We start from the raw sequence: 72,089 nt of genomic DNA on the forward strand, positions 1-72,089 counted from the left end.
CTACTAACTGCATATTTTTAAATAACTGTGTTTGAGTTCAAAGATTCCTTATTTTCCTTGATCACTTCTGCTGTTGATGATGTGCTCTACTGCATTTTAAAATTGTATTCATTGTGTACTTTAACTCCTGAATTTCTGTTTGGTTCTTTATTATTATTTCAGTTTTTCTGTAAATGTCTTGTTTTGGTCATGTATTATTTTCTGATTTTGTTTAGTTGTTTTTCTGTGTTCTTTTGAAGTTTGCTGAGCTCCCATAAAATAATTATTTTTAATTATCTGTCATGTAATGTATAGATTGCCATTTATTTGGGGCTTGTTACTGTGAAATTATTATGTTCTTTGGGTGGTGTTATGTTTCCCTATTTTTAAAATATTTCTTGTTGCTTTGCATTGATGTCCACACATTTGACGGAGCAGTCACCATTTTCAGACTTTATGAACTGGTTTCAATAGGAAAAGTCCTTCGTCTATGGGTGGGTGTGGGGGTGCTAGAAGGTAGTTTGTAATAGTTCTGGCTCTGTGGGCATAGGAGTATAGTTTACATTGAACTCTGTCAGCTAAGGTCTGTGTTGGCAAAACTTGTAGGGATTATATGCAGCCAGGGATGTGGATAATTACAGTGGCAACCATAGCTTTGGAGTCTTTGGTGGAAAAGGCTGCTAGGGCCCTTCCAATGTGTTTATTCTACCTGAAAAGTCATGGCCAAGAGGATCCCTCTTGGTGCTGGCTCTGGCTGGAGGGCTTGCTTGTGGTAATGGCCACGGGGTCTGATTTGCAATGCCCATGGAGCTGCCACAGAGCTGGAGTCTGAAACATGGACATACATAAAGAAACCAAGGCTCTAGGGTTGGGGCAGGGGTAACACCAGTGCCACAAACACAGACACCCTCACTCTCACATTGAGAATGGTGTATGAGGCATGGGTGCTTGTGGGACAGCTAGGGATTGGGGGTCTAGAGTCCAGGCATGAGCAGAGTTGCAGCATCTCAAAGGCCAAGGATGCAAAGTAGCCTATAGTGACATTGGCTCCAGTGTCTGAGGAGTGGGTGTACACAGCAGAGCCATAGAACTAGGCTCTAGAGCATGGGAATGTAAGGAGCTACAGCAACTTTAGGATCTAGGGAGTGGACTAGTTTGCTGTACTGGCAGCTCAAATGTCAGAGAAATGGGTGCTCATGGAACAGCTGTGGAGCTAGAGTCAGAAGTTAGGGACATGAGAGCAACCATGGTTCTAAGGTCCAGGGTGCAGCTAGACCATAGCCACAGTGGTTCTGATGTTTGAGGCCTTCATGTTCCCAGCATGGCCATAAAGTCCAAGTCTGGAATACAAGCAAGTATAGAGTGGCTAAAGAGGCGAGATTTGGTGTATGGGCACATGTGGGGTAACTATGGCTATAGGGGCATGGGCGTGCATGATGCCAGGAAGGGTAACAGCTCCAGTCCCAGGGAGACAAAACAGCAACTTCTTTTTGCAGTATGTTCCAGAGGGAATGAACAGGGATGACTGTTCGTTACCTCAGTGGTAAAAGGTGTCAATGTCATTTGCAAAGGGAGCTGATGAGGATTGTGTTGGCACCCACCCTGTGGCTGATACTAAGAGCCACCATATTTCTTCTTTATTTCTAGTCATCTCCAGACACCTCAGATATACCAAACTTTGTAGCAATACCTTTTATTCAGTTATTCTTTTTCTTTTTTACATATGTTCCACCATGTTGCTGCATGTGCTTATATGGACACTTGAGCCCTCCCAAAGCTGTTTTCCTTGGTGGATAACTATCGATTTTTTGTGTGGAGAAGGAGAGAAGAAGACTTGCATTTCCTACTGTACTCTCTTATTGGTGCCATCTCATTCACAGTATTTGACAAAACATTTTCATGAGCCAAAGCCAATTCTCTAAATATTACTGGATTTATTTGTATTGTGGTTACTCTAGCTCCACCGGGTTCTTTTGTTGATATATTGAATTTTGAGTAGTAGCCATTTTCAGGAGGGAAGTTTGAACAAATACTTATAAACAAAAATTCAAGTGATAATTTAATATAAATATATTCAGAACTCTAGAAGTAAGCTATATACATTAGGTTAGTGCAAAAACCACAATTCCTTCTTCACCAACATAATATAATGTGCTGAGATAAGTATCAGATAATAGGAACATCAGATGAAGTCTATCTGGTACTAGAGAGTGAGTTGTGAATGTTGTAAAGGACATAAATTGGAAGTGGAGATAGCTGAGATACGGGATCACAGAACATTTTTTAAATAATATCTCTACATATTTATGTAGGTGGATTGGCTAGATTTAAGATGGCAGAGTCTGGAGGTGAAAGGCATCTATTCAGAGGCTATTAGTAGAGCCCTAATGAGAAAAAATGAAGTTCTCTATTACAGCCAGTAACAGTACTTCGAAACCAGAATGTGAATTTGATATGCAACTACTTTCTGAATGCACTTAACAGAAGTAGTTTCTTGTGCAAAAGTAGAATATAAGTTTAAATTTTAATACGGAAAAACTGGTTTCTCTGTATCTGGCTATTTATTTTGCATTTTACACTATTAACTACATAAATTGCAGTTACATTTACTTGCCCTCTCTTCAAGTTGTCCTAAATACTTCTTAGTCATATAAGAGATATGTAAACTGAATGAGTCAAGGAAAAAATGAATTAATTAAGCAATTATTATACAATTACATTTCTGTATGTATGCTAAATATTAGATTAAAGCTTTTAAATCATTAAATACTATCATGAAATAGATCTGTTTAATCCAGAAGCATCTTAATTTTATTTAGATACTTTGGTATAAGCAACTATTAACATTAGATAATGTTTAATATATAATAAATTGTGTTTAAAAATTTAGTGACTTTTCAGGTATTTCTGGCTATCTTTATAAGAATGGAATCTCCTTGAGAACAGAAACTTTATCTTATTCACTACCGTATCTTTGAATGCTAGAGCACTTTTACATCTCTTTCAATAAATAATCCTTGAATAAATGAATAAGGATGAACTCTCTAGAAATGTCACATCCTGAAAGCTCTTACTTTTGAATATTAATAAACATATAAAAGCAAGTAAGTAACTTCTGTATTAGGAATAGGAATAAAAAGCACAATTTTAGAAGGTTCACAAAGAGTATTAATGAATGAAGAAGTTCTTATGTTAGTTAACATTTTCCAGAAAAACAGAACCAATAAGATGTGTGTGTGTGTGTGTGTGTGTGTGTGTGTGTGTGGTGTGTGTGTGTGTGTAGACAGAGAGAGATTTTAAGGAATTGGTTCTTGTGATTGTAGGGCTGGTAATTCCAAAATCTTCATAGCAGGCCTGCAGGCTGGAGACCTGAAGAATAATTGATGATGCAATTTTGAATCCAAAAGCAGTCTGGAGGCAGAATTTCTTCTTCTTTGTGGAAACTTAGTCTTTGAAGATTTTCAATTGACTGGATGAGGCTTACCCACATTACGGAAGATAATATTTTCTACTCAAAGTCTACTGCTTTAAATGTTAATCAGAAGGCTGGGCAAGATGGCTGACTAGAGGTAGCTAGTGTGCTCCACTCTCATGGAGAGAAATACAAGGGATGAGTAAATACAGCACCTTCAACTGGAACATCCAGGTACAGTCATTAAGAACCAGTAACACAACTCAACCCACGAAGAATGGAGAAAAGCAAGGCAAGACAACTCCCCACATGGGAGCAACATGGAGCCAGGAGAGCCTCCCCCATTCAGGAAAGCAGTGAGTGAGTGAGTGACCCTGGGACCCACACTTCTCCCACGGATCTTTTCAACCTCGGGTCAAGAGATCCCTTTGTGAACCTACTCCACCGGGGCCTTCAGTCGGACACACAGAGCTACATGGACATTCAGCAGAGCAGCAGCCGCTCAGGCACACATGGAGCCCCAAGAGATTTAGAAATCTGGGCTTCTCAGCAAAGGCAGCTACAACTCTGGCAAAGCAGGAGGTTAGAACCCTGTACATACTCCTAGGAAAGGAGCTAAATCCAGGCGGCTAAGCAAGAGGTTAAAACCCCATACGTCCTCCTAGGAAAGGAGTTGAATCCAGGTGGCTGAGCAGCAATGATCTGCAAGCTCCATTTCCACAGCACTTCACTGGGTAAAACTTACTGGTTTGGAACCCAGTCAACCACCAGTATCAGTCTTACCCCTCGCTGAGACAGAGCTCTCAGAAGAAGGGGTGGTCTACAGTCTTTGCTGTTTTGCAGCCTTAGACATTACTGCTTTCATTGCAACCACTCTATAGCTTGATCCACCACAATCAAGTAGGCTTTCAGGCTGTGATACAAGGTTGTTTCAACATATGCAAATGAATAAAAGTGATTCACCACATAAACAGAACTAAAGACAAAAACCACATTATCGTCTCAATAGCTGCAGAAAAGGGTTTCGGTAAAATTCAACATCCTTCATGTTAAACACTCTCAATAAACTAGGTACTGAAAGTATACATCAAAATAATAAGAGCCCTCTATGACAAACCCACAGCCAACATCATACTAATTGGGCAAAAACTGGAAACATTCCCCTTGAAAACCAGCCCAAGACAATAATACTCTCTTTCACTACTCCTATTCAACACGGTATTGGAAGTCCTGGTCAGAGCAATCAGAAAAGAGAAAAAAGTAAAGGAAATCCGAATAGGAAAAGAGAAAGTCAGACTATCCCTGTTTGCAGATAACATGATCCTATATCTAGAAAACCCAAAAGCTCTTGGCCCAAAAGCTCCTTCAGTCAATAATCAACTTTAGCTAAGTTTCAGGATACAAAATCAGTGTACAAAAATCACTATCATTCCTATAAACCAGCAACAGCCAAGCCAAGCGCCAAATCAGGAATGCAATCCCATTCACAATAGGCACAAAAAGAATAAAATACCTAGGAATATAGCTAACCAGGGAGGTGAAAGACCTCTGCAATGAGAATTACAAAACACTGCTCAAAGAAATAAGGGATGATACAAACAAATGGAAAAATATTACATGCTCATGGATAAAAATAATCAATATCATTAAAATGGCCATATTTATCAAAGGAATTTACAGATTCAATGCTATTCCTATCAAACTATCAATGACATTCTTCACAGAGTTAGGAAAAAAACTATTTTAAAATTAATATGAAACAAAAAAAGCCTGAATAGCCAAGGAAGTCCTAAGCAAAAATAAGAAAGCTGGAAGCATCAATTTCCAGGTGAAAGCTAGAAGCTACCCAACTTCAAACTATACTATAGGACTACAGTAACCAAAAAAGCATGGTAATAAAACAGACACATAAACGCATAAACCAATGGAACACAGTAGAAAGCCCAGAAATAAGGTCACACACCTACAACTATCTGATCTTAGATAAAGCTGACAAAAACAAGCAATGGGGAAAGGATTCTTATTTAATAAATGTTGTTGGGATAGCTGGCTACTCATATGCAGTAGACTGAAACTGGACCCCTTCCTTACAGTATACCGAAACATTAACTCAAGGTGGATTAAAGACTTGATTGTAAAGCTTAACACTATAAAAACCATAGAAGATAACCTAGGCAATATCATTCTGGACATAGGAACTAGCAAAGATTTCATGACGATGACAAAAGCAATCACAGTAAAAGCAAAACTTGAACAAATGGGATCTAATTAAACTTAAGAGGTTCTGCACACTAAAGAAAACTGTCAACAGAGTAAACAATGCACAGAATGAGAGAAAATATTTGCAAACTATGCATCTGACAAAGGTCTAATATCCAGCATCTATAAGGAACTTATATATATAATATATAAAAAATATATATTACAAATATATGTCTATATATAAATATATGTTTATAGAATAATATATTTATGTATAGATATATAATATATCTATATACAAAATATATATTTATATATAGAATATATATAACAATTCCATAAAAAGTGAGCAAAGAACATGAACAGACACTTCTCAAAAGAAGACATATATGTAACTTACATAAAAAACCTCAATATCACTAATAATTAACAAAATGAAAATCAAAAGTATGATAAGATACCATGTCACACTAGTCAGAATGGCTGTTACTAAAAAGTCAAAAATAACAGGCTGGACTGGGCACGGTGGCTCATGCCTATAATCCCAGCACTTTGGGAAGATCACTTGAAGTAAGGAGTTTGAGACCAACCTGGCCAACATGCAAAACTACATTTCTACTAAAAGTACAAAAAAAAAAAAAAAAATTAGCCGGGCATGGTGGTGCGCGCCTGTAGCCCCAGCTCCTTGAGAGGCTGAGGCACAAGAATCACTTGAACCTGAGAGGTGGTGCTGAGATCGGGCCACTGCACTTCAGCTTGGGTGACAGAGCTGTGTCTCAAAAATAAAAGAAAAGAAAAATAACAGAGGCTGGCATGTTTGGAGAGAAAAAAAGAACACTTATACAGGGTTACGAGTATAAATTAATTCAACCATTGTGGAAAGCATTGTGGTGATTCCTCAAAGAGCTAAAAGCAAAACTAACATTTGACCCAGAAATTCCATTACTTGTTATATACCCAAAGGATTAAAAAATATTCTATCATAAAGACACATGCACGTATATGTTCATTGCAGCACTATTTACAATAGCAAAAACATGGAATCAACCTAAATGCCCATTGATGTCAGACTGGAAAAAGAAAATATGGTACACACACACCATGCAATACTATGCAGCCATAATAAAGAATATCATGTTATTTACAGGAACTTGGATGAATCTGGAGGCCATTATCCTTAGCAAACTAATGTAGAAACAAAAAATGAAATACTGCATCTTCTCACTTATAAGTGGGAACTAAATGATAAGAACATGTGGACACAAAAAGGGGAACGGCGGACACTGGGACCTACTTGAGGATGGAGGGTGAGAGGAGGCAGAGGATCAGAAAAAGTAAATATCTGGTACTAGACTTACTATCTGGCTGACTAATCTGTACATCAAACCTGCGAGTCACAAGTTTACACTTTATAACAAACCTGCACATGTGCCCTGAACCTAAAATAAAAGTTAAAAAAAATTAAATATGAATTTCAAAAGAAATTATATAAATAGAGCAGACAATGCTCTGTAGATCTGGAACCATTTGATAATTGCCTGAATCGTATTTGCTTTACTCAGATATGAAATCGGTGTTAATTACAATTTAAAATACCTTCACAGCAACATCTAAACTAGTGTTTGACCAAATTACTTGCCACAATAGCCTAGCCAAGTGACATGTAAGATTAACCATTATCACAGCTCTCCATGGCAAATAGAAGAATTTCTTTTAGTAGTGTCTGGTTCAATGGAGTACATATTATGAGCACAGTATAAATGCATGAATATAGCATTACAGATACTTAGCCACTGTAAGAGATTGAAGTTATTTTTTGTTGTGATATCAAAAATATTTAAGAGTGTTTTTTCATACACATAGAAGAAACTACAGAATCACTAAAATTTTGCAATTAAATTACTGGTGGAGGTGAATTGATATGTTTTTATGAGTACAGCATAATTGACAATTTTTAAATTTTACTTCCTTATAATTCAATCCTTTTCTTGGTTCACTTTTTAAAAAATTCTTACCTGTTGTTTGAAATTCTTTCAAGTGATGATGTACCCTGTCTGTTGAACTCTGTGGCAGTTTTACGTATGGTGGCTCTTCAGTGTGCTTTTCAATAATGAGCATAGGAATTAAAATGACAATTTGACTGGAAGGAAAATATTGATGGCCATCATTTGCATTGCAGACACAACTGTTGAAGGTACAACCTTTAAACTGAAACTTCATCCCTAAGGCTAGAAAATATGAGATTATTCTTGTAATTCTCACCAAGGATATAGTTTATTTTCTCATCAGCTCATGGATCTTTGATCTGCCACAAGCTCTGTAAATGTATCAGTGATTAAGTGAAACAGCCAATGATAAAAGTATAGCATTGACTGCTGGAGCCCATTGCTATTTCTCCGCACCTCCCCCTTGGACTACAACATTGACCTAGTGATTCATTATTAATAGCTTTTTAGCCTCAAAGCAAGCTTTTACTGTTACATTGCCGGATTCTGAAGATGACAAAAACAAAAGAAGTCATCCTTCAGATCAGCATGTTTTCCTTCTTGTAAAAGTTTCCAAAATGTATTCATAGCATTGTCTTGCTTAGAGTTCCAGTACTTTGTATTCTCCAGGAAGATTTACTCAGGCTAAATTACAAGATATTCAGCCAGTGCATTTTCTACCATTGCCTGCAAATGTCCATCATGGCATTCTCAAATGAATTTGCTTGGTACAAAAGTGGCAATTGATTGTGAATAACTTTTACTTTTTCTAGCAAGTTTTTAATTGAGTATAATTATACAGTCTAGGGAAAATATTTTGAAATATACTGATATTCAGTTTTTCTCCTATTCTTATCAGATGGACATATAGTAAGAAATCTGTTCCAGAAGGATTCATAAATACCGAATAAGAGTGCCTGTGAGGGTGCCTTATAGCTATAAATGGTTTATAGAGACCAGATTTAAAATTCATTGGATCTCTGTCATCTGTCAAAAATAATATCGTTAGTATGTTGGATAGATCAAAGGTTTGAGCTATCATGAGGCAGAGTTTTTCACCTCTAGCTCAATGATATGATTCTCTTTCAAACTGTCCTTAATTTAAAGACCGAGAAGTGAGTTTTTCTCTCTGTATACTTCCGAGTAAAAAAGCAATGTTAGTACGTACAAGTAAAAAATAAAAAATAATTAATAATTTATGCTCCAAATTCTCTCTCTCTCTCACACACACACACATACAAACACACACACACACTTCTTTAATGAGATTAGTACTTATAATCTAAGAAAAAATAAATAAAAGAAAAATAAAGAACTTTGCTTGTATGGCATAATGTTATCCAATAAAAGAACTGAATAATTTTACCAGAAAAGTGTGTTCTTTTTGAGGTTTGCAAGTGTTTGTCCATCCCAAATATCTGCATAAACATTTTCATGTATTTCCTATTTATCTAAAATATAAAAAGCGAAGAAAATATAGTTTTATTTTAGTAATGCTCTAATACCTGTCCCAATTGTTCTTCTTATTTTCTTGGTGCATCCTAACCCTTTTGTGTGTGTAAGTTCATTGTAATTCTCATGGCTCTTAGCATATAGCATTACATATTTCTCAAGAATATGCTTAGTTCCACTCTGTGCATTGTATTTATTTCAGATCAGATAAATTGGTGCCAATCCTGTTACTAAAAGCATTGAAGGAATAAGACCTTGCTTTATATAAATTTCTTCATTAATTTATCTCAGTATTTAATGACCTTTGAAAAGAGAAGGAGGTTTTAATTTATTTTGAGCCTAAATCCTAACTTTGTGATTTAAGCTTAGTTTATTATTTTTTATAATAAATCTTTATATATATGATGATTATAGTCAGTCTCCTTACTGCCCAAGTTAGAGACAGTCTCAGTTTTGTAAAATGTCTTTTTTTAACACAAATTTTAGCACTATCTGTGGTTTAAGTCCCTTTATTTCAGTTCCAGCTGCATACATGCAATTCTACTCACTAGCTATGTCAAATTTTGTCTTCTTAGATGATCAATCAGTAATTCTTCCTTCGTTCTATATTAAAATAGTATAGTCCTTTCATTTTTACTAAGTAATGCTTGTTATAATATTTCTAAATGGCTCCAAATATCCTGAGCTAGCTAGAGAAAATAACATCTTTTGAAAAACACTCACTTCTAAAGCCTTGTTAGGTATTGGTCAAGATAAATTTCCACGTGTAGCTGTGAGTACAAAAGAATAATTTACATTTAAAAAATGCAGACTTTGAGAAAACAAGCCAAACTTAAGGGATAATTTTGATTTGTCTTTGAAGTTTGAAGAAACAGAAAAATGACTAGTAAAAACCAAGAAATGAAATTCTTTGAAGAAGGACATAGTAAATAATGAAATCCTGCAGCAACACAAATATAGAGGCAGAAGAAAGATTACTTACTGTGGTATAAGAAAATCTTGGGTAATATTAGTGTCATTTCATAAAAGTGGCATGTAAGTTAAATAAAGTTTGCATAGGAGGAAGAAAGAAGCATGTGAACACAGGGCCACCTTGGTGGCTCACACCTCTAATCCCAGCACTTTGGGAGGCTAAGATGGGTGGATCACCTGTTGTCAGAAGTTTGAGACCAGCCTGACCAACATAGGGAATTCCCATCTCTACTAAAAATACAAAATTACCCAGGCATGCGTAATCCCAGCTACTTGAAAGACTGGGGCAGGAGAATCGCTTGAACCCGGGAGGTGGAGGTTGCAGTGAGCTGAGAGAACACCAGTGCACTCCAGCCTGGGTAACAAGAGTGAAACTCCATCTCAAATAAATAAATAGATAGATAGATAGATAGACAGATAGAAAGAAAGAAGCATGCGAAAACAAAGTTGAATGCTGAAATCACCTTAGCCCCCAGAAATGTCAGTATTGCTATCAGTAAGATGCAAACATGTTTCTGATTTTTAGTGACCCCTGGATGAAGTTAAGCAGTATGAGTTTGTATTAAATTCAGTAGACAAAATTAAAAAATATATATCTGATAATGTTTAGGAGACTGAATTTAGAGGGAGAGAACATGAAGAGTGTTGAATTAGCAGATAAGGAGACAGAGTTTTATAGAGCAAGGAGCCTTATAAGACACATATTTATTTATTTATTGAATCTTAAGAGCTTGGAGGAATGAGGGACTCACAGTCTTGCTGATGATGCAGAGGGAGTGAATGGGGAAAGGAGATAGATGGGTGCAGTCCCAGAGAAGAACTACAGTATTGTAGACATTGAAGACAGTATATTTACAACCAAGCTAGGGGTGGAGGAGTGACAGTGAAGTACAGTGGAGACAGAAAGCACTAGGGCTTCCTCCCTTCTCAGCAGGAGAAATTTCTCTCCTTCTGATCAAGATTACTATCTCCATCTGTGCTTTGTATAACTGAGGCAAACTGCGTCATCCATCGTCCCTCCTCCTCCTCAAGCTCTGGCCTATTTTCCTATGGCTCCTTTAGCAGATAAGTATATACCCCAGTTGAAAACACATCTATCATGGAAGGAAGAAAGGAAATAAAGAGGAAGTGTGATGGACAACTTTATGTGTAAACTTGGAAAATGTTTTTGAATGAGATTAACATTTATATCAGTGAACTTTCAGTAAGCAAATGGCCCTCCATAACACGTGTGGACCTCATACAATCTGTTGAAGGCCTGAATCTAATAAAAAGACCCACCTCCCAAACAAGAAGAAATTGTCCAGCAGATTGCTTTCAGATTAGAACTGTACCATTGGCTCTTCTCGGTCTCAAGCCTGGCAGCCTTCACTACATTTGGACTTCCCAGTCCCCATAATCATTTCCATAATCATGTGAGTCTCTCTCTACATACACACACACATATTGTGAAAGTTGTCAAATTAAAATAGAGTCAGTTGTGTCAAATTCTGGCAAAACGGAGCTGGCAATAGGCCATAAAGGGAGGGCTCTCATACACAATTCTGATAACAGAAACTCCCACAAGAAGTTTTCCCAAACCACAGCTTACTGCATGAGTCACACAAAGATAGATAGCAGCACAAGGACAGCTAGCTGCTTATACAAAAACATTTGCCTGACACACTATCTCACAAGCCCAATCCTATGAAACAGCCTGCTATATCTAAGATTACAAGTTTTATCTAGCAACTGCCACCACTCACCAATCACAGCTTGCCAGCTCCCAAAAGACATTCTGACACCAGTAAGCTTATCTTTTCCCAGTGAAATCCTAGTTATCCTTTGTTCTCCAGACATACTGGAGACCACCCTGATCTGTATGTGTGTCCTGGATTGCAATCCTATTTCTGGTATATTATTCCCAAATAAAAGAAAAAAAAACTTTTTACTTAGAGATTTGTCTCTCTACATTTTATGTTGACATTGTGTGTGTGTGTGTGTGTGTGTGTGTGTTTGTGTGTGTGTGTCCTATTGGTTCTGTATCTCTGGAGAACCCTTACTAATTCAGGAAGGAAGAAAGGAAATAACCTAGACCCTGATTCTGGTGCTATTCTATAGTTCTTCCACTTTGTAATGCTAAGGTACCTGAAAGAATAGTCTAGAACACTTTCAAACCTCAGAAATAGTCTTGCCTTTCAACAGAATGACAGCTCTAACCATGCTAACCATCCAGAAGCTATTGTGGAACTCCAATTTCAATTTCTGTATTAGTTAGGTCAAGGAATATTAGTTCTTATATGAAAACGAATACATAATCAAGGAGTTCTGTGACTTAATATAACATGTATTTCTCAATAAAAATCTAATGTAGTTATTCTTGGTAGCATGATTCTTTGGGAAGTTTTCCTTTTATCAAATACTCCAGGATTCAAACTGTTCTGATTTAGGATGCTATCTTAAAGACCTCTCTCATAGAGGCCTGCATCCAGCTGAATTTGAGGAAATAGCAAGGAAGTGAAGGACATTTTGAGATATTTTAGAGAACATCTAGAAATGCTGTATATTATTTCTGTTCACAGTCCATTGGTCAGAAATAATCACTTGGCCATACATAAAATCAAAATGAGCGTTTTACTCTTTTCACATACCCAGTATGTAATAAATTATTACTTAAACACATCAGATACTTATGCCACAGTAGTCATAACTTTTAGTTATAATAATAATATATGAGGTATATTATTATTGCTTGTTAATACCATTCTCAGGTAGGGCATATTTATATTGTATACAGTTTTTCTGTTTTCTTTAGAATTAGTCACTTTACTTTTGTCTTTTTTTCGGTATTACTCTTAAGTCATTTCCAATCCCTCTAAAGTAAATATAAATCTTCTCTTAAGATAAACATATCACATATTCTATTAATTTCATTTACTTGAAGATATTTGTCCTACATAAAATTTCTCACTCATGATCTTGACTATTTACTTCCTTTTTGTCACCTACAGTTGTCATTCTAGGGCCTTTTTTGATTGTGATCAGAATTATCTTTTTTCCTGCTCTCTCTCTTTTTTTCTCCTGTTAATTTTTGTTGTTATTTTGTCCTTTAACTGTATTCGCTTGAGCTTCAATACACATGTTCAATCAACAATCTTAAAACGCACACTAGCTATATTACGCTTACCTCCTGAAATTTCTTTACCCTTCATTTAGACGTGCTGAATTCTTTGTAGTTCCGAACTTGTCATGTTATGTCATTCCTCCCTGACATTTGCAATACTGATCTCTCCAGCAAAGTCAATCTTTGAATATTTGAAAGTTGGAGTGTAATTATATGTTAGCTCCCTCTCTTCTCTTTGACAAAATATTTTCCATTAAAAATCATGAAATGAGATGATAAATTTTAATGGCCAGAAAAGAAAGGAAACAAAACAATATACCACAGTCTTCTTGAAGGTTGTTTACATAATCATGCTAGTAAAAAACAGAGAGAAAAAACACACCAAAATAATTCGGCAGTATGAGAAAATAACTGATTAATAATTTTGATTACATTAATATATATTTTAAACAAGGATTATATTTATATATTGGCTTGTTGATAAATGAATAGCATTATTCTTCCTATTTTGAAACCTCAATCCCTGCAAGTTTGTCATTGATTTCATCACAGTTTATCTTCTTTGCAAAAGGTACAAGGACCTAAGCATACTTTTGTATTTTTTAGCAAAAGTCTTCTAAAAAACCTGTGCAGAATTTTTGACGCATGGTCTGTGAATATGATGGAATATGACTCTCATGAATAGGTAACTAATCTCTTAACTTTGAGTTAATCAAAATGAAGCTGAGTTTAGGTGGTCCTGACCTAATCAGATGACCCTTTAATAAAAGAAGCATCAGAGAGGCATTCTGCTGACCTTCAGTATGCAGCCTTCATAATGTCTACAGCTGAAAGGAAATTGAATTTGGTAATAATATTTTGAGCTTGGAAGAAAAGCCCAAACTCCAGATGAGATTACAGCCTAGCTGACACCTTGATTTCAGCCTGTGACACCCTGAGCAGAGAGTTCAATTATGCTGTTCCCATTCTTCTAATTCCTACTCCCAGAAAATCTCTGAGATTATACATGAATACTGTTTAATTTTAATTTTTCAATCTGGGGTACATGTGCAGGATGTGCAGGTTTGTTACATAGGTAAATGTGTGCCATGGTGGTTTGCTGCACCTTATTAACCCATCACTTAGGTATAAAAACAGACACATAGACCAATGAAACAGAATAAAGAACTCAGAAATAAGATTGCACATCTAAAACCATCTGATCTTTGTCAAACTTGACAGAAACAAGCAATGGGGAAAGGATTCTCTATTTAATATATGGTGCTGGGAGAACTGACTATTCATTTGGAGAAAATTGAAACTGGATCCCTTCCTCACACTTTATATAAAAATTAACTCAAGAGGGATTAAAGACTTAAGTGTAAACTCCCAAACTATCAAAACTCTAGAAGAAAATTTAGGCAATACCATTCAGAACATAGGCATGAGCAAAGGTTCCATGATGAAATTGCCAAAAGCAATTGCAACAAAATCAAAAATTGACAAATGGGTTATAATTTAACTAAAGAGCTTCTGCACTGCCAAACAAACAAACAAACAAAAACCAACCATTAGAGTAAACAGGAAACCTATAGAATGGAAGAAAATTTTTACAATCTATCCTCTGACAAAGGTCTAATACCCAGAGTCTACAAGGAACTCAAACAAATTTACAAGAAAAAAAAAAACCGTTAAAAAATATGCAAAGGACATGAACAGACACTTCCCAAAAGAAGACATTCATATAGCCAACAAACATATGAATGTTGTTTTAAGTCACTAAGTTGGTAGTAATTTGTTACGCAGCCATAGAAAACTAAAAAAAAAAAAAAAAGTAAAACTGCAGGCCCCAATCCTTATGGATATAGATACAAAATTCTCAAAAATTTTAGCAAGTGAAATCCATAAATATATAAAACTAATAATACATCATTCCCAAATTGGGTTTATATTGAGAATGATAAGATGGTCTTATATTTAAAAAATGAAAGGGCTGGGCGCGGTGGCTCACGCCTGTAATCCCAGCACTTTGGGAGGCTGAGGTGGGCGGATCACGAGGTCAGGAAATCGAAACCCTCCTGGCTAACATGGTGAAACCCCGTCTCTACTAAAATAAATACAAAAAATTAGCTGGGTGTGGTGCCGGTCGCCTGTAGTCCCAGCTACTCAGGAGGCTGAGGCAGGAGAATGGCGTGAACCCAAGAGGCGGAGCTTGCAGTGAGCTGAGATCCGGCCACTGCACTCCAGCCTGGGTGACAGATCAAGACTCCGTCTCAAAAAAATAAATACATAAAAACTAAAAAATAAATCAATATAATCTATATTAACAGAAAGGAAGAAAAATATGCTAATATCAGTTTATACAGAAAATCATCTGACAGAATTCAACCCCCATTTATAGTAACTCTCCCCAAGCTAGCTCTAGAAGGGAGTTACTCAACGTGATAAAGGGCAGGTAGAATAGACTTACAGGTAATAGCAACATTAATAATAAAATAATGATTATTTTCCCCTAAGATCTGTGAAAAGGGAGGAATGTCTTCTCTCTCCACTCTTCAACAACCTAACATTGTTAAGTCAGTGCAAAAAGGAGTAAAACAAATAAAAGGTATGCCAATTTGAAAGGAAAAAATACAATTTTTCTTCTTCACACTGACAGAAATCATTTTTAGAAAACCATGAAGAATCTACAATAAAAGGAAAAAGATAGCCCTCCTAAAATATTAGCTAGAATATAATTTCAGTACACATATTTCAATAAAATGTCTATATATTAGCAATAGCAAATGGAATTTGAAATTTCAAAATTATACAATTTACAAGAGCTCTTCAAAATTAAATACTGAGGCGTAAATCTAGCATAATGTAACTCCATCTCAAAGAGATATCTATACTCTTACGTTTATTGAAGCATTATTCACAATAACCAAGATACGAAAACAATCAAGTGTCTATTGATGAATGAATAAAGAAAGTGTGTGTCTATGTATTTACAATAAAATATTTTTTGAAAAATCCTCCTGTTTGCAACAACGTTGATAAAGCTGGAGGACAGTATGCTGAGTGATATAACTCAGGCATAGACAGCTAAATACCATCAAACAGTCTCATTTCTGTGTATATATCCAAAGGAAATGAAGTCAGTATCTCAAAAAGAATTTCCACATGATCTCACTTACAAGTGGAATCTAAAAAAGTCAAAATTCTAAAAGCAGAAAGCAAAATGGTGGTTGTCAGTGGCTCAGGATGGGGGAAATGGGAAGATATTGATCAAAGGATAAAAACTGTCAGTTATAAGGTGAATAAGTTCTGGAGGTCTTACATACAGCATAGTAACTATAGTTAATAATTCCATATTGTTTGTTTGAAATTTACTAAGAGTATACATCTTAATTGTTCACACTACACACATACACACACACAGGGGTAACTGTAGAAACTCTGTGTGGCAATTAACATGTCAATTAATTTGATTGTGGTAATTATTTCACAAAGTATACACACAGCAAAGTAGCACATGTACACTTTGAATATATATAACTTTCACTTGTCAATTATACCTCAATACAGCTAGGAAAAAAGAAATCCAACTAAAACATGGAGATTTCCAATATCTTAGATGATTTATCAAAAATTATATATGAATACAAAGTAAAAACATGAAAATAATTTTCTATATCATGAGTCTCTTAGGAAATGTAAATTATTAACACCACAATAACACATTATTATACAACTATAGAATGACTAATATGAAAATCAGAGACAATATTGAGTACTAGAAAACACGTGGAACACCTGGAACTATCATACATTGCTGGTGGGAATGCAAAATGATACAACTGTTATGGAAACAGACGGCAGCTTCTTTCAAAATTAACATACACTTTCCTATGACCCAGAAATACAACTGCCAGGCATTTAACTAGGCAAATGTGAATTTATGTCAAAAAGTCCCTACTCTAGATGTCTATAAAATTTGTGTTAATAATTACCAAAAACTGGGGGAAAAGAAGTGACTTCTAAGTACGAGTGGACAAATAACTTGTGATATATCCAGATACTTAAATACTACTCAACAATTTAATGGAACAACTTATTTATATATGCAAAAACTTGGATGTATCACTGAGGTATTGTGTTGAATGAAAGAAACAGACACAAAGTTTATATACTATATGGTTTACTTTGTATGATGTTCTCCAAAAGACAATGCTTTATATCCATTGCAAATATTTGCCACTTTTTAGGGGTGGGTAGAGGCTATGAATTTAAATGAATAACATGAGAAAGTTGTGGTGATTGCGCTTTTTTGTATCTTGTTTGTGGTCGTGGCTATACGAATCTGACAACTCTAAAAGCCAGCATGATTTCTTACCTCCAAATGACCACACTAGCTCCCCGGCAAGCTTTTATTTGGCTGTTCTCTGTCAGACCGGAAAGACTGAAATGACAAACACAGAATTCCAAGTCTGGATAGCAAAAGAAGTCATTGACATATAATGGAAGATTGAAATCCAATCCAAGGAAAGCAATAAAATGGTCCAAGATTAGAAAGAAGACAAAGCCATTTTAAGAAAGAACTGGCCGGGCACAGTGACTCATGCCTCCCAGTACTTTAAGAGGCCGAGGAAGGTGGACTACCTAAGGTCAGGAGTTCAAGACCAGCCTGACCAATATGGTAAAACCTCATCTCTACTAAAAATACAAAAATTAGCCGGGTGTGGTAGTGGGTGTCTGTAATCCCAGCTGCTCGGGAGGATGAGGCAGGAGGATTGCTTGAACCTGGGAAGTGAAGGTTGCAATGAGCCAAGATTGCACCACTGCACTCCAGCCTGGGTGACAGAGTGAGACTCCATTTCAAAAAGAAAAAAGAACCATACTAAACTTGTGGAAATAAAAAAAATCACTACAGGAATTTGAGAATGCAATTGGAAGCACTAATAACGTAATAGACCACGCCGAAGAGAGAATCTCATAGCTCAAAGACAACTCCTTTGAATCAACACAGGAAGACAAAAATAAAGAAAAAGGAATTGAATGAAATGAACAAAACCTCCAGGAAATATGGGATTGCCTAAAGAGACAGCACCTGTCACTCATCAGCATTCTAGAAAGAGATGGAGAGACAGCAAGCAACTTGAAAACACATTTGGTATATTGTCTTGAAAATTTCCTCAACCTTGCTAGAGAGGTCAACATGCAAATTCAAGAAATTCAGAGAACCCCTGCAATAACTATTCAAGACAACTATCTTAAAGACACATAGTTATCAGATTCTCCAAAGCAACTGTGAAAGAAAAATTCCTGAAGGCAGCTGGAGAGAAGGGGCAGGTTACGTACAAAGGGAACCCTATCAGGACCTTTCAGGAGAAGGTCCTAAGATATTGGAGATTTCCAATATCTTAGATGATTTATCAAAAATAATACATGGATACAAAATAAAAGCATGAAAATAATTTTCTATATCTCGAGTCTCTTAAGAAATATAAATTATTAACACCACAATAACACATTATTATACAACTATTAGAATGACTAATATGAAAATCAGAGACAATATTGAGTACTAGAAAGCATGTGGAACACCTGGAACTATCATACATTGCTGGTGGGAATGCAAAATGATACAACTGTTATGGAAGCAGACCTATGTAAAGGTCAGCAGACCTTTCAGGAAAAACCTTACAAGCCAGAAGGGATTGGGGGCCTATATTTAGCATCCTTACAGGAAATAAATTCAAACCAAGAATTTCATATCCAGCCAAACTAAGCTTCATCATTGAAGGAGAAATAAAATCCTTTTCAGACAATCATATGCTAAGGGAATTAATCACCACAAGATCTGCCTTACAGGAGGTCCTTAAGAAAGTGCTAAACATAAAAATGAGAGACCATTACCTGCTGCCAAAAATACACACTTAAATATATAACCCGCTAGCACTATAAAGCAATTCTACAATCAAGTCTACATAACAACCAGCTATGACAGTATCAATTTCTCACATATTAATACTAACCTTGAATGTAAATGAGCTAGATGCCCCACTTAAAAGACAAACAGTGACAAGTTTGATAAAGAAGCAAGGCCCACCTGTATGCTGTCTTCACAAGACCTATCTTGCATACAATGACACCCAGATGCTCAAAGTAAAGGGGTGAGAAAAGATCTATCAATCTAAGACAAAACAACAAAGAGCAGGGGTTGCTATTCTTATTTCAGACAAAACAGACTTTAAAGCAACAATGATTTAAAAGGAAAATGAAAGGTATTACATATTGATAAAGGGCTCAATTCAACAAGAAGACTTAGCTATCCAAAATATATATATGCACCCAACACTGAAGCATCCAGTTTTGTAAAACAAGTTTTTACAGACTTATGAAGGGATTTAGACAACCACATACTAAGAGTGGGACCACATTATTCAACACCCCACTGACAGTGTTAGACATATCAAAGCGAAAAACCAAACAAAGATAGGGAACTAAACTCCACACTTAATCAAATGGACCTAACAGACATCTAAAGAGTACTTCACCCAACAAAAACAGAGTACACATTTTCCTCATCTCTACATAACACATACACTCAGATCAACCATATGATTTGCCCTAAAACAATTGTAAATGAATTTTGAAAAATCATACCAACCACACTCTCAGTCCACAGCATAATAAATATGAAAATCAATATAAGAAGTTTTCTCAAAACCATACAATGACATGGAAATTAAACAACCTGCTCCTGGGTAACATTTTAGGGAATGAAATGAAGGTATAAATCAAATAGTTATTTGAAAATAATGAAAACAAAGATACAACCTACCAGAATCTCTGGGACACAGCGAAAGCAGTATTAAGAGGAAAGTTTACAGCACTCTATGTTTGCATCAGGAATTTAGAAAGATCTCAAATGAACAGCCTAACCTTACACCTAGAGGAACTAGAAAAACAAGAGGAAATCAACCCCAAAGTTAGCAGAAGAAGGGAAACAACCCAAATCAGAGCTGAACTGAATAAAATTGAGATTTGAAAATTCCCACAGAAGATCAATGTAACAAGGAGTTGGTTTATTGAAAAAGAAATGATTGATAGAATGTTAGCTAGACTAATAAAGAAAAAATATCCAAATAAACACAATCAGAAGTGACAAAGATATCATAACCACTGATCCCATAGAAATACAAAAATCCTTGGAAACTATTACGAACACCTCTATGCACACAAACCCAAAAACCTGGAAGAAATCAATAAATCCTTGGAAACATACAACCTCCCAAGATTGAACCAGGAAGAAGTTAAAATCCTGAATAGACCAGTAACAAGTTCTGAAGTTGAATCAGCAATTAAAAACCTACCAACCAAAAAGCCCTGGACCAAACAGATTCATAGCCAAATTCTACCCAAGGTATAAAGAAGAGCTGGTGTTAATCCTACTGAAATTATTCCACAAAATTGAGGAGGAAGGATTCCTCACTGACTCATTCTGTGAGGCCAGCATCATTCTGACACCAAAACCTGGCAGACACACACACACAAATTTCAGGCCAATATCCCTGATGAACATGGATGCAAAAATCCTCAGCAAAATATTAGCAAACTGAACAGAGCAGCACATCAAAAAGTTAATCCACTATGATCAAGTAGGCTTTATTCTTGAGAATCAAGTTTGGTTCAACCTAGACCAATCAATAAATGTGATTCATCAAATAAACAGTACTAAAAATGCCATATGATAATCTCAATAAATGCAGAAAAAACTTTGAAAATATTCAACATCTCTTTGTGCTAAAAGTCCTCAACAAACTAGGCATCAAAGGAACATAACTCAAAATGGTAAGAGCCATTTATGACAAACCCACAGCCAACATCATATTAAATGGGCAAAAGCTGGAACCATTCCCTTTGAGAAAAGGAAAAAGACAAGGATGTCCTCTCTCACTAGTCCTATTCAACATTGTACTGGACATTCTAGCCAGAGCAATCAGGCAATGACAAGAAATAAAATATATCCAAATAGGAAAAGAGGAAGTCAAGCCATCTCTCTTCACAGAAGGTATAATTCTACACTGCAAAACCCCATAGTCTCTGCCCAAAAATTCCTAGATCTGATAAAAAACTTCAGTAAAGTTTCAGGTACAAAATTGGTGTCAAAAAATCAAGAGAATTTCTATATACCAGTAATATCTGAGAGCCAAATCAAGAACACAGTCTGACTTATAGTATCCACAGAAGAATAAAATACTTAGGAATTCAGTTAACCAACGTACAAGTTTGATAAAGAAGCAGGGCCCAACTGTGTGCTGTCTTCACAAGACCTACCTCACATGCAATGACACCCATATGCTCAAAGTAAAGGGGTGGGAAAAGATCTGTCAATTTAAGAGAAAACAACAGAGTAGGGGTTGCTGTTCTTATTTCAGACAAAACAGATTTTAAAGCAAGTATAATTTAAAAGGAAAATGAAAGGCATTACATATAGATGAAGGGCTCAATTCAACAAGAAGACTTAATTATCCAAAATATATATGCACTCAACTTTGGAACACCCAGATTCACACAGGTTTTTAGAGACTTATGAAGATATTTTTTAGAGACTTATGAAGATATTTAGACATCACATACTTTTGTATAGTGCTGAAAGATATCAGAGACAACACAAACGGAAAAATATTATATGACAATGGATAGGAAAAATCAATATTATTAAAATGGCCATACTGCCCAAAGAAATGTATAGATTCAATGCTCTTGCTATCAAACTACTCATAAAATTTTTCACAGCATTCGATAAAACTATTACAAAATTTATATGAAACCAAAAAATAGCCCAGATATTCAAAGCACTCCTTCACAAAAGGAACAAAGCCAGAGGCATCACACCACCCAACTTCAAACTATACTACAAGCCTACAGTAACCAAAACGGCATAGTACTGGTAGAAAAAACAGACACACAGGCCTACGGAATAGGATAGAGAAATGAGAAATAAAGTTGCACACCTACAACCATCTGTTCTTCGACAAAGTTGACATTAAGCAATGGGGAAGGGACTTTCTGTTTAATAAATGGTGTTGGAATAAGTGTTTAGTCATATGCAGAAGATTGAAACCCCTTCTTTTCAGCATATGCAAAAATTAAGATAGATTAATGACTTAAATGTAAGACCTAGAACTAAAAACTCTAGAAGAAAATCTAGGAAATTTCATTTCTAGAAATATCATTCCAGACATAGACCTTGGCAAAGATTTTATGGCAAAGTCTTCAAAAGCAATTGCAACAAAGTGATGGAGAAGTGGGGCCTAATTCAACTAAAGGTCTTCTGTACAGCAGAAGAAACCATCAACAGAGCAAAGCGATAACCTACAGAATGAGACAAAATATTCACAAAATATGCTCCAACCAAGGTCTAATATCCAGAATCTACAAGGAACTTAAACACCAACAACGAAATAGCAAAATATCACATTAAAAATTAGACAAAGGTTATGAACAGATGTTTCTCAAAAGAAGACATACCCATGGCTAATAAGCATATGCAAAAATGCTCAATAGACTAGTCATTAGAGAAATGCAAATCAAAACCACATTGAGTTACCATCTCACACAATCAGAATGGCTGTTATTGAAAAGTCAAAAAATAACATGTTGGTGAGGTTGCAAAAAAAAAAAAAAAAAGAAAGAAAAAGAAAAAAAGAAACACACCTGTACACTGCTTGGGGGAATGGAAGTTATTCCAGCCACTTGTGGAAAGCAGTCTGAAGATTTCTCAAAGAACTTAAAACAGAGCTACCATTCAGCCCTGCAATACTCCCTGGGTATACATCCAAAGGAATACAAATGCACATGCACTTGTATGTTCAACACAACACCATTTGCATTAGTAAAGACACAGAATCAACCTAGATGACCATCAACAGTAGACTAGATAAAGAAAATACGGTACATATGCACCATGGAATACTATGCAGCCATAAAAAAAAAAAATCGTGTCCTTTGCAATAATGTAGATATGGCTGATGGCCATTGTTCTAAGTGAATTAATGCAGGAACAGAAAACCAAATATTGCATGTTTTCCCTTGTAAGGGGGAGTTAAACACTGTAAATGCGGACACAAAGAAGAGACAGATAGACACTGGAGCCTACTAGAGTCTGGAAAATGATGATTGAAAAACCGCAAGTCAAAACTATGCTTGCTACCTGGGTGATGAAATTATTTGTACACCAAACCCCAGTGACACACAATTTAAACATGTAACAAACCTGCACGTGTACCCCCTGAACCTAAAATAAAAGACGAAAAGGAAAAAAGTCAAGACCATACACCCAAATGTCTATATAATTTATATTTAATACAAATATGTAGACTTTTTAATATATTTAACTTACACAGGCAGTATAGCTACATTATCATCAACTTTTTTACTTGATTGAACTATATTGTTATATATTTAAATATAAACAATTCTTTCACATTAAGATGTGTGTGTGTCAAAAAATTTCCAAAATTGCTAATATATTTCTTAAAATTCCTAAATATTTGTTTACACTAAAACAAATGAAAAAGGCTGAAAGATGCTGAGCATGGATGTAATTTTCTATAGCAAACTTATGATAAGGCCAGGCATGGTGGCTCATGCCTATAATTCCAGCACTCTGGGAGGCCAAGGCAGGCAGATCCCCTAAGGTCAGGAATTTGAGACCAACCTGACCAACATGGCGAAACCCTGTCTCCACAAAAAATACAAAAATTAGCTGGGCATGGTGACACATGCTTGTAATTCCAGCTACTTGGGAGGCTGAGACAGGAGAATCGCTTGAATCCAGGAGGTGGAGGTTGCAGTGAGCCGATATCATGCCATTGCACTCCAGCCTGGGCAACAAGAACGAGACTCGATCTTAAAAAAAAAAAAAAAAGAGAAAAAGAAAAAAGAAGAAAGGAAAACCTATGATAAAAAACCAAGTCATACAAACATTGACAATTTAATTTGTTCTGGTAATGTAAAAGCAGTGTCTTTTGTCATTTGTCCTGGCATTTGAAAATGACAGGATAGAAGTAATTCAGTTTCTGTTGCTTCATCTTACATTCACTGTGCTATTGTTGCTTATTTCAAACCTGTTAAATGCAGAAATATAAAGCACTGTCTGGGTGGAAGACAAAAATGTTACCAGACAAAGCTCCATACTATTACAAATTCTTGAAATCAACATATGTACCTGAGCACTAAATAACTAGGGGTTCTTCAAATTAACTTCTGTGTGAAGTATAATATTTATTTAAAAAATATATTTTAAAATTGCATATATGTAGCATAACATGTATTGTGCAACTGCAACAATAGTTTAGAACAAAAACGTTAGATAGATAATATGTTCATATAGATAATATGTATATGTTCAAAACTAGATAGTTTGATTTAGAACATATCTACTGTTTAGATAGTTTAGAACATAGATAATAGTTTAGAACACTAACATATTTTTATATCAGTGATAAAGATTATATTGTGATAAGGACTAATTTTGAGTATTATTATTATTTTTAATTATCTATGAAGAACTGCATCACCTTATTGCCTGCTCCTGCCAGCTGACTCCGACTGCCCAGCCCTTGATGCCCCAGGGCCACTTGATGAAATGTTCCAAGCACCTGCCCCTTTATTTCTGTTTTAATCTACCTAACTCCTACTGGTCCTAAAATTTTTTTTTTTCTTTCTCTTCTCCATATTTCCTGATTCTCCTCCCTTTCTTCCTTCTATGGCATTGTAGCATGTTCTTATATATTTAATTCAGGATTTTTCAGATAATGACACCTTAAGTATCTTCACAGTCAAACATGGTTATCATAGTTTAGGATCCTCCAAGAGCAAGTCTTGAGACAAAAATTCTAGTTCAAATAAGTTGTTAGGAAAGATCCCAGATAAATCTGGTAGGCAAATCGTGAAGGATAGCAGACACTATCTGTATCCTACCAAGCATCCTCAAATCTTCTCATTTCAATTTGCTTGTTCTGATTTACAGAGACAAGTATCTGCATCTCCATGCATAAGGATTTTCCCCAATAGGTAGACCGCTATGCTTGTGCAATTGGCAGGCTAGAAGTACCAGGGAATTAAATGTACCACCCCAAGAGCCCTCAGGAATTTATGGTTGTTGGTACATAACCTCAGATTATCTCTTCTCTTGTTTGACACAACTCTGAGGCATGCCTTTGCCCTCTGCCCTTTCCCCTAGAGTGAAGCAACCCCGTGGGTTCTAGATTAGTAAAGCACACTTGAATAGCTTGGTTTCTTCTTCGTAACGCCTACCCATTTCCCTTCTAATGTTTCTCACATTTCTCAAATACTATCCCTCTGCTTCCAGAGGGTCATAAAATAAGACAGGAAGAGAGAAAGTAAAGAGAAAACTGTCATTCAAAGGAATGCTGTAAAGCAAGTTACCAATATAAGCAATAAGATCTTATTCCCACTAGGGAATTATAGGAGACAATGGGGAATAGGAGTCTCAGAATTATTTGACACAAAAGAAAAGGGAGCCACTATACTGATATACTGACTCCTACCAGTCACTGGTTAAGTGGTGATGATCTTAGAATGCTTGTATTTTCTGGCATGTCTGGCCTGCTGTGGATGCAGAGGATGAGGTTGCTATTAGAGAAAACACTCAGAAAAGTAAATGTAGATGCTGACTTTTGTAAGCCAGGCCAAGTCTGCTTATGGAATGGGAAAGAAATGTGAGTTTCTTCCACATTGGGATGCTCAAGAAAGTTACTGTATTTTGTTTTTCCTCCAAAGGGTTTGTCACAATGCCCAACACAAAGAAGGTATGAAAGTTTTTTTTCTAAACCAAATAATTGAGAGGATAAAGCAACTATATGTTTAAGAAATCATACATACATTCACTACAAGTACTTTAGGATAACTGTGAAATGGAGTTTATGAGGAAATCTGAGCAAAGTGTTGAGTTTCCTGAGTGTGGCATTTTCTGGAGCTTCAATATCAAATTATATAAAATGAGCTCTGCCAGTGAGAAAGATAGTTTAGTCCTCTGAAAGTCAGTCTTCTAGTTGAAGAAGACCAAAGAGATAAAGTGAGGAACAACACACAATATCTAGGAAACATCTCACTTTCTAAAAATCACAATGTGAATGGTTCATTTTTTCAAAAATCACATGGAAAATGAAAAACATTTCTTAGAAAATAGAATGACTTTCCAAAAGATACAGTGGAATATAGAATATAAAAGTGTCAGAAAATAATAATGAGATAGCTTTACTTCTAGGAGAATAATTATCCAAATGATAAATGAGTCTCAATATATTTCAGAAAAAAATATTCTGAAAATTATATGACAAACATTTCACCCATTTTAGGACTGGTGTGGTGCAGCTGCAACATTTCTCTATTTATTCTTCTGATCTCAGGCAACTTCACTGATTAAACTTTCTTGAAGAAAGAAAAATTTCTCTACTTTCTTGGTCACTAACTATTTACTAAGCCTTTGGAGGGAACAGGTAAATCAATTTTGATGTAAAGAAAAGCTTGTTCCATCTTTGGAAAGGGGCAAATAGAGATGATGGAATCAGTGTCAATTTTCTTATGGCTGCTAATGATAAAGTCAGAAGTTCTTAATTTGGACAGCATATTAAATTTTCAATGTGCCATCGAGTGCGTTGGATGTAACATAAATTATCTTGCCAACTTTATCTCGTTTAAAGTTCTTTGACACCAATGCTCAAAGTACATCTCATTGTGAAACAGACTGAAACTCTTTTGTTTACCCTTGATTTTTAAAATTCTTCATCTTGGTTTTGTCAAGCTTGTTTTTGCCATCTGTCTGTTACTTGAAAGACATTGGCAGCTATAAGGTCATCATCTTCTCACAGATACACCTGGACTGACAGGCACTGCTCACGAGCTGAAGCACTGTCTTCTTCAGGGATGCAGGTAGAGTGGCAGATTTATTACCTGTTCCCTGAAGAAGGAGTCTGCTTCAAAGTGGAAATGAACTTGGGAGCCCAAGATGTCCAGCATACCAACAACGTTTGCCTTACATTGACAAGAGCAATAAAGTATTTTCTTCTTTTAACAAAAACATCAGGAACATGTGGCATTTGTATTACAGTCACACATTCCCTGAAATATCTGTTCATCAGACAGACTTGCTTTCTTTGTCTTTTGCCCATCTTTGTAATTGCTGTGTCTGAATTTTTTTCCTATGAACTTAACAGTTACATTAAATGAATAAAGAGTTGACCTTTACTCCCACAATGCTTTTTCAAAGACTTATGACTAACAGCATGAAAGAAACAGGTACTTTATCATGACTGTTTCAAGGAAGAATTCCAATATGATATTTCATTAGTTTTAGTAGTGCAATTATGATGATTACAGTTACAGCTCTGTTCAAGTGTTGCTTGTGGTGCTGTTTCTTCTGACAGAATTTTCCTCAAGTACACTCCTTAGGTCTCTGTGTTTGTAGAAGAGGATGAAGAATGAATGGTGACCTTTTTACTCTGTCAGAGAGCGTCCTGTTTCTCACTGAGTTTCATGCTTTTTAGCTTTGAGTCTTCAAACCAAAATATTACTGAAAGATTTTTTTCCCAGACTAAAATCCACTAACCATCACAAGTCTAAATATTGTGGGGGAAAAAAAAAGAAAAGAAAAGAAAAGAAAAGGAATCAGTGCCTTACCTTATAGTTTTACTTTATTGAGCCAGCAAAGCATTTCTTTAAAATTTTACTGAGAATTTTGTCTTCCCTTTTGAATGCAAATGAAAGTAATGCACAATCTCCATAGAGATACAATAAAATTATTAGTTGGTGATTCTCTTTGATTTATGAGAGAAAATGAGTGTGTGTATGAGCGTGTGTGTGCGTGCATGCAAGTAAAAATGCACGATTTTAAGAAAGTGAGAGATATAGGAATATCTTACAAGCAAAGAAATGAGAAAGTGATGACCTTAAAGCTAAATGGGGCCAGGTGCAGTGGCTCAGCACTTTGGGAGGCCGAGGCGGGTGAATCACGAGGTCAGGAGATTGAGACCATCTTGGCTAATGCAGTGAAACCCCGCCTCTACTAAAAATACAAAAAATTAGCCAGGTGCGGTGGTGGGCGTCTGTAGTCCCAGCTACTCGGGAGGCTGAGGCAGGAGAAGGGCGTGAACCCGGGAGGCAGAGCTTGCAGTGAGCTGAGATCGTGCCACTGCACTCCAGCCTGGGCAACAAAGCAAGACTCCGTCTCAAAAAAAAAAACAAAAACAAAAAACAAAAAACAAACAAAAAAAAACTAAATGGATCCAGTGGACTTCCCAATAAACAATGTAAGTGAAATGAATTTATGAATCTCAGCAGATTCCTGAGGTCCTGTAGCAACTGAAACAAAAGTCATCTCTGATTTCACAAGTATAGGTCCGCTTGACTGGGGAGATTATTTAACAGACCACCTAGCCCTTTCCTTATAAATGCCTCTGAATGTGCAGAGTACTTGTCAGTAGTGACTGAAAAAGGAGCACAAGCAACAATGGAGATAAATATTTTTCTCAGGGCACCATTTCCTATGATTTCCCAGAAACCCCTTTAAGTTTAAAAATGAAAAAAAAATCTATGTCAGAGGCCTCATTTACAAAAAGAAGATAGATCTCAATCGGTTCTTCCCCAGTTATTCTCAATTACTTTCATTGCAGTTATTAAGCTATGGTTGACTATGAGCAATCCCAAATGTAATTTGTTCTATATTCTGGGATTTAGATTATATCACAATAAAGAAGAGTTTCTAAGACTATGTAAAGAATGGCAAAATAACTACATCCACTACTTAAAAAAAAATGAAATGTATAAATGATTATCCAGTCAGATTTGGAATTGTATAACCAGCCACTATCAAGAGCTATTGTGCTGAATTCTTAGTGTATTAATTTTGTAGGGCTGCCACGTAAATTACCACAAATCAAGAGGCTTAAACAACACAAATTTGTTTTCTCATATTTCTGGAGGCTAGACGTGTGCAATCTAGGTGTCAACAGAACCATGCCCTTTATGAAGACTTTAGGATCCTTCCTTGCCTCTTACTGTCTGCTAGTAGCCAGGAATCCTCAGCCTTTCTTGGCTTGTAAATGCATCACTTACCTCTGTCTTCATAGGATTCTCCTCTATGTCTTCACATCACCTTCCCGGCATGTATGTCTCTGTGTCCAAATTAACTTCATTTCATAAGGGCACCAGTCACTGGATTTAAGGCTCACCCTTAATCCAATATGTTCTCATTTTAACTTGATTACATCTGTTTTTGGCAAAACACTATTTTCAACTAAGTTCTCATTCTGAAGTTCAAGTAGAATGAATTTTGAGGTGGCACTCTTCAAACCAGCACCTGAGCTAAGGAGGAGGAAACAGTAAAGCTACTAATAATTTCTTTTGTTTCAAAAGACACCTTGGGAATTATCCTCTGGATGAAGCTGTTATGAAAGAATGTTTTTTAATTTGATATAGTACTTGTATTGGTACTATTTTATTACACTAATTTATCAATTCTAATTTCTTTCACTTTTCTAGATATATATCATACCATCTAAAAATAATGATTGTATAGTCTTATTAATTTTAATATTTGCTCTTCTTAGTTTCATTTGATAAAATGCTTCATTGATTATGACTTCAAAAACAATATGAAATCAAAATGAGGAATGGATTATCCAAGATGGCTGGCTCATGGACTGATTGATTGTCTAATCTTTGAGTAAAGGAAGTTATTGAATGTCCTAATTATACTCACAAGGCTTTAAGCCTTTGACATAAATAGTTTTTCCCATTTGAGGCACTGTCTGGTTACCGACTCACTGCATTGAGAAGTCAATGACAGTCTGTTCTCCCCAGAGACTTAATAATCTGGACACTGTCTTGAGATAACATTTTTCCTTTACTTACTGAAAAACATTTTGTTATTAATTTGCTAAATTATTTATTTTTTTGAAAAAACTTAATAGTATGGAAGAGTTTACAGTAGTCATTGCTTTCTCCCTATATCTTGAGCCCTATTCTCTTCTAGATAAGAGTTAATTTCAATAACTGAAAATCAAATCACATTTATAAGCATTGTTTACTATAGAGTCAATTAGTTTTTTTAAATTATATTTTCTTCTTCAAAATTTTTATATCACAATACCTGTTTCACATAAACAAAATGACTCAGGGTAAGTGAACTATTTTCACTTGAGCTCCATACTGAGCTGAAAATCTTGTCACTTTGATTTTTCTTTTTTTTTTAATTTATTTTTATTATACTTCAAGTTCTAGGGTACATGTGCATAATGTGCAGGTTTGTTACATATGTATACTTGTGCCATGTTGGTGTGCTGCACCCATCGACTCGTCAGCACCCATCAATTCATCATTTATATCATGTATAACTCCCCAGTGCAATCCCTCCCTCCTCCCCCCTCCCCATGATAGGCCCCAGTGTGTGATGTTCCCCTTCCCGAGTCCAGGTGATCTCATTGTTCAGTTCCCACCTATGAATGAGAACAGGCGGTGTTTGGTTTATGAAACCTCAACATTTTTCTCCTAGAGTTAATAATTATTTATTGTTTTTGATGCTGATGGAATTTAATGATTATTTTTAATCTCTATTTATCTCTTTTAGAATATTTATTATTTCCTTCCTTCTAGCTGAGGGTTCAGTTTGCTCATCTTTTGATAATTCTTTAAAGTGTACAATTAGTTTATTCATTTGAGATGTTATTTTTAATGTAGGTATATACAATTACACATTTCCCTCTCACTACTGCTTTCAATGAATCCTATGTATTTTAGTATGTTTCATTTTATTATAATTCATCTAAAAGTATTTTTAAATTTCCCTTGTGATTTCTTCTTTGACCTATTGTGCTTTTAGAGTGTGTTAATTTCTACATATCTGTGAGTTTTCCAGTTTTCCTTATGTCATTGATTTCTAGCTTCATTCCATTGTTGCATGAAAACATTCTGTGTATGATTTCAATACTTCTGAATTTTTTAAGACTTGTTTTGTGCCTGAACATATAGTCTATTCTGGAAAATGTTCCATCTGCTCTTGAGAACAATGTGTCTTCTGCTCTTGTTGGGTGTAGTATTCTGTACATACCTGCTAGGTTCAATTGACTGATAGTGTTGCTCAAGTCCTCTATTTTCTTTTTCTGTTTGTTTGTTTTACTTTTTAATTTTTTTTATTATTATACTTTAAGTTCTAGGGTACATGTGCACAACGTGCAGGTTTGTTACATATGTATACATGTGCCATGTTGGTGTGCTGCACCCATCAACTCGTCAGCACCCATCAACTCGTCATTTATATCAGTTATAACTCCCAGTGCCATCCCTCCCTCTTCCCCCTCCCCATAATAGGCCCTGGTGTATGATGTTCCCCTTCCCATGTCCTAGTGATTTCATTGTTCAATTCCCACCTATGAGTGAGAACATGCGGTGTTTGGTTTCTGTTCTTGTGATAGTTTGCTGAGAATGATGGTTTCCAGCTGCATCCTTGTCCCTACAAAGGACATGAACTCATCCTTTTTTATGGCAGCATAGTATTCCATGGTGTATATGTGCCACATTTTCTTAATCCAGCCTGTCACTGATGGACATTTGGGTTGATTCCAAGTCTTTGCTATTGTGAATAGTGCCACAATGAACATACGTGTGCGTGTGTCTTTATAGCAGCATGATTTATAATCCTTTGGGTATATCCCCAGTAATGGGATGGCTGGGTCATATGGTACATCTAGTTCTAGATCCTTGAGGAATTGCCATACTGTTTTTCATAATGGTTGAACTAGTTTACAATCCCACCAACAGTGTAAAAGTGTTCCTATTTCTCCACATCCTCTCCAGCACCTGTTGTTTCCTGACTTTTTAATGATTGCCATTCTAACTGGTGTGAGATGGTATCTCAATGTGGTTTTCATTTGCATTTCTCTGATGGCCAGTGATGATGAGCATTTTTTCATGTGTCTATTGGCTGTATGCATGTCTTCTTTTGAGAAATGTCTGTTCATATCCTTTACCCACTTTTTGATGGGGTTGTTAGTTTTTTTCTTGTAAATTTGTTTGAGTTCTTTGTAGGTTCTGGATATTAGCCCTTTGTCAGATGAGTAGATTGCAAAAATTTTCTCCCATTCTGTAGGTTGCCTGTTCACTCTGATGGTAGCTTCTTTAGCTGTGCAGAAGCTCTTTAGTTTAATTAGATCCGATTTGTCAATTTTGGCTTTTGCTGCCATTGCTTTTGGTGTTTTAGACATGAAGTCCTTGCCCATGCCTATGTCCTGAATGGTATTACCTAGGTTTTCTTCTAGAGTTTTTATGGTTTTAGGTCTACCATTTAAGTCTCTAATCCATCTTGAATTAATTTTTGTATAAGGAGTAAGGAAAGGATCCAGTTTCAGCTTTCAACTTATGGCTAGGCAATTTTCCCAGCACCATTTATTAAATAGGGAATCTTTTCCCCATTTCTTGTTTTTCTCAGGTTTGTCAAAGATCAGATGGCTGTAGATGTGTGGCATTATTTCTGGGGGCTGTGTTCTGTTCCATTGGTCTACATCTCTGTTTTGGTACCAGTACCATGCTGTTTTGGTTACTGTAGCCTTGTAGTCAGGTAGCGTGATGCCTCCAGTTTTGTTCTTTTGACTTAGGATTGTCTTGGCAACGTGGGCTCTTTTTTGGTTCCATAGGAACTTTAAAGCAGTTTTTTCCAATTCTGTGAAGAAAGTCATTGGTAGCTTGATGAGGATGGCATTGAATCCATAAATTACCTTGGGCCGTATGGCCATTTTGACGATATTGATTCTTGTTATCCATGAGCATGGTATGTTCTTCCATTGGTTTGTGTCCTCTTTTATTTCACTGAGCAGTGGTTTGTAGTTCTCCTTGAAGAGGTCCTTTACATCCCTTGTAAGTTGGATTCCTAGGTATTTTATTCTCTTTGGAGCAATTGTGAATGGAAATTCATTCATGATTTGGCTCTCTGTCTGATACTGGTGTATAAGAATGCTTGTGATTTTTGCACATAAATTTTGTATCCTGAGACTTTGCTGAAGTTGCTTATCAGCTTAAGGAGATTTTTGGCTGAGATGATGGGGTTTTCTAAATATACAATCATGTCATCTGCAAACAGGGACAATTTGACTTCTTCTTTTCCTAACTGAATACGCTTTATTTCTTTGTCTTGCCTGATTGCCCTAGCCAGAACTTCCAACACTATGTTGAATAGGAGTGGTGAGAGAGGGCATCCCTGTCTTGTGGCAGTTTTCAAAGGGAATGCTTCCAGTTTTTGCCCATTCAGTATGATATTGGCTGTGGGTTTATCATAAATAGCTCTTATTATTTTGAGATATGTTCCATCAATGCCAAATTTATTGAGAGTTTTTAGCATGAAGGGCTGTTGAATTTTGTCAAAGGCCTTTTCTGCATCTATTGAGATAATCATGTGGTTTTTGTCTTTGGTTCTGTTTATATGCTGGATTACATTTATTGTATTGTGTATGCTGAACGAGCCTTGCATCCCCGGGATGAAGCCCACTTGATCATGATGGATAAGCTTTTTGATGTGCTGCTCGATTTGGTTTGCCAGTATTTTAAAGAGGATGTTTGCATCGATGTTCATCAGGGATATTGGTCTAAAGTTCTCTTTTTTTTGTTGTGTCTCTGCCAGGTTTTGGTATCAGGATGATGTTGGTCTCATAAAATGAGTTAGGGAGGATTCCCTCTTTTTCTATTGACTGGAATAGTTTCAGAAAGAATGGTACCAGCTCCTCCTTGTACCTCTGGTGGAATTTGGCTGTGAATCTGTCTGGTCCTGGACTTTTTTTGGTTGGTAGGCTATTAATTGTTGCCTCAATTTCAGAGCCTGCTATTGGTCTATTCAGGGTTTGAACTTCTTCCTGGTTTAGTCTTGGGAGACTGTACGTGTCCAGGAAATTATCCATGTCTTCTTGGTTTTCTAGTTTATTTGCGTAGCGGTGTTTAGAGTATTCTCTGATGGTCGTTTGTATTTCTGCGGGGTCGGTGGTGATATCCCCTTTATCATTTTTTATTGCATCTATTTGATTCTTCTCTCTTTTCTTCTTTATTAGTCTTGCTAGCGGTCTGTCAATTTTGTTGATGTTTTCAAAAAATCAACTCCTGGATTCATTGATTTTTTGGAGGGTTTTGTGTGTCTCCATCTCCTTCAGTTCTGCTCTGATCTTAGTTATTTCTTGCCTTCTGCTAGCTTTTGAATGTGTTTGCTCTTGCTTCTCTAGTTCTTTTAATTGTGATGTTAGGGTGTCAATTTTAGATCTTTCCTTCTTTCTCTTGTGGGCATTTAGTGCTATAAATTTCCCTCTACACACTGCTTTAAATGTGTCCCAGAGATTCTGGTACGTTGTATCTTTGTTCCCATTGGTTTCAAAGAACATCTTTATTTCTGCCTTCATTTTGTTATGTACCCAAGAGTCATTCAGGAGCAGGTTGTTCAGTTTCCATGTAGTTGAGTGGTTTTCATTGAATTTCTTAGTCCTGAGATCTAGTTTGATTGCACTGTGATCTGAGAGACAGTTTGTTATAATTTCTGTTCTTGTACATTTGCTGAGGAGTGCCTTACTTCCAGCTATGTGGTCAATTTTGGAATAAATGCGATGTGGTGCTGAGAAGAATGTGTATTCTGTTGATTTGGGATGGAGAGTTCTGTAGATGTCTATTGGGTCTGCTTGGTGCAGAGTTGAGTTCAATTCCTGGATATCCTTGTTAACTTTCTGCCTTGTTGATCTGTCTAATGTTGACAGTGGGGTGTTGAAGTCTCCCATTATTACTGTATGGGAGTCTAAGTCTCTTTGTAGGTCTCTAAGGACTTGCTTTATGAATCTGGGTGCTCCTGTATTGGGTGCATATATATTTAGGATAGTTAGCTGTTCCTCTTGAATTGATCCTTTTACCATTATGTAATGGCCTTCTTTGTCTCTTTTGATCTTTGATGATTTAAAGTCTGTTTTATCAGAGACTAGCATTGCAACCCCTGCTTTTTTTTTGTTCTCCATTTGCTTGGTAGACCTTCCTCCATCCCTTTATTTTGAGCCTATGTATGTGTCTGCATGTGAGATGGGTCTCCTGAATACAGCAGACTGATGGGTCTTGACTCTTTATCCAATTTGCCAGTCTGTGTCTTTTAATTGCACCATTTAGTCCATTTACATTTAAGGTTAATATTGTTATGTGTGAACTTGATCCAGTTATTGTGATATTAGCTGGTTATTTTGCTCATTAGTTGATGCAGTTTTTTCCTAGCCTCGATGGTCTTTACATTTTGGCATGTTTTTTCAATGGTTGGTACTAGTTGCTCCTTTACATGTTTATTTATTTATTTATTTATTTATTTATTTATTTATTTTTGAGGCGGAGTCTCGCTCTGTCGCCCGGACTGGAGTGCAGTGGCCAGATCTCAGCTCACTGCAAGCTCCGCCTCCCGGGTTTACGCCATTCTCCTGCCTCAGCCTCCCGAGTAGCTGGGACTACAGGCGCCCGCCGCCTCGCCCGGCTAGTTTTTGTATTTTTTTTTAGTAGAGATGGGGTTTCACCGTGTTCGCCAGGATGGTCTCGATCTCCTGACCTCGTGATCCGCCCGTCTCAGCCTCCCAAAGTGCTGGGATTACAGGCTTGAGCCACCGCGCCCGGCTCCTTTACATGTTTAGTGCTTCCTTCAGGGTCTCTTGTAGGGCAGGTCTGGTGGTGACAAAGTCTCTAAGCATTTGCTTGTCTGTAAAGGATTTTATTTCTCCTTTGCTTATGAATCTTAGTTTGACTGGATGCGAAATTCTGGGATGAAAATTCTTTTCTTTAAGAATGTTGAATATTGGCCCCCACTCTCTTCTGGCTTGTAGAGTTTCTGCCGAGAGATCTGCTGTTAGTCTGATGGGCTTCCCTTTGTGGGCAACCTGACCATTCTCTCTGGCTGCCCTTAACATTGTTTCCCTTGGCTAGGAAAAGGGATTCCCTACCCCCTTGCACTTCCCAAGTGAGGCGATGGCTCACTCTGATTCAGCTCTCGCTGGTCTGGTCAGGCTGCACCAACTGACCAGCACCAATTGTCTGGCACTCCCCAGTGAGATGAACCCAGTACCTCAGTTGAAAATGCAGGAATCACCCGTCCTCTGTGTCGCTCGTGCTGGGAGCTGGAGGCTGGTGCTGCTGCTATTTAGCCATCTTGCTCCAGGAACTTCAAGTCCTCTATTTTCTTAATGATTTTTTGCTCTTTTTATCCATTATTAAAAGTGCAATATTGTTTGGTAGTAGCTACTTATGTGAAAAACAAACAAACAAACAAACAAAATGCTGTGACATTGATGTCTCCAACTATTATTGTAGAACTGTCTCTTTATCTTTCCATACATTTTGAGGGATATATTGTTAGGTCTCTACTGGTGACTCTATTTAAATGTAATTTGTCAGAAGACCCTTTCCTAAACAAGTAACTCCTTATTCTCTGTCACCCTGCTACTGAAAGTGTGGTAAACAGTCCAGCATTTGTATATCCCTGGGAGACTATCAGAAATGAGGATCTCAATCTTCACTTTGGACCTACTGAATCAGAATCTACATCTTAACAAGACCCATAGACGACTTTTGTCAAAATTCAAGTTTGAGCAGTTTTTTTTTTCTGTCCCCTAACTGTTTTTATCTCTTTAGATAGTACATGTCTCTTCCTCATATTTATGTGTTAACTTGTAATTTCATTCATTGATTGTCTTCCTCTATAAGAACATAAGCTCATTGGGAACAGAACTACCTTCATTGTGTTCCCTTCCAAATCACAATATGTAGAACAGTCTGGTCCATATAGCAGGTGCTCAATAATAATTGTTGAATAACTGGAGGAAAGAATGAATGAGTTAAAACATCTCTTGAAAGAGTAAAAAGTTCAAATGACCTTCCATTGCCCTTAGAATGTCTTAAATCTTCTGTTATCTTCTCCTGTCACACTCCTTTCCTCATTATTTCTCAAGCACACTGGACTTTTTGAGTGCTTGAATATATCATAATCTTATCTACCTCAGGTCCTTTGGGTGTGATGGTCCATCCTTCTAGATGGACCTCTCACCTCTTTAGAGAGCTTATTCCTGTCCCTTTTTAGCTTGAAACATCTTTCTTGATCAGATCAAACAAAATTATGCTATCTATCTATGTTTCCCTGAATTTATTCACTGCAGATTTTATCTCAATTAAATTTATGTTTTAACGTTGCATCTCCAGCTCCAAAAGAGAAAAGATGTACTGATTTAATTTACTAATGTAATAATATTTACTAGGCTAAGAATATATCTTTTATTATACTTTTAAAATTAGAGTTATACTTAGTTTATATTTAGTCATATATTTTCTGTAACTATTGAGGAATATATTTATTTTTATTGGTGTGATGAATAATATTTATACATTCTTTTCTTTATTTTGAAGTATTCTGTTTTCAGAGTAAATTCTATTTGAATATGATGTACTATCAAACGTTTGCTTAATTACAAGAGTATATTCTGAGAAATGTACCATTAGGTGATTTCATCACTGCAAACATCATAGAGTGCACTTACACAAAACTAGATGGTGCAGACTACTAAAACACTTAGGCTATATGGTATAGACTATTGCCCTGAGGCTACAAATGTGTTTATATTACTACTTTACTAAATACTATAGGTAACTGTAACACACTGGTAAGAATTTGTGTACCTAAACCTAGAAAAAAATATAGTACAAATTTGCTACTATCGTCTTATGGAACCATTATTGTATATATGATCCGTTGATGACTGAAATGTTGTTATGGAGCACGTGACTATATTATAATGTGATTATTAGTTGTGTTTTCTATTATAAACAACAATTCTAAGTTATATTAACATGACTTGTTTTCTCATGTTGTTTTCTGTGTAAAAATATTTTTTATTTCTGTATGTAGTAAACATTCATACATGTACATATTCTTCCTTCAAATGAATTGTGAAGACACAAATTGTATCTTTTCTTCCAACACCTCCTACTGTTTAGCTAAATAGATTTTTAAACATATTTTCCATTACTGATGGGGCAAGTAGCTCATTGTTTATTATTACACAAGTTGAGTTCAAGGAAACTCAGTTTAAATTCCAGCTCCAAAACTAATCAGCATGTGACCATGAGTGATTACTTAATTGTTCTAAACTTCTGTTTCCATTTCTGAAAATAATACCTATTGTGTTATTGTTTTGTAAAAATTCCATGAAATAATACATGTTTGTTGGTTAGAATTTCTTGACAGAGTAAGTAAGCCTTCAATAAACGGGGTGTTGTTATTTAGTGGTGTACCTCAATGGGAAATATTTATGAATGTTTGTAAAACTCTTTTGAGAGTACTCTCTCTACTTGCACTGCCACATCAAACAGAATAATTTGTACTTTCTTATTTCATATAGGTCATGATGAATCATGGCTAAGTCAAGTAAGCTTTCCAAGTACCTGATTAATATTTTCCTATGTTCCTTACAAATTTAGACCTCAAATATAAGTAAATCTAAGCATGGTCCTTGGTTAAAAAACAAATGACAGAAAAACACTACACATATGCATTGTAAAACCATGCCTACTTTTGCATGACTTAGAATGGAAATGTGGAGAAATGTGCTGAAGATGGAATATAGAAAGTGTCTCTTTTTATCTGGTTCTTATTTCTTTCTTAATTTCACTCAACTCAAGGATGATTAGTATTTGATTATCCTTTCAAGTGTTGATTAGAAAATTTCATCTTCTAGTTTTCATTAAATGAGACTGAAGGATAAAATGACATAGTTTCATGTGCATCATATAAGTAAATTGTGAGTCTAAGCTATTTGAAATAATTTATAAAATGCTTTTAATGCACTTAGTATGTATTATATAATTCAGTGATGTTGCCTTTGTTCTTGCTTCCTTTCCTAATTGAATTAGTGTATCTACACTAACTCAAGGGAACTCATGAGTGAACGGGATCCGGGGTATATATTTCCAAATTTTCTGATCAATTGGCCAAATTGTCTTTTCATATTGCATATCATTTCAGTGCTCTGCTATTCTTCTAAGAGTTTCTCTTCTCCATCTTGCTATAAATATTGGAATTTTCATCTTTTTTTATTTCTTTTTGGTAGTTTTCTCCCAAAAGGCTAAGCAACTTAGAAATGCAATACAAATCAGAAAAGGGCAGGACAGCTGCTATGAACTGTAACACTGGACACTGGGAATTGTAAGTTTTCTCTGGGAAACAGAGAGATTCATTTTTGACATAATGTGTCTGATGTAAATTGACAATAGAAATGAGTGAAATACCCAGGAATCCCTAATGCTTGACTGTTCTTCTCCTGCCCAACTGTCAATAATAATTTATTCCCTGGATTGGTGTTTATTCCCTGACTAAGTGAGAGCTTGACCTGATTTCGTAGGAAATCCCATCCTAGCGAGGAGAATCTAGAAGTAATTTGCTCCTCTCTCACTGACTTTTTGGTGTACTGAAGGTTAGGATATTGTCAAAGGTAAACCCACAAAATGTCTTGGTGAGCAGTGTGTCCAAAAATCTACCTTAATCTCTGGTTTCACTTAAATAGATTGTGATGCTTCAGCTACATGAACAATAATCCTTGCTTCAAGCTGCCTTAAATAAGAAAGCTATTTATTATCTCATGTATCAGAAAATCAAAAGTTAGGATGGTTTGGAGGTTTATTTAATTCAGTGGCTGTTATCCACAAGGATCTAGGTTATTTTTATTTCTCCACTCTGCTGGCCTCAACACTGGTTTTATCATAAGGCATAAAACAAAGCTACAACACTTTCAGATATCCTATCCATATATAAACATCAGAAAATAGAAGATACAGTATCTCTTAATGAGGATATCCTTTTAATAACTTACAATATTTTTAGAATCTACTCCTGCAGTCTCCCTCTCATACTCATACATCTACTGGTGAGAACTGGGTCGTATATCCATTTTTTAAACCAAAAGTTGGCAAGAGGAATGGGATGGGATTGTATTAGAACAATGATGCGCAATGATTGGTCTAATGTTTATTGAATGGTGCTGAACATGCTCCCTTGGACTTAGTGTGTACATATCGGGCAATTCCTAGTGAGTGCAGTCTTCTAGATAGTTTTTTGTAAACTTGGTAGAAGCCCTCCGCCTAGGTATGTCAGGAAAAACCTTTCCAGCCCTATTCCATCAGTAAGGACCTTCATAGCCCTTTTAATGAAACTAAAAGGAAGTGAGAACAAGAGAACCGTGTGATGAGGGGAAAAAAAATATTGAAATAGAAAGTAGTTTATTACTGCCTTTTTGAGTGTTTTGTATCTATTTGGAACAATTAAGAAAACTAGTCAACTTTTGCTCTCATTGTGTTTGCTGCTACTTTATGGAAAGGTGAGCAAATATATGTACATTGATGGATTTTAAAAAAATATATAAAAGACTGTTGAAACAAAATGTTATGATTTCATAAACAGGTATCAAATTGTATAGTAATATTTTAAATAGAATGATGACTTATTTAAAAATATTTCTTTGGAATGAATAATAATTCTCTGTAATGCTATCCAAAATATGTTTTATGATAGCAAAATATTACGTGGCTTTTATTTGTTTTTTTTAATTTTTTTATTTTTATTATTATACTTTAAGTTCTAGGGTACATGTGCATAACGTGCAGGTTTGTTACATATGTATACATGTGCCATGTTGGTGTGCTGCACCCATCAACTCATCAGCACCCATCAACTCGTCATTTACATCAGGTATAACTCCCAATGCAATCCCTCCCCCCTCCCCCCTCCCCATAATAGGCCCCAGTGTGTGATGTCCCCCTTCCTATGTCCTACTGATCTCATTGTTCAGTTCCCACCTATGAGTGAGAACATGCGGTGTTTGGTTTTCCGTTCTTGCGATAGTTTGCTGAGAATGATGGTTTCCAGCTGCATCCTTGTCCCTACAAAGGACATGAACTCATCCTTTTTTATGGCAGCATAGTATTCCATGGTGTATATGTGCCACATTTTCTTAATCCAGTCTGTCACAGATGGACATTTGGGTTGATTCCAAGTCTTTGCTATTGTGAATAGTGCCGCAATGAACATACGTGTGCATGTGTCTTTATAGCAGCATGATTTATATTCCTTTGGGTATATCCCCAGTAATGGGATGGCTGGGTCATATGGTACTTCCAGTTCTAGATCCTTGAGGAATTGCCATACTGTTTTCCATAATGGTTGAACTAGTTTACAATCCCACCAACAGTGTAAAAGTGTTCCTATTTCTCCACATCCTCTCCAACACCTGTTGTTTCCTGACTTTTTAATGATTGCCATTCTAACTGGTGTGAGATGGTATCTCATTGTGGTTTTGATTTGCATTTCTCTGATGGCGAGTGATGATGAGCATTTTTTCATGTGTCTATTGGCTGTATGCATGTCTTCTTTTGAGAAATGTCTGTTCATATCCCTTGCCCACTTTTTGATGGGGTTGTTAGTTTTTTTCTTATACATTTGATTGAGTTCTTTGTAGGTTCTGGATATTAGCCCTTTGTCAGATGAGTAGATTGCAAAAATTTTCTCCCATTCTGTAGGTTGCCTGTTCACTCTGATGGTAGTTTCTTTTGCTGTGCAGAAGCTCTTTAGTTTAACTAGATCCCATTTGTCAATTGTGGCTTTTGTTGCTGTTCCTTTTGGTGTTTTAGACATGAAGTCCTTGCCCATGCCTATGTCCTGAATGGTATTACCTAGATTTTCTTCTAGGGTTTTTATGGTATTAGGTCTAACATTGTGGCTTTTAAAATACACTAAATTCTGGCTGGGTGCAGTGGCTCACACCTGTAATCCCAACATCTTTGGAGGCCTAGGTGGGTGGATCACCTGAGGTCAGGAGTTTGAGACTAGCATGACCAATATGGTGAAACCCTATCTCTACGAAAAATACAAAAATTATCTGGGTTGTGGTGATGTGCGCCTGTATTCCCAGCTAGCTGGGAGGCTGAGACAGGAGAATTGCTTGAATTCGGGAGGCAGAAGTTGTAGTGAGCTGAGATTGCACCACTGCACTCCAGCCTGGGCAAAAGAGTGAGACTCTGACTCAAAAATAAAAATAAAAATTAAAAAATCAAATACACCAAGTTCTTTCTGTTATTCCCATCTTAAACACAAGTAAGGCTGGGTGCGATGGCTCACACCTGTAATCCCAGCACTTTGTGAGGCCAAAGTGGGAGGATCACCTGAGGTCAGGAGTTCTAGACCAGCCTGGACAACATGCTGAAACCCTGTTTTTGTATCTACTAAAATACAAACATTAGCTGGACGTGGTGGTGCACGCCTGTAGTGCCAACTACTCGGGAGGCTGAGGCAGGAGAATTGCTTGAACTCGGGAGGCGGAGGTTGCAGTGAGCCAAGATCATGCCACTGCACTCCAGCCTGGACAACAAAGTGAGACTCCATGTCCAAAAAAAAAAAAAGGATAGAGTTTATGTATACACCATGTTTATAGTTAATTTTTATGTATGGTGTGATATAGTCATTATCTTTTATATGTATATGGAGTTATTCATATACCGTTTGTTGAAAAGGTTATTTTTTTTCTGCATAAGGTACTCTCCTGGCTTTTCAAAAACCAATTGTCTTTGAATGTCTCTTTCTGGTTTTTATATTCTGTTTCATTAATTAATATGTTCAGACTTACATCAGTACCATGGTGTCTTGATTACTGTAGCTTTATAGTTTAAAATTTGGTAGCAAAAGTTCTCTAATTTTGACTTTTTTATCTTTTCAAAATTGTTTTCCCTATTCTAGAAACATTCACACTTCTATTATTAACTTTAGAATCAGTATGTTAATTTCCACAAAAGTCTTCTGGGACTTTGAGATTGTGTTTTATTTCTAGATGAATTAGAAGGAAATTACACTTTAATAACATCAAACTTTCCATGAATATAGTATATATTTCAATTTATTTATATTTAGTATATAATCCATGAATATAGTATATATTTCAACTTATTTAGGTTTTCTTTAAATTTTCTCAGATATGTATTGTAATTTCCTATGTATAGATTTTTCACATATTTTTTTAAAAAATATAACTAAGAATTCCTTGTTTACATGATATTTTTGAAATAATGGTTTAAAATTTATTTCTAATTGCTTGTTTCTAAAGTAGAAAATACACCTGATTTTTATATATTTCCTTTTATTCTGAGATATTGCTAAATTCTCTTATTAATTTTAATAGCAGTATGCCCTTTTTTTGTTTTTGTTTTTGAGACGGAGTCTCGCTCTGTCGCCCAGGCTGGAGTGCAGTGGGCCAATCCAGCCTCCCGAGTAGCTGGGACTACAGGCGCCCGCCACCACACCCGGCTAATTTTTTTTATTTTTAGTAGAAACAAGGTTTTACCATGTTAGCCAGGATGGTCTCGATCTCCTGACCTCATGATCTGCCCGCCTCGGCCTCCCGAAGTGCTGAGATTATAGGTGTGAGCCACAGCACCTGGCCATACCCTTTTAAACCATATGTGATCTGTCCATCTTCCTTTGTAAGAATATTAGCTTTCTCCAGACTCTAAAGTGTACTTTAGAATTCTCCTTAAGTCTAATTCATCAGAAATGATTATAGCTTTCCTCACATACTCTTTCCCTCTACCTTTTTATAAGCCTCCAAAATTATGAGATCTGTTGCTCATGTAATATATATATATGCATATTTTAACAGCAATCTGTAAGCTACTTGAAGCAAAGATTCATCTGGATCCTAAAAATTCCAACCTCTATGGCATTCTTAAAAATAACTTAGCCCTTGAGTCATCCTTATGATAATGAAAAAATATAAACACCCTAATGACGTTGCTAAAATATTAAACAATTTTGCATCATCCTTTAAGTGACAAAAGAATGCAAATTCCTCCAGATAATTATCCAAACACTTCATGAAATATAGTAACCAAAAAAATGTATAATATTTCTTTAGAATGCCTCGGCCTTCTAAAGTGCTGGGATTGCAGGCATGAGCCTCCGTACCAGGTCATAAACTGTATCTTTAATAAAGCGTAGGCCTAAACTAAAACTTCTTGAAAAATATGTAGAAGAATTTTTTTTTAGCTAGTGATAGGATAAGGGTGTTCACACAGAATTAAAATATAAATACATCTTTAATAAAGCATAGGTCTAAACTAAAACTTCTTGAAAAATATATAGGAGAAACGATTTTTTAGCTAGGAATAGGAAAAGGGTGTGTACACATAATTAAAATATAAATACAGATATAAAATATAAAATATAAAACCTAAACTTAAAAAATGGACAAATTGATAAAAGAGACCTTAGCAAAATTAAAATATTTCCTCTGTAAAATATATGTTGGGGAGGAGCTTCAAGAAGGCTGATTAGCGGCATCTGCTATTTGCCTCTTCCGCAGAGAAGAACCAAAATAGCAATTAGATAATAATATTTTGAATATATCATCTAAGAGAACACTAAAATTCAACAGAGAAGTGAAAGGGAAAACCTAAGGCAAGGAAGAAGAGGGAAGTGAGAGAGCTTGCTAGACCAAGATCAACTGCAAGCCTGGAGATGCTCCCCAATGTGGCTAAAGGGAAGGTGATGGATCCTTAGAGCTCTGTAGTCCCAAGGAAGAATCCTGCAATCCTATCCACAGGAAAGCCCTTCAACCTTCGTGGGCCTTGAGACTAACATAAGGAGCTGTCTGGAGACTCCATGATGAAATTGCTCCAAAGGGAGATCACACTGGGCCGCACACACCCCTGAGTCTTAGGCAGCTACTGTATAGTGCCATTTTGTGATCCTAACCCACGCCAGACTGCATCAGGCTCTGGGCCCAACAGTCCTTGCATATTCTCATTCTTAGAGCCTCACTGACTTCCTACACTTACAGTTACCACCACAGCTGGCTGCTGTCACCCTGGTTGAAGCATGAGATATTAGCAGCAACCCAGCTGCCCCAATGTATTAGTCTGTTCTCACACTGCTATAAAGACATAACTGGACTGGATAATTTATTTAAAAACAAATAGGTTTAATTGACTCACAGTTCCCCATGGCTGTGGAAACCTCAGGAAAATTACAGTGATGGCAGAAGGGGAAGCAGGCATGTCTTACATGGTGACAGACAAGAGGGTGTATGTGTGTGAGTGCAGGAAAAATTACCATTTACAAAACCATCAGATCTCATGAGAATTCACTCACTATGACAAGAACAGCATGGGGGAAATTGTCCCCATAATCCAATCACTTCCCTCCCTTGACATGTAGGGGTTAAAATTCGATATGAGACTTGGGTGGGGACACAGAGTCAAACTATGTTGTTTCACCCCAGCCCCTCCAAAATCTCATGACCTTTGTATATTTCAAAACCAATCATGCCTTCCCAACAATCACCCAAAGTCTTTACTCATTCCAGCATTAACTCGAAAGTCCAAGACCAAAGTCTCATCTAAGACAAGGCAAGCCCCTTTTACCTAGGAGCCTGTAAAATAAAAAACAAGTTAGCTATTTCCAAGGTAACAATGTAGGTAAAGGCATTGGATAAATGCTACCATTCTAAATCGGAGAAATTGGCCAAAACAAAGGGGCTACAGGCCCAATGCAAGTTTAGACTCCAGCAGGGCAGTTATTAAGTCTTAAAGCTCCAAAATAATCTCCTTTGGCTCCATGTCTCACATCCAGGTCACACAGATGCAAGAGGTGGGCTCCCATGGCCTTGGGCAGCTCTGCTCCTGTGGTTTTGCAGTGTAATCCCTGCACCCTCAGGTTGAATGTCTGAAGCTTTTCCAGGTACATGGTGCAAGCTATTGATGGATCTACCACTTTTGGGTCGGGAGGATAGTGGCCCTCTTCTCACAGCTCCACTAGGCAGTGCCCCAGTGGGGACTCTGTGTTGGGGCTCCAACCCCACATTTCCCTTCCACACTGCTCTAGCAGAGGTTCTCTATGAGGGACCCACCCTGCAGCAGACCTCTGCCTGGACATCCAGGAATTTCCATATATACTCTGAAATCTAGGCAGACGTTCCCAAACCTCAATTCTTGTCCTCTGTGCCCCCACAGGCCAATACCACATGGAAGTGGCCAAGGCTTGGGGCTTGCACCCTCTGAAGCAACAGCCTGAGCTGTAGGTCAGCCTCTTTTAGCCACAGCTGAGACACAGAGCACCAAGTTCTGAGGTTGCACAGAGCAGCAGTGGGGTCGTAGGTCCAGCCCAGGAAACCACTTTTTTCCTCCTAGGCCTCCAGGTCCAGGATGGGAGGGGCTGCTGTGAAGCTCTCTGACACGCCCTGAAGACATTTTTTCCCATTGTTTTGTGGATTAACATTTGGCTCTTCTTATTTATGCAAACTTACGCAGTTGGTTTAAATTCCTTGCCAGGAAATGGGTTTTTCTTTTCTACTATATTGTCAGGCTGCAAATTTTCCAAACTTTTATGCTCTGCTTCTTGTTTAAACATAAGTTCTAATTTCAGATAATCTCTCTCAAGTTAACATTTGCACAGATCTCACGGGCAAGGGCACAATGACACCAGTGTCTTTGCTAAAGCATAGCAAGAGTGACCTTTTCTCCAGTTCCCAGTAAGTTCCTCATCTTCATCTGAGACTACCTCTGCCAGCACTTCATTGTCCATATCATTATCAGCATTTTGGTAAAAACCATTTAACAAGTCTTTAGGAAGTTTCAAACTTTCCCCCACCTTCCTGCATTCTTTTGAGCCCTCCAAACTGTTCCAGTCTCTGCCTGTTACTCAGTTCCAAAGTTGCTTCCACATTTTCAAGTATTCTTATAGCAGTGTCCTGCTCCCAGTACCAATTTACTGTATTAGTCTGTTCTCGCACTGCTGTAAAGATATATCCAAGACTGTGTAATTAATAAAGAAAAGAGGTTTAATTGGCTCTCAGTTTCTCACGGCTTGAGAGGCTTCAGGAAACTTAGAATCATAGCAGAAGTGGAAGCAGGCATATCTTACATTGTGGCAGGCAAGAGAGAGCACAAGTGTGACCGAGAAAATCTTCCATTTATAAAACCATTAGATCTTGTAGGAATTAGCTCAGTATCACAGAAACAGGATGGGGGAAACCACCCCGATAATCTAATCACTTCCCTCCCTTGACGTGGTGATTATATGCCCCTCCCTAAACATGTAGGGGTTACAATTCGACATGAGATTTGGGTGGTGACACAGAGTCAAACCATATCACCTAAGCAGTAAAGCTGCCACATTTTGATAAGCACTCATGGACAGACTGCCCTACCCACACCTGTGACTGGGGTCAAAATACATGATCCCCAGCTGCCTACTTAGAGCTGGTGCCACTGAAGGTAACCCTGCCCTCCCCCGCAGCTCTTGTACCCAACTTAAGCATTCTGCTGGGGGTCTTGGGATCACTGTGTGACTGCCAACCACAGCCAGCACCTGCATGAACCATGGGGGGGTGGGGCTGAGAACAGGACTGACAAGCCTACCTCATTTCCCTCAGTGACTAAATATGCCATCCAGTGCCCTGGGGATCTTCCAGCCCCCTCGACTACTTACTGTTGGCACCTGAGCACCACTTCTGGGGACCTGAAGTTGGGTTGAGTTAACTTGCCACTACCACTACAGCAGATACCCACCTCACCAATTTTACAGAAATCACTCATACCACACCCACTGCCAGGGTATAGCAGACCTGCCTAACCATCTGGCCCACCACTAGCACTGCCAGCACCCAAACAAGCTATAGCCTGGAAGCCCAAGAATCAGTATATTTAGATCTGCTAACACTAGTATAAACCACCTTGGGCCCCAAAAGCAGGCATACTTGGCCCTCTGCTGCTACCACTGGTCCCTGAGGACTGGCTCACCTGGTATCCCCATTCCCAGCAAAACTTCACCATAGCCTCCACTAGCAGCAGCACCTTATGTCATTGAGGAACTCACAAACACCACTGACACAATACTGTTTACAGTCAAATAAATCATATAGAGACCACACTCTATACACATCCAGAATCAAAGCCAAAGTGCCCTACTCAATTAACACCATAGATACATCTTCAGGAAAAAGCCATCCCCCATGATAGCACATTAAAAAAGTGGGAGAAGCAACTGTTACACTACACACATAGATATCAATGTAAGAATACAAGAAATGTAAAAGCATGGAAATGTAACACCTTCAAAAGAACAAAATAATTTTCCAATAACAGATTCCAAAAATACATTTTTGAAATCACAGAAAAAGAATTCAGAAAAATGATATTTTAAAGTTCAGTCAAATACAAGAGAACACAGATGTATAAGACCAATAGATCAGAAAAACACTTCAATACATGAATGAGAAATTTACCAAAGATATGTATATATACCTGAAAGAATAAAAAATTTTGAAACCAAAGCAGTCATTGAAAAAAAATACAAAATACCTCTGAAAGCTTTCAAAATAGACTAGATCAAGCAGAAGGAATTTCAAAATGTGAAGATATGTCTTTTGAAGTAACACATTCAGACCAAAATAAAGAAAAAGAAATAGAATACAGCAAAGCCTCCATGATATGTAGGACGTAATATGGTTTGGCTCTGTGTCCTCACCAAAATCTCATCTCAAATTTAAATTCCCACCTGTCAAGGGAGGGATTTGGTGGGAGGTGACTGGATCATAGGGGTGGTTTCCCCCATGCTGTTGCCATGATAGTGAGTGAGTTCTCACAGATCGGATGGTTTAAAAGTGTTTGGCTATTCTCCCCGGCTCTCTCTCCTGCTGCCTTGTGAAGAAGGTGCTTGCTTCTCCTTCACCTTCTGCCATAACTGTTAGTTTCCTTATGCCTACTGAGCCATGTGGAACTTTGAGTCAATTAAAACTATTTCCTATATAAAGCACCCAGTCTTGGGTAGTTCTTTATAGCAGTGTGAAAACAGACTAATACAGGACACTATAAAGCAACTAAATATTTGAGTTTTCAGTTTCCCAGAAGGTGAAGAGAAAACAAGGAGTGACAACTATTTAAGAAAATAATAACTGAAAACCTCCCAAATCTAGCAAGAGCTTTAGACATCCAGATACAGGAAGCTCATAGATCTCCAAAGAGATACAATTCAAATGGTTTTATCCACAGCATATGATAGTCAAACTGTCAAAAGACAAAGATAAAAAGCAAATCATAAATCATAAACATAGCAAGAAGAAAGCATCTGATAATCTATAAAGGAAACTTCATCTGATGAACAATAGATTTCTCAGCAAAAAGTTTGCAGACCAAAAGAAAATAGAGCAATATATTAAAAGTGCTACAGTCAAAACAAAAATCTGTTAGCCAAGAATACTCTCTGCAGGAAAATTATGCTTTATAAATGAAATAGAGATAAAGTCTTTCTTAGACAAGCATATGCTAAGGGAATTCATTACCTCTAGACTACCCCTACAAAAATGCTTAAGAGAGTCCTTAATCTGCAAGTGAAATGATAATATCTACTATTATTAAAAATACACAAATCTATAAAACCTACTGGTAGTGCAAACACACTAATATTACCACTACAGAAAACCAACAAACCACAATGATAAACAATATGAGAGAAAAAAAGGGAAATACAAAACAACCAGAAACCAATTAATTAAATTACAGGAATAAGCCCTCATATATTAATAACCATGAGCTATAGTAATCAAAACAGTATGGTATTGGAATAAAAAGACACAGAGACCAATGGCATAGAATAGTGACTCCAGAAATAAATCCACATATTTAGAGGCAATTGATTTTAAACAAAGCCACTTAAAACATACATTGGGGAAAGAACCCCCTTTTCAATAAACGGTGCTGGGAAAACTGGATAGCCATATAAAGAAAAATAAAACTGGAACACTGTCTCCCACCATATACAAAAGTCAAAATAAATTAAAAACTTTAACACAAAATCTGAAACTGTAAAACTACTGGAAGAAAACAGGGAAACTCTTTAGGACATCAGCCTAAGCAAAGATTTAATGGCTAAAACCTCAAAGGTACAGGAAATAAAACAAAAACTAGACAAATAGGACTATATTAAACTAAAGAAAAACTTTTCCACAGCAAAGGAAACAACCATTGGATCGAAGGAATAACTTCTTGAATGGGAGGAAATATTTGCAAACTATTCATCTAACAAGGGACTAATATCCAGGATGTACAAATAATGCAAACAACTAAAGTGTGATTAAACAGCAACAAATAATTCCATTACAAATGGGCAAAGGATATGAATAGACATTTCTCTCTTTTTTTTTTTTTTTTTTTTTTTTAGATGGAGTCTTGCTCTATCGCCCGGGCTGGAGTGCAGTGGCCGGATCTCAGCTCACTGCAAGCTCCGCCTCCCGGGTTGATGCCATTCTCCTGCCTCAGCCTCCGGAGTAGCTGGGACTACAAGTGCCCGCCACCTCGCCCGGCTATTTTTTGTATTTTTAGTAGAGACGGGGTTTCACCCGGTTAACCAGGATGGTCTCGATCTCCTGCCCTCGTGATCCGCCGGTCTCAGCCTCCCAAAGTGCTGAGATTACAGGCTTGAGCCACCGCGCCCGGCCGAATAGACATTTCTCAAAAGGTGACCTACAAATGGACAATAAATGCACTTAAAATTACTCAACATTACTAATAATCAGGAAATGCAAATTAAACTCCAAATACAATATTATTTCATCCCAGTTAGAATGGCTATTATTAAAAAGACAAAAAAAAACAGATGTTTGCAAAGATGTAGAGAAAAAAAATTCCTATACACTGTCGGGGGGATGTAAATTAGAACAACACTTTAAAAATAGTATGGAGATTCTCAAAAAGCTAAAAATAGAACTATCATACAATCCAGCAATCCTCTACTGAGAAATTATCCCAATGAAAAGAAGTAAGTATATTAAAGAGATACCTGGTTCAAGATGGCTAACTGGAGACATCTGACACCCATCCTCTCCAGAAAGAAGAACCAATTTTATGAATAGATAATCATACCTCAAATAGGACATCCAGTAGAGAATATCTGAGTCCAACAGAGAACTCACAGGAAAAAATCTGAGGCACAGAAGAAGAAAGAAAGAAGTGGTCAGTTCCCGTTTAGAGGTTGAGATTTCCTCCCATTCAAGAGGTTGTTCCTTCAGTCTATTGGTTGTTTCTTTTGCTGTGGAGAAGTTTTTTTTTGGTTTTTTGTTTTGTTTTGTTTTGTTTTTTTTTTTTTAGTTTAATATAGTCCCATTTGTCTAAGTTTTTGTTTCATTTCCTGTGCTTTTCAGCTCTTACCCATTAAATCTTTGCTTAGGCTGATGTACTACAGAGTTTCCCTGTTTTCTTCTAGTAGTTTTAAGCTCAGCTGGAAGCCCTAAGGGGCTTGTTTTTGTGAGAAAAGGGTAAGTGAGAGAGCTTCAGTGGTTCACATTTTCAATGTGAACTGTCATGATCCAAGCCATGGAAAAGCATCTCTATCCTAACAAACCCTGAGAGTAGTGTGGATGATGATTTGAAGACCCAGTGAGAGCACTGCAGAAGACAGGAAACTCATGCTAGGTCACAAAACACAACCCCCTCTCACCATGGCACCAAGACCTGAGAGGCTGTGCCATGTGATACTTGGGAGTACAGCCATTGTAGGATTACATCCAGTCCCGGAAGCTACTATCCTCGTATCTCCACATCTTTGTAGCTCCCACTGGTATTCCTTGCTGTCCACCCAGAAGGCTGCAGCAGCACAATGCTGGCTAGACCCAAAGGTGCTGCAGGGACTCCACTACTGTAGCCCACAGGGATTACTACTTTCTGGGGAGAGGATGGTACATCATAACAAAAAAGGCAGTCCCTGAGACATAAAAAAATTAAAAGCACATGCTTTCCAGTTCCTGAAAGCTCCCGTTCCAGGCCTGTTTGAAAAGTCCATACCCCAGCAGTGCCACAAAACCCCACTCCCTCTGGTGGCATAAACTTTGTACTTGGCTTTGAAAACAGAAGGGAAAACCCCCTCTGACTGGAGAAGCAAACTGTGTGCTCAGGCCTCCATATAGAGGGTGATCTCTCCTACCCATCTGCATGTCCACTGCTGCTGTCACTGTAGACTGGGGCAAGCGAGCTGGAGGGCTGCCTTTTTGAGGCTGTGAGTGGAGATTGAGACTTACTGGTCGTTGGCCTTATTATCCAGGCTCAGGTGCAAAACAGCAGGGTTCTTCCCACACTTCTCTCTGTGCTGCAACATTGCTGCTGCAGAGCACAGAAGATCTGAGAGTAATGCGCCTGCATCTGTTTGGGACAACTCTGTTCTACAGCCACCAACACCACCAATTCACCCTGCTTGTGACCCAGAGGGTTGTCCCACCATTGCTACTGCCACCATGCCCATAATGCCAGCTTCCCAGAAACCCAAGAACCTTCTGAGCCACGTAGCACACTGTGCAAACCACCAGCCCAAGAACTGGCCTACTGGTCACTGCCAACCCTGGTGCCTACCTACACTGCCTTGGGGCACAAAGATAGGCATGCTCGATCCACCATTGCCAATACTGGGGCCTAAAGACTAGCCCACCTGGCATCCAAGTTCCCAGCACAACTTCACCACAGCCTCCACTAATATCCCTACCCTTACTTCCCAGTGAATCACAACACTAACACTATTCTTAGCCAAAGAAATCACTTAGACAATATGACTGCATGCACCACGAATTAAAGCCAAAGTCCCTCAGCTAACCAACATCACAGATACATAGACAGAAAAAATTCCTCTCTACAAAAGTAAATTTAAGATCAGGAAGAAATGACTATTACACCAGACGTGGAGATTTCAATGTAAAAACACAGAAAACATAACAAAGAAAATATGACAACTACAAAGGAATACAATAATTCTCCAGCAACTGGTCTTAATCAAATAATTTTTTTTGAAATCCTAGAATTCAAATATTTCAAAATATTGATTTTTAAAATGCTCAGAGATAAAAGAGAATCCTGAAAAACAATACAAAAAATGCAGAAAGTGATTCAGAGTATGAATGAGAGATTTACCAAAGAGATAGATACTTTTTAAAAAGAACCAGATAGAAATTCTGAAACTAAACAATTTATTGAGGGAAATACAAAATACATTGGAAATCTTCAACAGCAGACTAGAATATACAAAATAAATAATCTCGGCCTGGCGCGGTGGCTCAAGCCTGTAATCCCAGCACTTTGGGAGGCCGAGACGGGCGGATTACGAGGTCAGGAGATTGAGACCATCCTGGCTAACACGGTGAAACCCCGTCTCTACTAAAAAATCCAAAAAGTAGCCGGGCGAGGTGGCGGGCGCCTGTAGTCCCAGCTACTCTGGAGGCTGAGGCAGGAGAATGGCGGGAACCTGGGAGGCGGAGCTTGCAGTGAGCTGAGATCCGGCTACTGCACTCCAGCCTGGGCAACAGAGCGAGACTCCGTCTCAAAAAAAAAAAAAAAAAAGAATCTCATAATATGTAGATAGTTCATTTGAGATGAATATAGTCAGACAAAAATAAAGAGAAAAATTTAAAAGAATGAACAACATCTTTGTGATATTTGGGACCACATAAAATAGTTGAACATTGTTTTATATTAAGGTACATGAAATATGACACAGGCCTATGAAAAGCTACTGAAACTAGTGACATTCCCAAAAGCAAGGAGCCTAAGAAATGAATAGAAAATCTATATAACAAAATAATAGATGGAAACTTCCCACATCTGGAAATAAATTTAGACACATCTATATAGGGACCTTAGCAATCCTCAGGCAGATATGATGCAAAAATGTTTTCCCCATGGCACATTATAGTCAGAATGTCTAAATTCAAATATATCTTTATTTAAAATTATAAAAACAACAAAGGTGTCTACTTACCTACAAAGAAACCTCATCAGACAAACAATAGATTTTTCAGTAGCTACTTTACAGACCAGAAGAGAATGGGATGATATATTTAAAGTGCTGAAAGAAAAAAAACATAAAAAAAACTTGTCAGACAAGAATACTGTATCCAGCAAAAATACACTTTATAAATTAGAGAAATAAAGGCTTTCCCAGAAAAGCAAATGCTAAGGGAATTCTTTACCACTAGACAAATCCTACAAGAAATGAACAATGGAGTCTTAATCCTTAGAACTAAAGAATGACAATTACCGTCTCTATTAGTCCATTTTGAATTGCTGTAAGAAAATATCTCAGATTCATCTGGCCAGTGCACTCCAGCTTGGGTGACAGAGCGAGACTCTGTCTCAAAAAAAAAAAAAAAAATAAAAGAAAATATCTCAGACTGAGTAATTTATAAAGAAAAGATGTTAATTTGGCCAGTGGTTCTGAAGACTGTACAAGATATACAGTCCTAGCATTTGCTCTGGAGAGGGCCTCAGGAAGCCTAGATCATGACAGAAGGCAAAGGGGGAGATGAGTGTGTCACAATGCAAGACAGGAAGCAAGAGAGAAGAGAAGACATCACACTCTGTTAAACATCCAGCTCTCACATGAATTAAGAGAGTGAAAACTCATTACTTTGAAGAGGGCAAAAAATATTCATGAAGAAGAAGAATATATTCCCATGACCCAAACCCCTCCCACTAGACCTCACCTCCAATGTTGGGGATTATATCAGAGGGCAAAGGCATCCAAACTATATCAACATCATGAAAACAGAGGAAAGTATAAAATTCACTTGCAAAGGAATTACAAAAAGGAGGAAGGGAAAAGACTCAAATGGAACCACTACAGAAATCCACCAAACTATAATGAAAATCAGTGATAAGAAGAAAGAAACAGATATATACAATAACCCCAAAATAGTAAATATGACAGGAACAAAGCCTCTCATATCGATAATAACCTTGAACATGAATTGATTAAATTATCTACTCAAAAGATATAGACTTGTTGAATGGATTTTAAAAATTACCAAAAAAAAAATCATTATTCAAATACTTTCTGCTTACGAGATATTCACCTTACCTGTAAAGACATATAAACTGAAAATAAAGAGATACACAAGCACAGGCAACCAAAGCAAAAATGGACAAATGGGATCAAATCCAGTTAAACAGTTTCTGCACAGCAAAGAAAACAATCCACAAGGTGAGAGACAACCCACAGAAAGAGAGAAAATGTTTGCAAACTGCCCATCTGACAAGAGATTAATAACCAGAATATTTAAGGAGTTCACATAACTGTATAGGAAAAAATCGAATCTGATCCAAAAAATTGGCAAAATATTTGACTAGCCATTTGTCAAAAGGAGACATACAGAGGGTAAGCAGGCACATGAAAAGCTGCTCAGCATCATTGGTCATCAGAAAACTTCAAATCAAAACTACAATGAGGTATTATCACATCACAGTGAATATAGATTTTATCCAAAAGACAAAAAATAACAAATGCTGGAAAGGATGTGGAGAAAAGGAACACTTGTACTCTGTTGGCGGGAATGTAAATTAGTACAGCCACTATGGAGAGCAGTTTGGAACTTCCTCAAAAACTAAATATAGGCCTACCATATGTTCCAGCAATCCCACTTTTAGTTACATACCCAAAAGAAAGAAAATAAGCATATTGATGAGATATCTGCACTCCCATGTTTATTGCAGCAGTATTCACAATAATCAAGATTTGAAAGCGATCTAAGTGACTATCAACAGATGAATTAATAAAGAAAACATGGTACATAGACACAATGGAGTACTCGTCAGTCATAAAAAGAATGAGATCCTATCATTTGTAACAACGTAGATGGAACTGGAGGACATTAAGTGAAATAAACCAGGCACAGAAAGACAAGCTTTGCATTTTTTCAGTTACTTGTGGGAGGTAAAAAACAAAATAAAAAACACTAAATTTTTATAAAACTCTAGAATGGACAAATTTAGTTAATTAGGAGTATGGTGGCTACCTAGGACAAAAAATGCTGAGGGTTAGAGTACAGCAAAAGAAACAGGAAGAGATTTTACCTTCTCTGATATGATTCAATGTTTCTTATCAGGCAAATATTATCTGCCAGGCTGTCTCATAGTTTAAGATGAGAAGTCTCATTCTCAGGAAGTTTCTGATACATTAATTAATCTGCTATATAAGCTTTCTAGACATATCATAAATGAGTTTTAATTTCAGCAGTGAATGCACGTTTAGCTCAAATTGGTAGAACTGTGATCTACCTACATAATAGCATTTTAATTAAAGGAAACATCCCAGGATAGCTTGAGCATTAGAGTGCAAGGAAACCTATCACATGGTAGGGAGACAAATTCAGTGAAAAAAAGACTGTGAGCAAAGAAATTTGTCTTATATAAAGGAGAGCGTTAGCACTCAGAAGCTATTTACTCTATTAAAGGAAGTAAACTTATTGCAACCACATTCGCATTTTAATACTCAAACCTGACCTTCATTGGTACTCTATCATAAATTTATATCATAAAAATTAAAGTTCTTGAAATGTTGCAGTTTATATGTGAAAAGTAACTTCTGTCTGAATCTCTATGGTCTGATTTCTATTGTTTATATACATAGTTGATGTTAGTAGATTTTCTTGGGTAGAATTTATAGTAGATTATTGAATGCATAACATCATTAGAATATCTCCACCTGGAATAACCTGAAATCACATATTTGCAATAAGGTATTCAAATAAATAAAAGTTATTTAAATTCACAAATGCAAAATCTATGTAAGCAATATTAATATGTCACAGTATTTCTGTAGCAAGTACCAAATAAAACTTTTTCTGCCATAATGTGCCTTCTAAATCTTTTCTCTGGTACCCAAAATTAAATAAAAGTGCATGCCTCTCCTCATTTTCTTTCTGAAATTTCTTTATTGTCTAATTTTATCCTTATTGTCAATATTATTACCTTACCATTTTACTAATTTTGATTTAAGCCACCTTTTATTTTCTAATTTCTATTGTTTTAGTTTCACATATCTTAACTTCTTTTCTATCTTATTATCATCAGTAAAGCACTCATTATGTTATTCTTACATTCACAAAATTAACTCCCAAAATTCCTCCTGTCTGGCCATTTCTATCTATAACTTGCCCTTAGCTCTATTCACAGTTATTTTATATGTTCATTGTTTTGACCCAATTATTTTTCTTCTGTAATTCTATCAATGGCAAATTGTTCTTATTTAGAGGAAGTGCAATCTTCTGTCAGTAAATGTAAAGAAACTTCTGTACTCTAATACTTGATATCCTATGCCATATTTAACTTTTAAAAAATCCCACTTACAGAACTAGCATGAAGCTCCTTTTCAAGGTGAGCACTCATGAGTTGTCTACTCATCCATTTTGGTCTCCTCCTTTGGGAAGTCATTCCTCATTAGGGCTAATTCCTCATAACATAGACACAGTAAACTGACAGTACTGATTTGGTCTCTTCAGACTTTGGCTTTCCTTGGCAGCCCTGACAGAAATTCAAGCTTTCAGCAGCCTGAGAATAGCATAAGCAGCAATTTGCAGTTCAATCTGGAAGTAGATTGGAGACTGCTGAAAAAACAAACAATCAAACAAACAAAACAAATAAGACATGCTCATATAAGACAAAAAGATTAGGTCTCTTATAAATTTTGGTTCTGATTTTTTTTTTCAGTGTATATTTAATCTTAAAGGCAATGGCCTGACTAATTGGGTGTGACTTTCTTTTTTCTATTTGTCCCCTTTTTCACCCTATAGCCCTTTCTCATCTTTATTCAACAAAACATGGACTAAAAATGTGACTTTTCTACTCTGTCTAGATGTATTTCTGTTTCACTTCCTAAGGAGTAGAAAAATTTTGAAAGCATTTGATATACTTTCCTTTATCTTCCTGTCATAAATGCAATCATACCCGTTATGAACTAAATATTTGTGTCCCTCTAAAATTCATGTGTTGAACCCCAACTCCTTGAGTGAGATAATTAAGGTTAAATGAGATCATAAGGGTGGATCCCTGATCAGATATCATTAGTGTTTTCACAAGATGAGGCACCCAAAGAGACCTTGTGAGGACATTGCCAGTAGGCAGCCAGCCATGTGCAAGCCAGGAAGAGAGCCCTCACCAGAAAGTGACCATACTGGCACCCTTATTTTAAACTTCCCGCCTCTGGAAGTGTGAGAAAATATATATCTGTTGTTCACGTCACCCAGTCTGTGTTATAATGGCAGCCCACGCAGATTAAGACAGCACCTACATTCCTGTTGGTTATTTTCAAAAGGATAATAGTTGGTCAGGACCTAACATACCTAACTTTACTCATTCATTCTGCAGTCTGTCCTTATAAGAGGTTCATCTACATATATATCACAACCAGAAAAACAAAGGACATTTAAGTTTCAAAACTTGTCAAAGTCTCTCTCTCTCTTTTTTTTTTTTTTAATACTTTAAGTTCTAGGGTACATGTACACAACATGCAGGTTTGTTACATATGTATACATGTGCCATGTTGGTGTGCTGCACCCATTAACTCGTCATTTAAATTAACTATATCTCCTAATGCTATCCCTCCCCCGCTCCTCCCCGCAATAGGACCAGGTGTGTGATATTCCCCTTCCTGTGTCCAAGTGATCTCATTGTTCAATTCCCACCTATGAGTGAGAACATGTGGTGTTTGGTTTTCTGTTCTTGCGATAGTTTGCTGAGAATGATGGTTTCCAGCTGCATCCATGTCCCTACAAAGGACACGAACTCATTCTTTTTTATGGCTGCATAGTATTCCATGGTGTATATGTGCCACATTTGCTTCATCCAGTCTGTCCCTGAGGGACATTTGGGTTGATTCCAAGTCTTTGCTATTGTGAATAGTGCCACAGTAAACATACGTGTGCATATGTCTTTATAGCAGCATGATTTATAATCCTTTGGGTATATCCCCAGTAATGGGATGGCTGGGTCAAATGGTATTTCTAGTTCTAGATCCTTGAGGAATCACCACACTGTTTTCCACAATGGTTGAACTAGTTTGCAGTTCCACAACAGTGTAAAAGTGTTCCTATTCTTCACATCCTCTCCAGCACATGTTGTTTCCTGACTTTTTAATGATTGCCATTCTAACTGGTGTGAGATGGTACCTCATTGTGGTTTTGATTAGGATCAGATAGATTCACAGCCAAATTCTACCAGAGGTATGAGGAGGAGCTGGTACCATTCCATCTGAAACTATTCCAATCAATAGAAAAAGAGAGAATCCTCCCTAACTTGTTTTACGAGGCCAACATCATCCTGATACCAAGCCTGACAGGGATACAACAAAAAAAGAGAATTTTAGACCAATATCCTGATGAACATCGATGCAAACATCCTCAATAAAATACTGGGAAACTGAATCCAGCAGCACATCAAAAAGCTTATCCACCATGATCAAGTGGGCTTCATCCCGGGGATGCAAGGCTGGTTCAACATATACAAATCAATCAACGTAATCCAGCATATAAACAGAACCAAAGACAAAAGCCACATGATTATCTCAATAGATGTAGAAAAGGCCTTTGACAAAATTCAACAGCCGTTCATGCTAAAAACGCTCAATAAATTCGGTATTGATGGAACGTATCTCAAAATAATAAGAGCTATTTATGACAAACCCACAGCTAATATCATACCGAATGGGCAAAAACTGGAAAAATTCCCTTTGAAAACTGGCACAAGACAGGGATGCCCTCTTTCACCACTCCTATTCAACATAGTGTTGGAAGTTCTGGCCAGGGCAATCAGGCAAGAGAAAGAAATCAAGGGTATTCAGTTAGGAAAAGAAGAAGTTAAATTGTCCCTGTTTGCAGATGACATGATTGTATATTTAGAAAACCCTATTGTCTCAGCCCAAAATCTCCTTTAGCTGATAAGCAACTTCAGCAAAGTCTCAGGATACAAAATTAAAATGCAAAAATCACAAGCATTCTTATACACCAGTAACAGACAAACAGAGAGCCAAATCATGAATGAACTCCCATTCACAATAGCTTCAAAGAGATTAAAATACCTAGGAATCCAACTTACAAGGGATGTAAAGGACCTCTTCAAGGAGAACTACAAAGTCTCTTGATTGTCTGGGCTTGGCCACAGAGAGTTTTCATTCAGCTATTCAGCCTTGTCCATGGGCAGACCTCAATGATCTGTAACATTAAGTATGCTAAGCAGACCCAAAGATACACAGAATTCCTGGCTTTACCACAGAGGTGGCAAGGCATCTCATGGCACAGATGACAAAGCAAGGGAAAGGAAATTAAAGGAAAATAATAATAAACTAAGAGAGAGAAAGAGATGCTCTATGGTGAAACTTTGATAATAGTCATACTGACTAGAGTTACATTAGAATCCTAGGCGACTCAGCAACTTCATTCAGACTACCTCTTTGAAAAAATTCTCCCATCAGAAAGTCTGAGCATTTTTGAAACCTTGTTATACACATGCTCTTCTGGTTGCCCAAAGCTTTCTGGAAATTCTTTGTAGACAGGTAAGAATTAGCAAATGAAAAATGAATTGGCCAAGGTTCATTGAGAACCCATAGAGGTTCTCAATGGGTGTTTATTCATAATAAAACTCACACAACACACAAGGGGGTATAAGTAGATCATCTTATTGTGACAAAGTTTAGAAATATTGAATTCAGTCCATGTTAGATTCATGAGAAATTTTTATATAGGGCAGTAGAGTGCAACTAACTTCGTATAAGATAGTGCCCAAGAAAATTAATGACATTTGAATACATTTTCTCTTTCATAGATTTCCTGCATGTTTTTCTATTTAAGAAAATTGATCTCCATCAACTCTATTCGGTGTCCCTGTGTATTTAATCTTAGTGAATATTCTCCTTTTATAAGGTATTAGTATATCTTGTTTTCCAGTATGACATAGGCTAGGGGGGAAAAATAACTCTACAAAAAATCTCTTGCAAAAAAATACTCTGAAAACACATAAATATTTAGAGAAATGATTTAAGAATTAACGTATGTCTTGTAGAAATATATTACACATAATTTATAAGGGTAAGAGTTTTTTAACTGGCTACATTTTTTATGCATTCCCTCTTATAACACAAATTCTAATTGAAAATTTATGTAGTTTGAACAAGTTGTACAACTGCTTTTTTATTCAAGATATTTTATAGCTTGTTCACAATATAGAAATAAACAGTACACCATTGTACCTCAACAATAAAGAATTTTAAGGTAGTTAAAAGTAAATATGCAACAGAATTAAATTATAAAAACTTCTGACTCTAGGAATGTTCACAATAATTCATCAATATTGCTGGAATGTAGAAATGCAAGTAATTAAATGTCTCAATTTTAGTGTTATCATCTCAGGCTTATCGTTCTTGCTGATAAATAGTTAGATGAAAAATAAATTGTATCTAGGAATACAAAGCAAATTAGAATACATTTTGGCACAAATTTCCACAGGGAAAAAAGAAAGCAATATAACAGTCTTAATTCAAATTCAAAGAAGGTTGGAATTGATATAAGTTTCCAAGTTTTCTCTAGCAAGCATTACTTCTGGACTGGGAGTATGGAAGAAAACAAGGTAAAGAATATTAAAATGTTTAATTATAATTCACTGGATTAAGTGTTCATTATTCAAGGAAAAGTGAAAACCATCATTTATGCTACATTTTCTTCTTTCATCTTCCTGGCATGCATATAAACTTAGCCTTGGAATAGTATAAGTGAAGCCAACTCTGAATGTTCACTCTCTATTTAATATGATCACTCAGAAATTAGGAAGTGTTTTCATATGTCATTTCATTACTAGATGAGGTGGAAAATTAATTTAGAAACAACAAAAATGCATAAAAAGTTGGCTCTATAACATTTATCATGTAAGCTAAAATTTAAAAAATTAATTTCTTCTATGAAAAAACTTTTATAATATATTAGTGTGGCAAACATTTTTGTCTGGCTTGTATCAGGTGTTATTAGAAGACATTTTTCTGTTATGATTCTTTGTCAATTTATAATTACATAATTATCTAAAACCTTTAAAATGTTTTCTGTCACAAGTTTATTAAAGCAAATAATGCAAAAATATACTTTATTTTTGTAATAGCCTTATCCAGTGTCTGGATGAATTTCCTTTTGTTGATAAGATTTTACAAGGAAAATTAGCTGAAAGAAGACAGACTAAGTGGCAAATATGACATACAAGAATAAACATTGTTAATTGAACTTGTCACTTGAAAGTGGTAGCCAAATAAATTTACTTATTCTGTAATGCATCATAAGTTGTGTGTGATAATATTGACAAAAGATATTTTCTGTAAGTAGAAGAGAGCTGAAGGCCCATAGTCTACAGTAAAGTGGATGAGATAAACATTAATTTGTTTTGACAAGAAATATTATATTACATCACAGCAGCTCTACAAATGGTATATTGCTGTTTACATTGAGACTGCCTCTCATAATTAAATGTGATAAATGCATCAATAATAATCAAGTGAAACTAAGAACACATTATCAAATACATATGTCTAAGATTGCAATATCTTAGTCAAATGTCATCTCACTGGGTATAACTCATCAAATACAAATGATAAAATGTCAAAGAACTAAATATCCATTACAGAAATATCCCCAAATTTTCCTGACTTAGCAAATTTCTCTAGAAGTGTAAATACACTCTTGATTTTCTTCTTTTGCTTGTTTTTGATTTGCTAATCAAATCATATTTTCCTTTCAATAATGAACACACTGAATGTACACTTAACACAGGAATCTAGGACAACTTTTTTTTCCAACATTTTCTATAGCCCCGTTCCCCCACCCCACAACACAAATAAGCAATTCCAAGAGTTGCATTTCACTGTGAGGGAAATGGCCCAGGAAATATACTTTTCAAAATCATCAAGTGTCACTGAAAATTAGAGAAGGGAGTATTTGTAAGTCATTGTAAAAAAAAAAAAAAAAAACAACAACTTTCTGCTCCTCATTGTAATCTGAATAAAGACACAGGCCTAACTAAAAAACTATTCAACTCTGAGTCAACCAGCATTCTCAGAAGTGAGCAGAAAGAATTGTGTCAAGATCACACTTACCCCCATTTAAAGGATATAGGGCTAGGAAGAAATGTGAGCCATAAGCCTCATGATGAGTCTTAAACCTGGAATCTCATTCCTATCGTGGGTTGGAAAAGTTGACTGCAACTTCATGAGGAACCCTAGGGTTTTTGCAGCAACTATAATAACAGAAAACTTGGAAGTTCTATGAGATTTCTCCCTTAGCAGTAGCAGTGGACAGACCTCTATTGTAGCATCTGTGTAAAACACAGACAAGACAAAAAACACACACATAAGAAAAGTTTCTGGTTCTATATACCTCCATATTACACTGAATGTTCTACAAAACTCAATCTAAGAGGTAAACTTGCATAAAACATCATCCAGATTAAAATAAGAAAAAAGAAAAATTAATTAAAAAGTGAGAGAGAAAAATAAAAAAGCACAGAGATGAACAGTGAAGGTGAACAATGTTTGCAGAAAAACATGAAGCCTGAATAGGTCTTCCTCATTTAAATATTGGAAGTACTGTACAGTAGTTAAGAGTATAATTCTGCAGATAAATTATTTTCAAAATCTGGATCTTTCACTTACTAGCTGTGTAATTATGGGGAACAAATTTCACTTTATTTTTGCCTCTGTTTCTTTACATATTAATATCATCATGTCTTTCTTTTCTATTTGTCAAAAAACAAAAGAAAGCAAACAAAAGAAGCCCTAACAACCCATATTGCCTTCTTCGAGGGTTTTTATGGTTTTAGGTCTTATGTTAAAGTTTTTAATCCATCTCAAGTTAGTTTTTGTGTTAAATGTAAAGATGGGGTCTGGTTTCAGTTTTCTGCATATGGCTAGCCAGTTATCCCAACACCATTTGTTAAGTAGGGAATCCTTTCCCCATTTCTTGTTTTTGTCAGGTTTGTTAAAGATCAGATTGTTGTAGATGTGTGGTGTTATTTCTGAGGCCTCTGTTCTGTTCCACTGGTCTATATATCTGTTTTGGAACCAGTACTATGCTCTTTTGGTTACTGTAGTCTTGTAGTATAGTTTGAAGTCAGGTAGTATGATGCCTCCAGGTAGTATGATGCCTCTTTTTGCTTAGCATTGTCTTGGCTATATAGGCTCTTTTGTTGGTTCCATGTGAAATTTAAAGTAGTTTTTCTAATTCTGTGCAGAATGTCAATGGAAGCTTGATGGGGATAGCACTAAATCTATAAATTGCTTTTGGCAGTATGGCCATTTTCACGATATTGATTCTTCCTATCCATGAGCATGGAATGTTTTTCCATTTGTTTTTGTCCTCTCTTATTTCCTTGAGCAGCAGTTTGTAGTTCTCCTTGAAGAGGTCCTTCACATCCCTTGTAAGTTGTATTCCTAAGTATTTTATTCTCTTTGTATCAATTGTGAATAGGAGTTCACTCATGATTTGGCTCTTTGTTTGTCTATCACTGGTGTATAGGAAAGCTTGTGATTTTAGCACATGGATTTTGTATTTAGAGATTTTGCTGAAGTTGCTTATCAGCTTAAGGAGATTTTGGGCTGAGATGATGGGCAATCATGTCATTTGCATACCGTTAAGGACATAGGCATGGGCAAAGGCTTCATGACTAAAACACCAAAAGCAATGTCAAAAGCCAGAATTGACAAATGGGATCTAATTAAACTAAAAAGCTTCTGCACAGCAAAAGAAACTATCATCAGAGTGAACAGGCAACCTACAGAATGGGAGAAAATTTTTGCTACCTGTCCTTCTGACAAATGGCTAACATCCAGAATCTACAAGGCACTTAAACAAATTTACAAGAATAAAACAAACAATCCCACCAAAAAGTGGGCAGAATATATGAACAGACACTTTTCAAAAGAAGACATTTATGCAGCTGACAAACATATCTCAAAAAGCTCATCATCACTGGTCATTAGAGAAATGCAAATCAAAACCACCATGAGATACAATCTCACAACAATTAGAATGGCGATCATTAGAAAGTCAAGAAAAAACAGATGCTGGCGAGGATATGGAGAAATAAGAATGCTTTTACACTGCTGGAGGGAGTGTAAATTAGTTCAACCATTGTGAAAGACAGTGTGGCAATTCCTCGAGTACCTGGAACCAGAAATACCATTTGACCCAGCACTACCATTACTGGGTATATACCTAAAGGATTGTAAATCATTCTACTATAAAGACACATGCACACATATGCTTATTGCAGCACCATTCACAATAGCAAAGACTTAGAACCAAACCAAATGTCCATCAATGATAGACTGGATAAAGAAAATGTGGCACATATACACCATGGGATATTATACAGCCATAAAAAAAAAAAAAAGCTCATGTCCTTTGCAGGGACATAGATGAAGCTGGAAACCCTCATTCTCAGCAAATTAACACAGGAAGAGAAAACTAAACACCACACATTCTCACTCATAAGTGGGAGTTGAACAATGAGAACACATGGACACAGGGAGGAAACATCACATACTGGGGCCTGTGAGGGGCTGGGGGACTAGGGGAAGGATAGCATTAGGAGAAATACCTAAGGTAGATGACAGGCTGTCAGGTGCAGTAAACTGCCATGACACATGTGTACCTGTGTAACAAAACTGCACGCTCTGTACATGTACCCCAGAACCTAAAGTATAATTTTAAAAACCCCACATTGTCCATCCTTCATCTGCAACTGAATTATATTTTGTTCCATTTGTTACCTAGCTCCAACTCCTAAAACAATTGCATTTTGTTCTGTGGAATGCGTGGCCCATCAAAAACAGAATCCCTGTTTCTGCAACTCCTCTGAAGGTAATCTTCATCACATGGCATCAACAGAAAACACCACCTGAAATAGAGACAGGGGAAAACGTGACCCCACTTCGTTCATTGGCTATTTTCCTTTTTGTTGTTGTTGTTGGTTCCTTTATGCAATAAAATATTTTGTAAAGGTTATATCTATTAACTCTGTTCAATTCCTCTTCTACTACTTATGAATCCATTTAAACCTGGTTTTCACTGTATCATTCCATTGAAACTGTTCTTGTCAAAGTTATCAGTGACTCAGTATTACTAATTATAATGTTTGATTATCAGGTCACATCTTACTTAATAAGACATATTTTAAACAATTTATCACTCCTTTCTTCTTGACATATTTTGTTTTTCAGTTGGTTCTTGAGACACCATACCCTATTTCCTAAACACACATTTTGTTCCTTCTTTAATTTCATTCAGATTTCTGCTTTTATTCCTGAGTCTTCTTATATTTTCTATAAATGCATACCATCTTGGTAATTTCATCCGGTATCATGGCTTTAAATATCATCTATATGCCTAAACTCCAGAAATCCTAACTTCTGAAATCCAAGTTGACATATACAACTTTTAATTCAACAATACCCCTTAGATGGCCTGGACATCTGTAACTCAAAAGGACAAGATCTAAAATTTGCATCCCTTCCAATTCTTCTTACCTTATGACCTTCCTCAGCAATTGATGGTCACTTCATCATTCTGTCTTCTTAGCACAAAATGCTCATAGCCTTCACTGACTCTGTTTTTCTCAAAATATAGATCTAATTCATCTACCATAGATAGATCTAATCCATTAATTCATCATTAATTAATGATATTGGCCATACCATATAAATATATTCAAAGTCCTATCACTTCTCAATATCTACTATGCTATCACCTCAATTCAAGTCATTATCTGGATTATTGAATTAGTTGACTAGTATCATTTTGTAAAATAGGAAACAAAGTGATATCAACCTGACATCTACTGTTAACACAATGGCCAATGTGTTGCTTTAAATAAATAAATCACATCATGTCACTCTTCTGTAAAGCCCATGTATTGACTCTCAATTTCATTCAGAGTAAATGTCATTGTCTTGATAATGGCCTAAGTGGTCTCATATTATTCTGGCTCTGTTCCCTCTTAGACTTGTTCTCATACTATTCACCTCCTGCTATATATCTTAAATTGTTAGTAGGAAATAGTAACTTACAAAATTTGATTGATTACAATCCCAAAGGGGAGAGTGAGGAAATTTGGCAGTAGCCAGCAAAAAAAAAAAAAAAATATATATATATATATCTAATGTACGTATTCTATGACCAAGCAATTCTACCTGTAAATAACCTTCTTCCAAATGATTGCCATGGCTAACTAAAGAATTCCTGATTAGCTTGATTCCTAGAGATCTCTGGATAACTTACATAACTCCAATTATATGTATTAAGCTCATAAATGTTCTCGGATGAGGCTGTGTTGTGTTTGTCTGGGAGTTGAGACATATTGATGAAATCATGTTCATATTTGAGTGAACTCTAAACTGTACCTTGGCATGCATATTATGTATTATGAAAATGAGATCTATGCATTACTTTTGCCCCAGAAAGTTGGCTTTTGGCATACAGGCCATACATAGAGAATTCACCTAGCTTTATGTCTGAAAAGAAAGCTTGACCTGGAGTTTGGAGCTATGCTTATAATAGTTCAAGTGTAGTCATCATTTTCACCCTGTTATTCTATAAACTCTATACCTACTGGCTAGATACAAGTTCCTGGACATCTGTACCTCTCTTTAAGAACATTGTTTATCTCCCTGCAGTTAATTTTGAATGTGCTTTCTTCCTAAGAGTCTTTAAATAAATAAACATATTTGACTTACACAGACAGTTTCAGGGCCCAGATTTTCTTTTAGTCCTTTTCTATTTACATTTCTCACAATAATTTTCATCAAGAAGGGACTTATGGCCCGGCGCGGTGGCTCAAGCCTGTAATCCCAGCACTTTGGGAGGCCGAGATGGGCGGATCACGAGGTCAGGAGATCGAGACCATCTTGGCTAACACGGTGAAACCCCGTCTCTACTAAAAAATACGAAAAACTAGCCGGGCGAGGTGGCGGGCGCCTGCAGTCCCAGCTACTCGGGAGGCTGAGGCAGGAGAATGGCGTGAACCCGGGAGGCGGAGCTTGCAGTGAGCTGAGATCCGGCCACTGCACTCCAGCCCGGGCGACAGAGCGAGACTCCGTCTCAAAAAAAAAAAAAAAAAAAAAAAAAGAAGGGACTTATGCCAAAATACCAACATTTCTTTTGGTAGTTTTCCTCAGGGAATGAAATGGGATAACGAAGAGAAAGGAGATGATATTGTGGAGACTAGTTTAAATGTATCTGTTAAAAAATGCTAAATTTAGTCAAATTATAAGGAAAAAAAATCTATCAGCAGTTTAGGAAGATGATGATTATAAACAACTAATTGGGTGAAGAAAGTTAAAATAAAAAGAAAGGTAAAGGTTTTATGGTGGCTTTGTATGGTATAATGTATTACTTATTAAATATATCTGACAAGAGATTAATAACCAGAATATGCAAGGAACTCAAACAACTCAATAGCATAAAAACAAATAATCCAGTTAAAAGATGGGCAAAAGATCTGAATAGACATTTTTCAAAAGAAAACACACAGGTGGCCAAGAACTATATGAAAACAATCTTCAATATCCCTAATCATCAGGGAAATGCAAATTGAAACCACAATGAGATATCATATCACCACAGTTAGAATGACTATTATCCAAAAGACTGTAAATGAATGCTGGCAAGGATGTGAAAAAAAGGAAAACACTTGTACACTGTTGTTGGGAATGTAAATTAGTACAGCCACTATGGAAAACAGCATGGAGGGTTCTCAAAAAACTAAAAATAGAACGACAATATGATCCAGCAATTCCACTGTTGGGCGTGTATCCAAAAGAAAGAAAATCAGTGTATTGAAGAAATATTTGCAGTCTCATGTTTATTGCAACACTATTCACAACAGCCAAGATATGGAATTAATCTAAGTGTGAATCAACAGATGAGTGGATTTTAAAAATGTGGCATATGCAAATTATTCAGCAATAAAAAAATGAAATCCTGTCATTTGCAACGACATATAGAACTGAAGGATATTATGTTAAGTAAAATAAGCCAGGCAAAGAAAGACAAATGTCACATGTTCTTAAACATATTTGGGAGCTAAAAAAATGATCTCACAGAGGTAGAAAGTAGAATGATGGTTACCAGAGGTTTGGAAGGGGGTGGGGGGAAGGATAGAAAAAGATAAGTTGTTTAATGGCCAAAACAATGCAGTTATATAGAAGGAATTAAGTTTTAACGTTCAATAACAAAATAGGGTGATTATACTCAACAGTAATTTATTATATATTTCAAAATAGCTAGCAAATAATGTTCCCAAGACAAATAAATGATAATTGAGGTGATGGATAAACCAATTACCCTGAGTTGATCATTATACATTCTATGCATGTATCAATATAACAAATTTAATCTGTAAATATGTAAAACTATTAGGTATCAATTGATAAAGTTTCATGGTGGATGATACATTTTTGATGTACTGTATTGTTTATTAAATGTTAGCTGTTAAATATAATCTGTTTATACTAAAATATTAGTAACACATTAATAATATATTGAAACTATTTCATTCTCCTTGTGGGCATGAAACAAACTGAGAAAAGTGATCACTCCTTACAGATCTTCTGCTTTCCAGTGTCCTCTACAGATATATTCCAAGAGTATAATGAGAAGTGAAGTTCCCCCCAGAAGGCAAAACTAGAGAGCAATGGACTAGACAATTACTCTCAAATCATGGAGTGTCATTTCTCTCCTGGCTTCAATACTTAAGTGATCAAAGACCAGATAGGTTATGTTTTTAATATACAATGAATGAGTTGGAGCTGTTTAACACAAGATTCTCAATCTGATATGACATTAAAGACATAGTTTCTTAAATCAGACTGGTTAGTGAGGGAGGTGCACAACTCAATTCTTTTCATTATTGCAATTAAGTTGGGAACTCACCATGTTTAACATCAAGGAAAAAGCTTTCTCAAATATTCCACTACAGAAAAATAGAAAATGCTTTTGGAGGTAGTGTGACTGTTACAACTGAGGGTATTTTTTGAATCAATAAATGATGATGTTGAGAGAATGTGAGGGCTAAACTCATGCCTTTTATTCAGTCTTTGAAATAATCATTGCAAAAATCCCTGCTCGTGTATTACAGTGACAACATTCTGAATTACGGATAGTTGTTGGTGGTGGTGGTGATGGTGGTGGTGGTGTGTGTGTGTGTGTGTTTGATTGTCTATTTGCTGATTTGAGTGTGCCCTGAATAGAACCAAATAATGGATAAATATTGTTCTCACATTATGTTCAAAAAAATATAAACAAAAATAAAGATAATTTAAAGGAGTAAGGCAATGGGTTGCTTGTTGTCTTAAACATAGAAGATGGACCAGGATTTAGGAAGGTTATAATGATTATCATTTTTATACATGTGTGAAGTTTTAGCATCCAAATAATGCTATAAAAGAGGTGATTAAATATAGATATGAGGTTTCAGTTGAGATCTTTAACTTCAGAAATAGTTTTGGAATCATTACAGAAATAATAATTCAGGACATAGTAATAAATAAGATCCCTCAAGGAACGTGGATTTAAAAAAGAAGAGAAGAAGCTGGGTGCAGAGGCTCATGCCTAAAATCCCAGCACTTTGGGAGGCCGAGGTGGGCAGATCACTTGAGGTCATGAGTTCAAGACCACCCTGGCCAACATGGTAAAGCCCTGTCTCTACTAAAAATATAAAAAATAAGCTGGGCATGATGGCACACGCCTGTAATCCCAGCTTCTCGGGAGGCTGAGGCAGGAAGAATCACTTGAACACAGAGGGCAGAAGTTGCAATGAGCCCAGATTGCACCACTGCACTCCAGCCTGGGTGACAGTATGACTACATCTCAATAAAAACAAACAAACAAACAAAAAGCCCAACCAAAAAAAGTCCAAGACCAGACAGATTCACAGCCAAATTGTACCAGAGCTGGTAACATTCCTTCTGAAACTATTACAAACAATAGAAAAAGAGAGACTGCTCCCTAACTCATTATATGAGGTGAGGCCAGCATCATCCTGATTCCCAAACCTGGCATAGACACAACAAAAAAAGAAAATTTCAGGCCAATATCCCTGATAAACATTAATGTGAAAATCCTCAATAAAATATTAGCAAACCAAATCCAGCAGCACATCAAAAAGCTTATCCACCATGATCAAGTTGGCTTCTTCACTGGGATGCAAGGCTGGTTCAACATATGCAAGTTAATCAATGTAATCCATCATATAAACAGAACCAATGACAAAAAACACATGATTATCTAAATAGATGCAGAAAAGCCCTTCGATAAAATTCAACACCCGTTTATGCTAAAAACCCTCAATATATTAGGTATTAGTTTATCTCAAAATAATAAGAGCTATGTATGACAAACCCACAGCCAATATCATACTGAATGGGCAAAAGCTGGAAGCATTCCCTTTGAAAACCGGCATAAGACTAAGATGCTGTCTCTCACCACTCCTATTTAATATAGTATTGGAAGTTCTGGCTAAAGCAATCAGGCAAGAGAAAGAAATAAAGGATATTCAAATAGGAAGAGAGAAAGTCAAATCACATCTGTTTGCAGGTGAAAGAATTGTATATTTAGAAAACCCCATCATCTTAGCCCAAAAACGCCTTAAGCTGATAGCAACTACAGTACAAAAATCAGTGTGCAAAAATCACAAGCATTCTTATACAGCAATAATAGACAAACAGAGAGTGAAATAATGAGTGAACTTCTATTCACAATTGCTACAAAGAGAATAAAATACTTAGGAATAGAACTTACAAGGTAAATGAAGGACCTCTTCAAGGAGAACTACAAACCACTGCTCAAGGAAATAGGACACAAATGGAAAAACATTCCATGCTTACAGAGAGAAATAATCAATGTCTTGAAAATGGACATTCTGCCCAAAGTAATTTATAGGTTCAATGCTATTCCCGTCAAGCTACTATTGACTTTCTTCACTGAACTAGAAAAAATTACTTTAAATTTCATATAGAACCAAAAAAGAGCCTGTGTAGCCAAGACAATCCTAAGCAAAAAGAACAAAACTGGAGGGATCA

This window comes from Trachypithecus francoisi, unplaced genomic scaffold, assembly GCF_009764315.1.
Source record: "Trachypithecus francoisi isolate TF-2019V2 unplaced genomic scaffold, Tfra_2.0 Lachesis_group15, whole genome shotgun sequence".
NCBI classification, from domain to species: domain Eukaryota; kingdom Metazoa; phylum Chordata; class Mammalia; order Primates; family Cercopithecidae; genus Trachypithecus; species Trachypithecus francoisi.